The sequence below is a fragment of the Prosopis cineraria genome, unplaced genomic scaffold (assembly GCF_029017545.1).
Source record: "Prosopis cineraria cultivar Desert tree isolate PC_DT_omini unplaced genomic scaffold, ASM2901754v1 PC4, whole genome shotgun sequence".
In the NCBI taxonomy this organism is placed as follows: domain Eukaryota; kingdom Viridiplantae; phylum Streptophyta; class Magnoliopsida; order Fabales; family Fabaceae; genus Prosopis; species Prosopis cineraria.
This window is the reverse complement of record NW_026555335.1, coordinates 11,948,025-12,020,113: the sequence shown is the minus strand read 5'-3', so window position 1 is coordinate 12,020,113 and position 72,089 is coordinate 11,948,025. Positions and strand designations below refer to the sequence as shown.

The window sequence follows — 72,089 nt, the reverse complement described above, 5'->3', positions numbered from 1 at the left end:
CTCTTTTACTACTACCACCTCCTTTCGATTTCAAATTGCCTGAACTAACTACTTGATTTTTTCTGTTGTAACTAGCAGTTGTAATATCCCTTAGGGAGTGCTGACCAGTTTCCCTTTTGTCTTATTTCCTTTCCAAAACACTCCCCATATTCTGTCTATGATTCAGCTTATTGTTTTTATCTTATGACATATAAACAATACTGGGATTATCCCCTCGTTCTTTCGCTAATAAAGAAAATCTTGAAGTACCAATAAAGTTATCATTTAAAGTTCAAACTCTTCACCCCCTTCTAAGATGTTGTGCAACCTTCCACATATGTTGATCTAGTGCATCTACCCTGTCACCACTATTAAACCCTATCCCATTGACCACAGCATCCCTATGGGTACCAAGATTCATCCTCGAACTAGTTTCACCTACTTCTCCCTTACTCTTACAGTCCTCCTTCAAGTGACCATAAGTGCCACAGCATAAACATAACAAAGACATACATTCATACTCAATAGGAAATACTTTCTCATCAACAGCAAATTGAGGCAGTAAAGGCTTCGAGATATCTACCTCAACACAAATCCTAACAAATCTACCTCTTTTTTTTCTAGCAATATGTTCATCAATTTTAATGATATTTTCAATCTCATTTCCCACATTATACAGTAATTTCCTATCATATAAATCCATAAACATAGTAGGAATACGTACGCAGACAATAAGCTTTGAGATGACCTCTTCCATCGGGTTGAAGTTTGGCTTCCAACGAATCACCACCAAATAGCTATCAAGAATCACCCAAGGACCTCCAGTGAGGGCCGTATTATAGTACTTTGCATCTTCAAATTCCACAAGGAAAAAATCACCTTCTATATCGACCACTTGAACACTGCCCTTCTTGCTCTATAATTGCTCAATTCGTGGCTTTAACAATCGCAGACTTATGGTTTTACCCATCGATTTGACAATCAGTGTTAAATGGAAAGGCTTAGCTGGTCGTTTTCTTTCTTTCAGATCGAGAATGAAGTTGGGGCAAAGTAAGTTCATACGGTCAACTGTAATACTTTCGCTTGGATTCGGAATTGACTCAAAACATATGTCTACCTCTTCACCGTCGTCCAGAGATGAATCGGAGAAGCTCTCCTTCCTCTTCAATAGTGAGTCGCGGTACGATACAGCTCCAATGCCTTCAAATCTCGTCCATGCATTCACCTTCATCCATCATTCACTTCGCAACTATAGTGACGTTTCGCCTGAGAAAATACCACCTTCTCAAACTTTTTTCTTACTTCGATCTAGCGTATCTTTTTCCTCCGTGGAGACCAGAACCACAGAGGCGGTGTCAGCCGAGAACGCGTTTGTAAACATGTTCGCTCTCAAGACTCAAGGAAAAAGTAATTAATTCTCAACCTTTTTATATAAGAAACAACCATACACATTCTTTCTTTGATTTCTTTAAAAATTAATTTTTTACCCTCAATGAAAGGAGTGTAATCAAGTTAACATCATTAAATAATACAAAACTATCATGTCAAACAATCCATAAAAGCATTTTAAAAAAGTTAAATTTCAAATATATTTATTGATCTTAACTATATTTTTTAATCCAGTTAATTTTCTTGTGAAGAGATCCAGAGAATTGAACATTTTATATGTTTTATGTCTTCATTGGCCTCATCCTACGTTTGTCACTTAAGATGATTTATAGAAAAATTTGATATGTATAAAAATTGATTTAATAATTTCGGCCAACAATGTAAAAAAATTCTACATGTATGAATTATAGACAGCTACTTCCAAACTAATTAAAACTATAAGTATTTGTAAATTAATTTTCTATATTTGAAATATTAAGCAACGAAAGCATATTTCTTTCTCTCATGCTCTCCCTTCAAAAATATAAAGTATTTTTTAAAGTAAGAAGTTAACAAATATAATATTTTTGGGGTTTTTAAATGTGCAATTAATTAGATTTTTTTTCCAAAAATACCTATAAAGTGGTACAATTAATAAGATTTTTTAATTAAGACACCATATTAAAAACACTTAACTAACTCATTGGAAAGTGTAATTTAGTTAAAGGCGCATTATAGTACTCTTTCTATACTACATAATATAAGGTATTATTAACTAATTCACAGTTATTAAAAAATGTTAGTTAAAACTTTAATTTTTTAAAAAAATTACATCTTTTTAATTATACCTTTATTAAATATCATACATAAGTGCCTTGATAATTACAATTAAAATTCACATGCATTATTTGAAAAAAAAAAGTAATAAATGAAATAGGGATATAATTAAAAAAATTATAAAATTTATCTAATATCCTATATTTTGGATCAAATAAAACTTTAAAAAAAGTGATATATTATGATTAAGAAGGAATAATATTAAACTTAGGGGGCATAATATTATGAGGGTTTTGGATTTAATTAGAGAGAAATTGAGTAAATGATGGTAAGAGCCCATGCATTATGAGTCATAATTGCATGACAAGTTTGTTAAATAAAACTTTCATGGCTACGCACATAAAGTTAAAATTAAAAAATAAAAATATCTACTCTCGCTATTTTTAAATATGAGAGAAAATAATCAATTCATATAATTTAAGAAAATTGGTTAAGTATAATAATTATGTCTGAAATTTAATAATTTGAACTAAATTATCCTTATAATTAATGAAACAAATCTATCGATCAATAAAACTAAACGTTTACTATATAAGGAATAATTTGAAAAAAAAAATGTGATAAATATTTCTTGAAATTTATAATTTTACTTATAAGTAATGATAAAAAAAATACGTGCTAGTTTTTCTTGTATTCAAAAATAAAGTTGTAGTTGCAGAGCGGTTACCTTTGAGAATCTTCTTTACATGTAACAAGTAAAAACATTAATGTATGACTAAGATTAACTATGAATTGTAAGTGAATGAATGAGATGATGATGCGTGATTTGTTAGTATGCAAGCGTTTTTTGAACTTCAAAATCTGTATGTTTTAACCTGTTGAGCTCCAATGCAACTCACCAAAAAAAAATTATATATCTCAAAATGTAAATTCATATACTCCCTCAATTAAAAAATATAAAATATTTTTTATACAGTTAAATGTTTAAAAATATAAAGAATTTTTAATTTTTTATGATGTAACTATTATCTTTTTTAAAAAAATATTTTTATTAATAATGACTTTATATTTATTATAAAGTATTTAATGAAAATAAATATAAAAAAAGAGTAATTTAAAAATAAATAATTATTTTATTGAAGTAAAATTTAATTAAAAATATTTTAAAATTTTTAAAAGAGGGAGTACTTAGTAATCTTCAGAGCAGAGGAGAAGCAAAACTGATTCCCACGCAATATATAACCTTCCAACATGCCAACAACACAGAGTAAAACGATGAGTACCAATCATTTATCTTTACAAAGGTGGTTGCATTTATTTGAAAAAAAAAAGGAAAAATATAAAATTAATTATAAGAAATAAAACCTCTTATGCACCTTTTTTTTTTTTATGTAGTCTTTCTATAACTTTATTTTCTGAAAACATTCGTACAAACAAACCCGTTCCTCGTGGGGGAAATAAAAAATCTCCTCCCGCGAGGGATAAAAACATGAATAAAAAAACCTAAGAAATTTCTAGGTTCCTGCTCTGTAAAATCTTTATGTCACTGTCGGATTTCCCGTGATTGTCATTCATTTCCATGGCCACCCACCCAACAAACAAAAAACCACAAATTCAAAAATAAAATAAAAAATCAAATAAATAAATACAGCCTCTCATTTACTGACAGAGAAAGGAGAGGACTGTGATCCTCCATGGTTCGCCCCTGTACACAACCTTCCCTTCTACGTAAGTCATTATTGTATTATCCTGGCCTCAAGCGTCGAGCAGGCACATACCTCCAATTACCGAAATACCCCTGCCATGCATATCATGGTCTCTGTGTTAACTGTCCCATCCAACAAAGCTACTAGTTCAGCTTTTTTTTAATGTCTTCCACATGACGATAATTTCCTGTACCATACGCATGCACGTCACGTGACCTAAAGTCCTATGTTGTCTGCGGCAACACAAACGGCGTCGTCACGGACACGCTCGTATGGTCCTTGCAACTCAATGCCTTCAGTATTTTCCACGACACCTTGCCGGAACTCCGATTCACCGCCAGCTTCCCACTGCCATCAGCCGTCGGAAACATTGTCGTGGAAGGGTTTCGGCGAAATTGCCGATTCTTAATGTCGCTGAGCTCCATCTCTGACGGTACCCTGACGAGCCCAAAAAACAGGAAGAACCACCGCGGCTTCATTGCCTTCTTCACAACGATCTCCGACTGCACGACGCTCCTCACCGAAGTATTCCTCTCAATTTCCGTCGCCGGCATCACGATGGAGCTCGAAGACCGGTGAAGTCTGCGGTAATCCAAGGACCTGCTGTTCCTCATCATGAACCGGCGAGAATTATTCCCACAAGTGATGGCACTGTTGGATCGGGTCACGCCAGATTGCAACGTGGACAGAGACTCTGATCTCCGGCGGTATACCGGCGGTCTGCTCGGATCTTTTCTGTTGCTGATCTTGGGAGGAGATCGGTCGGTGTCATTGAAGAGCTTCCCGCAGAAAACGATGTCGTCGGCAGAGCACATATCGAAGCTGGTGTTGTCGTTGAAGAATTCGAAGAAATCCACGGCCTCTGATGATAACGAAGACCGACGACTGATCTGCTTGGACGACGTGTCGTCTGAATCTAAACCGTTGCATTTTTGGGTATTGTGGTTCAGTGGAAGATCGCAGAGAGACAGTGCTTCTTCTTCATCATCGTCTTCGTCTTGGTCATGTCTTTCGGGTGTTTGAGGGACGAAATCTGGATAAGAAGCCATAGTCAAAGGAAATAATAGTGAAGAGAGATTTTTGGTATTAGAGAGAGAATGTTTAGAAAGAAAGGTGGTTTTATATAGGAAGTAAAGGTGAGGGGAATTAGGGTAATTGTGAGAGAGTAATATGTAATGTTTGTGTTTTGGAGTATATATAAAGGGACATAAATGGGTTTACCTTTGGCATTACTTGGGAGCTGCTTTTGGCTTACTCGTCCGTGGCTTCTAGAAAATTGAAGACTGGGAAAGGCATCTGGAAGGGACAAGAGAAGAGAATAGTCCATTGGCCATTTAATTTCAAGACTTAATGACTTTTTTTCTGGAAACACCAATATGCAATACGTACAGTATATCTCAAGGCAAGAATTTTATACACAACAGTATTTTTATATGTATTATCTCTTTACACATTTTTTCATAAATATGATTGAAAAGTTTAAAGGAAAATATAACTTTGAGTCTTTGATTTATTTATTTTTAATTATCAATTCAATTTCTAAACTTTGATTCAAAACAGTTTAATTTTTTTGTTAATTTCTTGAATCAAAACAATTTCACATTTATAGTTTTTTAATTTGGTACAACTCAATCTTTATAATTTCTGAATTCAATAAATTATAAGGATTGAGTTGTAATAAATCAAAATTTAAGAATTAAATCAATAAGAAAAGAAAGTTTAGAGAAAAAAATTATATTATCCCAAAAGTTTAAAGTAAATATATTTTTTCCATTTATATATGCCACAGAGCTAGACTGGTTTTGGTTTTTTAATATAGCTATTTGATTAGGTAATATTTCAGCATTATATATCGGACTCAATTGTGTAGAGTAGCTCTGGTTTTATTTGTTTTAATTTGCAGGTTAGTTTCACTATGCAAGTGGAGTGAATAGCACATTACCAAACCTAAAGGGTAAATCTATTAACGCGTATTAGCAGTCCTATGACAGAGATGGTGCACTTTAAAATTGATCTGTTTTGTTGGCTTTGGAAGTTAGCAAAAGTATCACTTCACTCCTTAATAGCAAGTGATTCTAATATCCAGAGCTCGATTAAAGTCTGTCCAAAAATGAGTAGTTAGTCACGGACTTGATAATTTATTTGACAATTCTTTCAACAAATTGCATGTATTGTGTCATTGTCGTGATAAAAAGATATTTTGTAGGGTGTGTTGTTGATAATTTTCATTTCGTAGTTGATTTAGATATTTTATTTTTTTGCGAATAGAACAAAATGTAATATAGCAGTATTCTAATTAGTAATTTCTTAAGGAAATAGTTGTTTAAATTATCTACTTTTAAAATTTAAAATTAAATATCATTTATTCAAATTAAAAATAACAATATAAATTTTATGTATTAGAGAAGTACAATATAACTTAACAATGTAAATTCTCATTTCTATATACCATGAACAAATTACAATATTTTCCGCCTATTAAAGAAAAAAAAAATTACAATATTTCGGCACGCTACCAATATTAGAATTTAAATCTTTTAAAGTTGAGATATGTGAATTTTTGTAAAGTTTTTTTTAAGCATTTTTCATCATTTTATTATTTTTATAAAATATAAAATATGTTTTCCTTTCTTTAAGAGACAAACTTTTCTGAAATTCATAGATCTTAACTCTAAAGGATTTAAATCCCTAATATTATTAATTAACAACTTAGCTGGTAAAAATATTGATTAAAGGTTTATTATAAGAGTTACCAATAGAGGATAAATTTGCAGATATTGGACTGCTGTAGTTAAAATATTGCGAAAAGAAATCATGCATGATTTTTTTATGTCCATATTTATTTCTTTTTGAAAGAATAGAACTAATAGGACGTTTATTTATTTTTAAGGTCAAAATTAGATTTATCAATTAGAACCAATCTTTAAAAGGTCAGTGTTTAAATGGATTAGTTTTATTAAGTTTGATTATATTTTAAAGTTTTATTTTAGTTAACCTAGCCCTGGTCCTTAGCCCTTTTTTTTTTAATTTTCAATTTAAAAATCTACAAAAATACATATTAAAAATTTAAAAAAATTATTTTATATAACATGAAGTTTAAAAAAATAAATTTAAATTAATACGCATAACAAAATTAAGTATAATAAAAAATAACAACATCATAAAATCATCACGGATAACAATCCGTCTTTGCTAATTGCTAGCATCATCACTAAATTTTAATTATTTTTATTGTTATCGATATCAATGTAATTGTCATTCTCCTTTTGGAGTCTTATTAATGAAAAAGATATTAAATTTTTTAAATATTCCTTCTTTATCCTCATGAAAGGAGGTTGGAATTTTATAATTAATGTAGTATTTATTTTTTTAATATTAAAATTTAAAAAAATTATAAAAAAGCTTAATAGGACTGACCCTTTTATTTTTTTTTACTTTAAAATAGCAACCCAACCCTAAATTTTTTTCAAACTTAAAAGGGCTGGCAATTGAAGGCTCTAGTCAAAATTAGTGGAAATTAAAGTTATTTTTCATAATCAACATAAAAAGTCACTCTTCAATTTAGACGGCAAAATCTGTGACATTAGTATGAACTTCGACATAAACAATGCTTCGTTTTATATATTATATATATAGAGACTATGAATCCATTTGAGACTTTAATATATTAAGTTTCGCTGTCATTAATTTTTTTTAACAGGCATTTTTTAATAAAAATAACTATGAATCCATTTTCGTATGAATGTTAATCCAATTAGAGAATTCAGATTTTTTTTTTTAACAATTTGCATGCAAATTCCACGCATAAGTTTAGAGAATAGAAGTTTATATACGTCAAGTAATTCTAAGATAAAAGGTATATATTAAGCTAATGTTAATTTCAATCAAGTAATTTAAATAATTTTGGAGGTATTGACAAAGTATAAACACAAACATATATAAAACTTTAACATGATAGTAGAGGGTGATGGCCACAACAAAAGATTATATTCAAGATTTCCTAGGCTCTCAGACTTAAAAAAAAAAAAATTAAACCCAAGCAAATAGGGAAAAAAAATAAACATATAAAAAAAAGAGTAAAAATAAAAGGCACAAGGATGTGAAAATCACTATCCCATCATAAATTATAAGATATTTTTAAAAGAGATTCACTATCATAAAATATAAGACATTCTGATAAAAATAAGATTCTATTAATAATATTTTTTGAATATTACAATTTTTAGTCTATTCTCTATTTATTTCACATATAGAGTATTAAATTAAAGATATTTTTGCAAGTTGATATTTTTTATTTTAAAAAATAAAGTTATAAATTATATTTAATGAGTTTTTATTGATATGTGTAATTTTATCTAAAAGTATTCTGTAACTTGAAAAGGATGGAGTACTAACAATTTTTTTCAGCTGGTAGGGGGAAAAAAACAAAGCTTAAACCATGTTCATATGAACAAGCTGTCCCAGTGCGAGCATATACAAAACTTAATACATAGTGAAATTAAGATTTGGGTTAAGCATTGAAGTTTTTAAATTCTAACATATGAATTTATCATAACTATGGGTGACACTTTAACTATAAAGGATAAAGGACTAAAATCTGAAAACTTTCAAAGGATGATTCAGGTTCCTTTGTTTTTTTTTTTTTTGGGTCGTTTTCTCAACATTTTGCTTGTTTCCTACTTACCACACATGTACTAGATTGCCTATGCTACCCTCTTTATTTTTCGTTTCTTTTATTTTTTTTCTATTTTTCTTTTTCGTTTTTTAGGGCAAAGAAGCTTGTTATCATTCACAGATATCATAAAATAATATCGAATCTCTTCAACAAAACGAAAAATGCCCATGCTTCCAAGCAAAGGAGGATATCACTGAATTCAATGATGATATGATAGAATGATTATTCTCTGTGGATATTTTACGAAATTCCATTGCTACTTTGGAAAAAATGACGAATCTTTATTGCATATTGTTAAGCCCAATGGTAGTAAATGTTATGATCTTAAGCCCATTTACTCTGTAGGGTGTTAACGTTATTCTAGTTTGAAATGGGACCACTTCAATCCCATTTGCAAAGAAAACTTGGACCCAGGTGATGATATAGGGCCGTCCCCGCGAGGCCCACTATTGAGTGACTGATCTTTGAATTCCATGGTTCCAGAAACCCAATATTCATCTGGGTTTTAATGTGTTCAGGCCACCTATCTAAAGTTATTTTGATTATCAAGCTTCTTTTTTGGAATGTGACAAAATGGTCATTGATGGGCCTAAACCTAATATTATAGCTTTAGCTGATACTGGATGTGACAATGAAGCACGATTATATTCTCTACACTATTGGACCCTCGGGTGGGATTCTTATTGCCTGGAGAAGTAGTGATCTTTAAGTTTCCCTAATCCAAATAGACAGATAATTCATTCACTTCCATTGCTCCTCTAATTTCTAACATACTCCAACTTTCATGAATCCCTGTGGAATAAGTTACGTTGTATGGCCCCCAATATCAGTGATCCTTGGTTAATATTCGGGGACTTTAACGATATCTCTTCAAGCTTTAAGCGCACTGGTGGGTCAACCGGCTCTAGTTCAAGAATAAGATGGTTCCAAGACCAAATTCAAAGCTGTGCCTTCACAGATCTGGGGAGTATGGTCTTAAATTCACCTGGAAGGGGCCTCATTTATTGGATTTCAATTACCTTTATGAAAGACTAGATCGGGCACTTGCCAATACACCTTTCCTTATTGAATTCCAAGATTGCCCCGTTAAAGTACTCCCTAAACTAATTTTTCAGATCATAACCCTTTATTTATCCACTCTTGTAAGTGTCATGTTGTCACTCTCGTCAATAAACCCTTTCGCTTTGAGGCAATGTGGTTGTCTCACAACTCTTTTAGCTCTTTTCTTAAAGAACAATAGGCTACTCACAGTACCCTATCTTTGAACCTGAAAATTTTCAAAAGCTCTCTTCTTGTTTAGAACAAGAATGTTTTTGGCCTAGTGGAACAAAAGAAAAAATGAGTTCTATTAAGACTGAATGGTATTCAAAAATCCAAGTCTCATCCCTAATCGAATTTTCTAACCAATCTTGAACTAGAATTGCATATGGAATTGGAGGAAATTTTGAAGCTAGAAGAAACTAAATGGTTCCAGAAGGCTTACACAGAATGGATTTCTAAAGGAGATCATAACATCCGTTATTATCACCTCAAAACAACTATGAGGAGAAGGAGAAATTGAGTTCTAGCTTTAAAAGATGTATCAAGAAATTGGATCGAGGATATTGGTACTTTATAAAAATTAGTTTCTAACTATTTTAAAGAGCTTTACCAACAGGAGGCTTCTGATTTAGTGTTATTATCTATTAACACATCTTTTCCTAGGAACAACTCTGCTTTTATTGATTCTTTGGCCTCTCCTCCTACTCATGAGGAAATTAGGAAAGCTATTTTCTCTATAGGTCTATACAAAGCCCCAAGCTGTGATGGCTTTTCTCTTATCTTCTTTCAATCAAATTAAGAATTAGTAGGTCTTTTTTTTGCACTTTTATTATTGATGTTTTTAATGGCAGGGCCTCTATTGCTGAAGCTAATAAAACTCTGATATCCTTGATTCATAAAATAGATAACCCTTCTCTTGTGAGTCACTTCAAACCAATTTCCCTCTGCTCAGTGCACTACGAATGCATAACAAAGATACTGAATCAACGACTTAAGAGAGTTATGAACGATTTGATCTCCCCTTTTCAATCCAGCTTTATTCCAGGGGAGACAAAACCAAGATAGCATCATGATTAGGCAAGAGATATTACATGTTATGAAGAGAGCTAAGGGTAGAAAAGATAAAGGATTCCTTGTCATGAATGTTGTAATATCCTCCTTCTCTAACTCAAATTCAACTCCAAATCTTCATTTATTAAGAGATTGGATTAAAATAAAAACAAGTTTATTAAGTTTATAAACATATAGTAAAGTTGGGATCCTAAATTTTCAAAACCAAAACTATTTCCAATGATCTTAAAAAGAATAAATCAGAGTTTATAATTATGTGAAAGTATGAGATCATTTCAAATATTAGTGCATTTGTAAAAGAATTAGAAAAACAAAGTGATTTTGTAAAAATTAGGGCATGCGCTATGGCTTGTTCGCCTCTGCGCCATGCGCTATAGTGCATTACACGTTCTATAACAGCAAACTTTTGCTATCAGTTTGATAGCTTTTAGGGCAATTTTCGTTACGCCCCATTCCTCAATCCAATATCTGATCGACACGAACTAGTTGTTTGTAGGAAGCTCGTTTTGAGCTCTAACTAATAGCTTGGGTTTCATAACTAAATTATTATACATTAAAATTTGAACACTTTTCTTAAAACTTGCACTTTTTCCATAATTTTCACAATATAAAGTGTCCAAAACATAATCCTCAAGTCAAAAGCCCTAAACACCCATCCAACCATATACAAAAGACTAAAATTTACCTGTGCAATGCATCACATCATGCAAAACACTTATAATTCACAATTTCAGTACTCAACCCTTTAATTCAAAAATATAGAAAGGGGAGTTCAAGTACCTTTTTCATCAAATAATTCATAGACATTATACAATATGCCCAACTCGTACTTGCATGAGTATTTTGACCCTATCACAGATATCATATTTCATAAACTCACTTCCTAGGGCACAAAATACACTTACAACTCACAAAACACATAATGCAAGAATCAAAATGAAGTGTTCTTAATATTGAAGAGGCCTACTAAATAGAATTGCAGTTCTAAGCCTCTGGTTGTTTTCCTCTGTTCGATTCTCTTAATCTTTTTTATGTAATGTTGAAGATAATAGGGTGAGTACAACCAGTCAATAACTAAGGTCCAACTAACTTATACTAATGCATGTCAATTAATTTAAATGCAAGTGGCTAATTATAAGAAGATTTCAAATCATAAATCATTCTTTAGAATATAAAATCCATATTATCAAGCATAAATGCACATGCTTAAAAGATCATGATTAATGAGCGCCATTTCATATAAGAGAATAACTAACCACATAGTCTATTAACATAATTTCTCATGAAACCAAGTTATACTCGCATTTATTAACATTAGGGCCATATGTTTACATATAACCATATGCCTCATGATCACACCTCCTTTATATCCTCCTTATTCCTCTGACATAAAATTGTGAGCTATAGTACATTGGGATAATCTATAATCCAGGACTTCCCTAGTCTAAACACTTGTGAGAGATTACCCGGCCAAGGTTTACCTACCTGACTTATGAAACACGGTTTTCCTTATTTTCTCACATTATAGGGTGTCATTCTCCCTAAAGTACCTTCCTCGTTGAACCAGTAGGTAGCTAGCTAGGTTCGAGTCCCTCATTGAACTAGTAGGATAGTCCCTCATTGAACAAGTAGAACAATATATATATATATATATAAACAATCCGGGCAAGTCATCAACTCAGATAAGAGCCCTACTATGTGGATTTAATTCTCTATTCCTCTTACTAGGCGAACTCCCACTTCTCATGATCATGCGATGCATAGATATGCATTATTATAACATCATTGTACCCAATCATAAATAGGACAATCATACAATACACACTCAATCACTTCATTGAACTCCACATATCTATTTCATTGAACTTCTCATTCACAAATTCATTAAACTCTTCAGCCTCACATTTCATTAAACTTTACGATTTTGATTTCATTATACCATTCATATATCAAGTCAATTTACTCTTACTCAACTTATAGTCATTGAACTCCTAAACAATCATAACACAAAAATTCACTAAAAGAGTTTCAAAAGTTTGCATTTAACATGTCATTGCATTTTTATGCAAAAACTATCATAGTGGATTTTCAAGCAATTCATGCCACATTTGTATTTCAATCAATCTCATATGATTCAATTATCAAACATCAATCGATAAACTAATTAACACACAAAATCACAAGATAAAATTCCCTCGATTACCTCAAACTTTTAAGAGATTAAAGGTTTCACCCCTCAATTACTCACTCCTAAAGCTTCCAAAGAGCTTGAATGGTGCAAATAAGATTGCTCTACAAGTATTTACAATATAATTCATCAATATCCATAGTTGAGTTAATTTTCACTATTAACTTAACACTTCTTTATGCTCAAGATTCATTCTCTACTTATATAAAAATACCCATAAGGTTTGTTAGCATTCTTTAACCCTTATTAATATCATTGAGCTCTTTGATGACTATTAATGGAACCACATTGTCCTAACTAACACATTTATGGGAAAATTTCATCTATTTAATGCTCCTCAACCACCAATCATCATAACTTCATAAATATCAAGTTTCATTAGTTTAATTTACTCCCATTAACTCTATTTAAGTTAATGAGTTTGGACCCATAGCCTATATGAACCAAAAATTATCATTATCAACCAAACTCTAACTTCTAATACTAAAAAAATGAAAGAAGGAAGGAGGATTTAAGTGTAGGAAGCTTACCTTAATGTTTAGGAGCCCCAAAACACTCCTAAAACTCTAATTTTTCAAGCCCTAGTACTTCTCTTTCCGTCTATCTTCACCTCTTCTTTGTTTCTATCCTCTGTTGCATTAGTTTTGCAATCTTATTACAGCAAAAAATTGTCCATGCATGGCACAGAGAGGGCTTCCCCAAGCGTGTTAGCATGCTTGAGCCACAATGACCTAATCCACGAGTCGCAGTGCGTGGCACAGAACCTTCCCTTCAGATTTCTTTCTCTTTTCATTCTTGGATAACTTGATTTTCCTTTGAACCCGTGTTTAGGACTGGAATTGAAACTAAGCATGCCCGTTAGGCCTCTATGGCCACACACCTCGTTAATACACTTAATTAAGCTAATTCAATCTTAATTAATCTAATTTAAAATCGATGATGTTGCAAAAGTGGACTTGGAAAAAGCTTTTAACTACATTAAATGGGATTATCTCTAACAGGTTCTTTATAATATTAGAATGAATTCTAAATTTATTCAATTAATCTTCAACTGTATTTCCACTATTTTTTATGGTGTTCTTTGGAATTGTGAGCACTCTAACTTCTTTAATCCTGCTAGAGGACTCTGACAAGGAGATCCTATTTCACCTTCTCTCTTTGCCTTATGCATGGATAAATTATTTCATTTAATTAGTGATGTTGTTAATGATGGAAGGTTGAAACCCATATTTGTTTCCTCCTCGGGCATTACGGTGTCACATGTTATGTTTACCGATGATATCCTTTTGTTTGGTGAAGCTACTGAAGCATAAGCTACTACTATGATTAAGTACTTACAAAAATTTAATTATACCTCAGGGGAGAAAATCAACTTCTCTAAGTCATCTCTCTTCTTCTCCAAGAATGTAATGGCTATGATTAAAAGGAAAATTAAGTTTGTCACTAGAATGCATATTTCTACTGATATAGGAAATTACCTGGGTTTTCCTATTGCCACCCAATCAAAGCCCAGAGAATGTTTTCAATATATCTTAAAGAGACTTAAGAGTAAGTTAGCAAGTTAGAAAGCTAATTGTCTCTCTACTGTTAGATGAATCACTTTAGCAAAAACTGTGTTAAGCTCCACTCCCTTATATCCAATACAAGTCTCTAAAATTCTTGTCACCATCTATAATAAAATTGACAAAATATAGAGGAACTTGATTGAGAAGGCTCTTATGGACAAAGTTTTCATCCTCTGAATTAGGATAATGTCTCTCTCCCTAAGGAGCACAGTAGTCTTGGTTTAAAAAACTCTCTTCTATAAATATAGCATATGGTGTTAAATTGGCATGGAAACTAGTCTCTGGGGCAAAAGGATTATGGGCAAACATCCTTCTACACAAGTATATGCTTTGAAATGATAGTGATCTTTTAAAAGCTAAAAAAGGACTCTCAACTTTAGCACTTTATTTTCCAATAAAGTGATTTAATAAAGAAGGCACTAAATGGAAAATTCACAATAGAGAAAATGTTTCCTTCTTTGATGATTTCTGGCTTATCCCTGGGATAAAACTGAAAGATCTATGTACAAGGCCCTTATCCCTTATGGAAGAACAAAGCAAAGTTGCTGATTGGGTGGCTTATTGTTCTTGAGATTTGTTAATTTAGAAAATGTTCTTCCCAATGACATTATTCTCAAACTAATCTCTGTCATTCCCCCTTAGAGCTTGGTTCTAGTAGAAAGAGACTTGCTAAGAACATGTCATCATCCTCAATCATTAATCTATGCCTTGAGTTATGGAACACTGGTGAGTCCCCTACCTTGCATGCATACATGCTCTGTTGTTGAGCTCGCATCATTAGAATCCTTAAAATCGAACATACAGCACATCAACCTTCAAGCACAATGGACGGCGTTCCTAGAATCCTCCCCAACGCCCTCTCTTTCTCATCTCTCTCACCTTCTCTCTTTCTCAGATCCTTAACCTTATCGACAGTGTGATGATGAGAAATGACGTTCTCTAATACAACGAAGGAAGATGAAAAATGGGTTTTACCACTGCAATGCACTGACTAAACAATGAAGGAAGATGAAAAAGTTACTATTGTCCATGCACCTACTGTTTTATTGGTAGTTAGCATCATAAAGATTTTCTATGATAGATTTAATCTCATACCTCTCACGCTACCACATGTTTCCATGCATTCATGCATGGACTATGGAATCCACATCCTAATAACAAGACCATGATTTTCTTGAATGAAACCCATTTTGAAGTGAAACTTAAGAAAAACGTCAATGACCATAATGTTCTTTATCACAATTGAAAATATGCTCTGTTTTCGAACACTAAAACAAAGGCCACTAAACTGTCTCCAAGCTTGATATGTCTCCACATTTGATGGTGAAACATGCATACACACATACATATATCGTATATATGCACAATACATCCTCTTAATTCTCATGACGTTATGTATATGAGCGTGGGTGCAAATTTCTTTAGTGCTTTGAGGGAAAGAATGTACAATAATGCACTATTCACATTTGAGATCTCCCATTTTTACACCCATCTTGCTGTTGAATTGATTATGGGAGGTGAATATGATTCTGCCATAAAGACTATGATCGACTTTCATCATCCTTTCTATCTCCATCCTTCAGATACGCAAGTTGTCACTCTTATTCCAAACCTACTTACTAGTTCTACTAACTATCCAAGTTGGAGTCGAGCTATGAAGATAGCTTTATTAGGAAAGAACAAACACGGCTTTATAGATGATTCTTGCAAGCATGACGTACAACCTGACTCTCTCAAATCACAATGGCATCGTTGTAATGCCATTGTGTTGTCTTGGATCATTAACTCAGTTGATAAAGAACTTTCAAATGGTCTCACTTTTTTTGAATCTGCCGCTGTTGTTAGATTGATTTGAGATAGCATTTTGATAAATGCAATGCCGTAAAGATTTTTGGTCTCCACCATGCCATTCACACCTTAAGTGAAAGATCCATGATGGTGTCTCAATTCTACACCAAATTGAACGATTTATGAGATGAATATTCCAATGTGGTTGTTGTTCTAACTTGTCAATGTCAAACCTCAAAGGAGTATACTCGCATCATTTAAGACCAAAAGCTATTTCAGTTCTTAATGGGTTTGAATGAATCCTATCTACAAGTGCGGGGCCATATTCTTATGAGTCCCCTTCCTTCAATCAACCTGGCTTATGCCATGATTTCCCAAGATGAGGAGTAATAGATGCTAAGTGCCACACCCTTCTCTTCTTCTCTTAGAGATACTTCTATAATGGCAGCGAGAAGTGGCCAGAATGGAAGAAGAGAAAGAAATCGTAGAAGAGGAAGAAACAATAACTCAGATGAGTGTTCTCACTGTCACCAAAAGGGACACACTTATGACAATTGTTACCAAATTATTGGTTTTCCACCTAATTACAGAAATAATTATGGGGAGAAACCCTAAGAAAGGAAAATTAATCAAATGTCCTTCGAGGTAGGAGCTACACGAGGACCATCTACAACTTCTTCTTTAGCAGAAGGTAACATCGTGACCCCTGCTCTCACTCAACAGCAGTATGAACAAATACTTCAGTTGCTTAAGAAAGAGTCAACTAAAGAGTTTGTAGGGATGGGAGGCAACAACCTGGGTTTATGTACCTATCACAATCCTAAATTTTTAAAGTATGAATGGTTGTTGGATTCTAGTGCATCACATCATGTTATTAGCAGTTTAACATATTTAGATAATTTTAAACTATATGCAGGTCTAAGGGTAGAGCGGCGTAAGAGATACGCTCAATTTCAATCTTCGATTGTGTACAACTTATTTCACTATGTTAAATCTTAGGTTTTATAGACAAAAAAAATAAGCGAAGAGGAAGGGAGGAAGAGGATGAAATATGTGGCAATAGAAAAAAAAACTATGTGACACTAATTTTGACGGATTAGTCACTATTGCACATACTAAAATAACATTATGGGTTCTCATACCAATCAATCAACCTCCACAAAAATTTATTTGAGAATATTTTTTGTATAAGTTAGCAAAAAAAATAGTCAACTTCAGCTAAGGTTCAGTTAAACAGTCAACATTTAAGAAAGTTGATGGATTGATCACTTTTGTACCAATTCTAATAACATTATTAGTATTTTTACTTCAGGCCAACAATTTTGTAGGTATTTTTACCTCTTTATTTATTAAAATTTTTTATATTAATTGTGCTTAATTATAATATACTCCATTAAAATAACTTAAGCCATTTGATTAGATACTTCCTAAACTTATATATTTATAATCTATTTTTCAATCTTTATATGTGCGACTTCTTTTACTTTCTAATATTAATCTATATCAACAAAAACTGACACAAAACAAGTACAATCAATATTTAACGATCAAAGTTAATGATATTAAATTAAAATTAATAATTTAATCACTTTTACACTCACTCACATAACATTATAAATATTTATACTATTTTTTTTATTTTAAAATATTGAGTGCTTCTAGCTAACCACTTTATGAATATTTTTGTCCCTTTATCTTTTTAAAAATTTATGATTAAAAATATTTTTTAAAAAATTATCTGAAAAACAGTAAAAATATTATGTATAATTACTTTTTATTGTAGATGTACAGTACTGTACATGTACAGTGAAAATCTATTATACTTTACTAAAATAAAATAGATAGATAGATTGTTTTTTTATTAAAAAAAAATTAGGTGAGTAACATTTCAAGAGACCAAGACTAGAGCAAACTTTCAGGATCAAAGAACAGCTATAAAAATACTTGCATACTATCAACCAATAATATCCTCATATCAGCACAAAATATGATATCACAACTACATAAATTATAAATCAAATTCTTACAATTTCACTAACTTTTATTAGTTGAAATATAATTGTGCTATTGTACGTTATACTTCTTTCCCTCGAAGCCAACGTATAATGTCCGAATAAATATCTAATTCATTGAAAATCTTTCGAATGGTTTTTGGAAGTACGAAGACCTGTTCTTGATGGAACCAAAGCTCATCGTCGCCATTGAAACAATTTCTAGAATGAATGATATCCTAAAAGATTAAAAAGTTCGAAGCCCTATCATTTTTCTTATCAAAAAAAAAAATATGAATGGTTGTTGGATTCTAGTGCATCACATCATGTTATTAGCAGTTTAACATACGCTCAATTTCAATCTTCGATTGTGTACAGTTTATTTCACTATGTTAAATCTTAAATTTTATAGACAAAAAAAATGAACGAAGAGGAAGGGAGGAAGAGGATGAAATATGTGGCAATAGAAAAAAAAAAAAACTAACCATGGATTATCGGCGATGCCTAACCTACAAACTAAACGAGCTAAATATATATTAAGTCTGGACTTTTGATCCTACCAGCCATGCCAGATGATTAATTGTAGAAGCGAAAGTGTCCTTAATATATATTAGATTGAAATCAAAATAAAATCAACTCCCGACGTTTATGTTCACCAAGAAATCGTCTAACGATAGATCAAAGAGGCACATCGGATCTCCCGTATCTGAAATAGAGAGGTTACTAAAGCTAAACATTCAACAGCAATTACACTATATCAACACATTCCAGAACATAAAAGACCATAATCCAGAAAACCCTAAAAAAATCTCTAATTATCTAGCCTCCGAAACCGTAGAGGGTCCTGCCCTGCCTCTTCAAAGCATACACAACGTCCATAGCGGTGACGGTCTTCCGACGAGCATGCTCAGTATAGGTAACAGCATCGCGAATCACGTTCTCGAGGAAAATCTTGAGCACCCCTCGGGTCTCCTCGTAGATTAGACCGCTGATTCGCTTAACTCCGCCACGCCTCGCGAGACGACGAATCGCCGGCTTCGTAATTCCCTGGATGTTATCCCTCAGAACCTTACGGTGACGCTTCGCTCCGCCTTTCCCCAGACCCTTACCGCCCTTACCTCTTCCAGACATGGTTGGTGTTCTCTGATTTCTTAATACACTTCAGACAGTGAAACTCAGATGAAGAGTGAACAAGAGGAAGGCGGGGCGTTTCTATTTATATTTATGGCGATTGGACGGAAGAATGATTCGAACCGCTGGATGAGATCGGGATCCGCGTGAAGGAAGTACGGAGGAGATGATGGCCGTCGGATTAGTTATGCGCATTTCTGATTGGACGATTGTGTCTGCGGCGGATAGAGACATTTAAAACTGCTGGTGGGAATTGCGTCACATGCTAGAGCGCCAAGGGGGAGTTTGTGCGGGAAATTTCGGGGAATTTTCTTTAACGACGTCGTTTTGTCTTAGGACCAATTTGGACCTTCCAGCTCTGATACAAATCTGGCCCCGCCCTAAACCTTAAGCCTTAGTCTATCGTCAATAAAACCTAGATTGGATATAATATAATTTAATTTATTTTAATTTTTAATTATCTGTTATGATGAAATGTTGATGAATTAATTCTCATATTTTGTAATCATCCCAGTTGGTCCATATCATATTTCAATTATGTAAGAAGATGTATATATTTGTTTTTCTAACTAAGTTAGACATTATTTGCCATATGATATATTGTGAATGTTAATTGTTAATGTTTTAGAAAAAGAATTATCTTTAAGAGTTAAGAAGGAACAAAAATGCCCAAAAAGTTTTCTGAAAGAAACATTGGGTACCCTTACCTTTTAATTGAAACATGTAACATCCCAAATTTTAATCCAAAGGTTAAATTAATTGATTAATTAAGAAATTTAATTAGTTAATTAAGGTTATTGCTAATTAATTATAGAGTTTGGATGGTCATTTAAGCCTATTAGACCCTATCAGAGGTTTAATTTCGGCTTAAAAGGCTATTAAGCTATTTGGCCTAAATTATTGGGTTCAAATAAAGCTGTTTGTTTTTAGTCATCCACTATAGTTGATGGTGAAATGTGTCGCAGCGAACGTGATGAGATTTTAAACATTGACCCTACAATTTTAATAGGAAAAACAAGTGAGATTTGAGAGAAGGGACACATGAGGAAGACAATGCTCTATTAGGTTTTATTGTGGTGCACATTTAGAGGGTTTTGGATCCTCTAAATCATTAGATAACCCTAATATTAAATAATCAAGTTTTAGTCAATAGGACTAGCTACCAGTGTTTATTATGTTGAACCATGTGTTTTGGTAATCACAAAATCAAAAGAGAAGTGTTTGTTACTTGTGTAGATTTTAAAAACCATTAAAGTAACAAAACCTTTTAAAGCATGAAAAGCAAGAGAAGATTTAGTATAATAGTTATTTTCTTCTCTTATATTCAATATGAAAACTACAAGAGCTTAATCACATAATTTTAAATGGTAAGAATGCATCATTTTAGAACCAACCTTAGGCTCATAAGTCCTTTAATCTTAAGTGTCAAATCTTTGTAATGCACCTGAACTCACTATTCCAATTCACGCTTGATCTGGAATAATCCACATGTGTTTTGGCTATCCTCAGTGCATTCCACACTTGAATCAAAGTGATCCACATGTGCTTTATCAACTGAGTATAGGAAATGTCTTGGAGATGCTTTTGTGTTCTAATTCATGCTTGAGTGCACCTTGTGCTCTCACTTGAATTCTCTAAATGTATTAGTTTGAGTTTGCATAAGAGACATTTCATGCTTAGATCAAGTTGTTCCATGCTTAAAATGTAAGCTACTTGTTTTAGGTTCAAGTATGACCTTAGAGAGCCTTAAAACCAAGCAAACTAAATTAAGCTTGTATTATAGTATTCCAAGCGTGATTTGTCACATAAAGAAGCTAGGTACTTCTATCATTCATTCCACGCTTGAAAACCATTAGTACCAACATGTGATTTGTCCCATAGAGAAGCTAGGAGCTTTTGTCATCTAAATTACACTTAAGAGCATTATAGTCCCACGTCTGAAATGTCATGAGTAAACCAGAGGAAATTGTACAAGCTCCATTCCATATGTGGATAGAACTATTTTACACTTGAAATGGATTCTCACACTACATTAAATGCTTCACAGGTAAGGTTGCTTTTTCTAATGTTCTTCACTCTAACACATGTCCAATGGCTATAATTACTTTCTTGAGTGTCCTTAACTATCTAAACTACTTAAACTATATATAAGACCCCATTTAAGTTAATGGATAATAATTGAAGTGTATCAAAACTTAGTTGTATTGAATTCTCATTGATTTGTACCATGTTCATGTGAAAAAGCTCTCAGTCAGTTTATAAGACTTAAACTATATTATACTCTTTTGAGAGAGTTCCTTGAGTGTATCTAAACTGTACCTATCTAATCTTTGAGAGATATTTCATTAGGAAACACCTTTCACTTATTCTTAAGTGAATCAATAGCTGTTATCCCTTGTATTATACAAAGAAGAGATTTTCTCTATGAATGTGACTTTAGTAAGGAAAGGTTTATTTGCTTTAAAGAGAAGCATTCTCTTAAGGTTAAAAGACTTACAAGTACTGTGAGATATTTGTAAACATCTCACAAGTGCTCAAGCAATTATACTGAAGTGGCAAGTACTCTTTTTATCTTGTAGATATAGCAAAAAATCTCAAGGCTAATCTTAGGGATTGGATGTAAGTCAAATGGTTAGGCTAAATTATGATAAATTCTTTGTGCAGTATTTCTATCTCTTCAGTCTTTATGTTTAGCATATTTATATTCTGCTCTCTCCCTTAGTTCCTTGACTTGAGATTGTGAAAGTTGTTCTTGTGCTATTGCTGTTTGAGTTTTCTATATTCTAAACTTGACTGTGAATATAATTATTAAGCTTTTCTGTCAAAAAGAGTTTTAAGAAATACTCTTACAAATTAAGTTTTATACCCACTTATTTTATTCCAAACTTCTTATTGCACCTTCCAATTATGCCACAATTTGTGAAAATCTTTGTTTAGTCAAAAATTTCCTAAACTCCCAATTTACTCCTTTCTTGGATGTTGTCGTCTGATCTTACATATTAGCCTCAATGAAAGTTTAATAAACTAATGGAAGTGAGTTTTAAGGCTAGTTATGCTTAATCATGATTAATGAGGGGATTAGGTCTTAATCAAGATTAAGGGTTAACTAATAATAATTAGTCATTGAAGCTATTTTTGGTTATTATAGGCTGACTGTACTTGGAGGTTACGTTTGAGGAAGCTCCCTCGGGAAATTCAAATTTGACTTTTGGGGTGGTAGCCCAAGAGCAGAAGTAATCAAAAATTTAATTTGAGTATATCATTGTATCTGTAACATTGCATTAGTGATGTTGATGGTTTGGATTGAGCAATAAAAGCATCATGATGACTTTTTTTTTGCTTTGAATTTAATACATAAGTTATGGAGTATGCCTCTCTATGATAAATTACACTTAGTGATTAATTATATATGATTATTGTAACATCCTAAATTCTTGATTCTAGAATTAAGTGTTAATAAGGGTGCAACATATATCACATGTCATATCACAAATACACATATCTTGGGGTCACAAAAATAACAACTATGCGCCCCAAAAATATGTTGAACCACAATAATAACAATCATGTGGTCGAAATTAAATGCATGATCAATGCCAACTTTATATCCTGTTGTTACCTCAGACATAAAATCAGTGATTATCAGTAGCTATGTCCATATCTTGGACTAACTTAGCCTTCTACTTATGAAGAGCTATCGGCTAAGGTTAACTCACAGTTTGAAAAATCAATTTCCCTTAATATTAACAACCATGGTGTGTCGTATTCTTAAACCTCTTCATAAACCAATTGAGACTAATTAGGTTTGATTCTATCAAAGAATAAGTATGACAGTCTCGAATCAATAATGAGACAATGGTTACCTCTTGATTCTAATGGTTGGTGCCAAGGCTAGCCGCTAGTACTATGTGAATTTTCCAATGTACTCCTCTCCCTAGGCGAACTCCTGTCAATGATCATGCTGTGCACATATTACACATATTATGCAATTAAATCAACAATTTATCTCATATCTCATCCATAAACATGCTCTCTCCACAATATAACCCATATCAAATATCATTCATCATTCACATAAAAGCTTGTTCTTAAACATTAATATCAATCATAATTACACAAACATGCATATCATTTTTCCACACTCATAAACAAGATTCCTATCACAAGACAACACATTGCAACATTCGCATGGCATAGGGAGGTCCAGCTCATGTTGGTTGCATTTTTACACTACGGCAGATGTTCCTCATGTTGGATAGGCAGCGTAACGGAAGATTAAAATTTTAAATCCCTATCCCGATATGAATCGAACAAACTTGTTTAAGTTAAGATGGATAGAAGGGTTACCTTTTATTTTTTAAATTTCACGTGCATTCTCTTTAAGAGTTTGGACTCAGGAGTTGACAATGTATATCTGCTCCTTTTACTGGTATCCCCGCAAACAAATTTTCACTCAAATAGCGTGTTAGCGCTTGAAATGTTCATCTATTTTTTTAAACATTGAACTCTTTTTTCTCCAGGGTGTTTCCGTGGCTCTCATTGTATTTTGCTGTCAAGACTTTTCTAACTGTCTCACACAGAGCACATCCCCTCATCTATTATTTATATAAATTAGGGTTTTTAGTCTTTCTTTAACTAACAAAAATTTAATTAAATTTATCTCATAAATTTAATTAATGATATCAAATATAATTCAAATTCATCTCATAAATTCAAATTATAGAATGGATATGACATTCTCTTATATTATGTTATTTATTAAATTTTATATATTATATAAAATTTAATTTAAAACTAACAAAATATAATATAATATATACTCTCTCTGTTAAAAAATATAAAGTATTTTTAAATAAATCTCACCTCTAATAAAGTAGTTACCTACTTTCAAATTAACTCTATCTTTTCATATCTATCCCTATTAAATTTCTTACAATAAATATAAAGTCAACATCAATAGAGACACTTTTAAAAAAAATGCAATAACTACACCTCAAAAGACTAAAAATGTCTTATATTTTTTAACATTTAACTCTTAAAAAAATGGTTTACATTTTTAAATGGAGGAATATATGTATACATATACATACATACATATATATATATATATATAAAATATTTTGAATTTTATATATCATACACACACAAATACATACATCAAATGTACATACATATATACAGACATACACTAACATACATATATGTTTCGAAAACATATATATAATTATATTTTATATTTTATATTTCATATAAACTATATATATAAATATTTATCAAATAAATATTTAAATATATATATAAATTCGTTCACCTTAGATAAAGTATTATATTCATTGAATCCAGACATATTCTAGATTTAATAAACTTGAACATTTTAACTCAAGTTGTGCTGTTTTTGTGTGTGACCTTATAGGCCCATATAAAGTTGGCAGTAGGATAATTATGCTACTAGCCCATAAGTCATAAGTAGCCTATAGCAAGATATTAAAACTACCCCATTCATATAGGGATCGATAATTAATGTAACCTATCATATAACTGTATTACATCCATTTTCTCATGCGATATTTCGATCAAGTGTGAGACATATAATTGTCATTCTCATTTACTTGATCATTATTTTCTCAATCTTTAAGTGGATTGATTATAACAATGGAAAAACTCTTTAGATGATCTCAAGTTAAAGATGACTTTTGACTTGGTCAAAGTTTAGTGGTTATGATGTAGGAATCTATGATGATCTTAGGTCAAAGGGCTTAGTGATATGGTTATATATGAGATAAGCTTATGACTTGTACCATACAGCTTTTTCATAGTGGGTCCGTCCAGTGTCTTGTACTTTTTCAAGTGCATATGATGTTGATTTATATCTCTATAGTTAATCAAAGTTAGACTAATTTTGTTTCATCTATGATCCCTAATAAATGATCGTCTGAGGATATTTAAGACAATTACTATAATTTGTCCTAAGATAAATTTATCATAGCGAACATACAATTGATATGATAACAAAGAGAAATTCATTAAATAACAATGCTTATAGTACAATGATTGACTTTAGAGCATAATTTCCAACACCTCACACCACAACATGTGGCACAAAGAACCATTCTTTGCTTTTGATACCCGAGTGACTTGACTTTTCTTCAGACCCATATTTAGGGCTAAAAACACAATTAATTACACAATCAAACCTCTCTAACTATACACCAAATTAACTCACTTAATTACTCTCATTAAGCTTAATTAATCAGATTTAAATTTTTAGGATATTGCAATATACATACTACATTACAGCTTGAATGCACACAGCATATATGTATAGGGTAGAGCGAAGAGAAAAAAGATTAAGATAGTGGATAGCAATCGAAAGTTAGCGTTCAAGCAGAAGCTGAGGGCGTAGGAAAGGTAGTGGTGGTGCTACAAAACTTTGCGATAGCGATTAGATTGTAGAGCAAACACTTCTTATAAGTAGACCAATGACTTAGCAATGGTAGCGATGTTACTAGGGTATATACAAGCATGACTGGAAGAAATGGTGGCACGTGTATATCGGCTGGGGGGAGTAGGCTAGATGAGTGTCTTGGATGGGGGAGAGAGAAGAAAAGAAAAGAAAAGAAGAAGAGGGGAGAGGAGACAGAAGTGGACAAATAGGAATTTAACACTTGGCATGATTGTGGAACTATTCTACAAACTAAAGGACGTTTGGTATTTTTCAAAGCCTAAGCAAAATTATACTTGTTAAATCAATTTCATGAATATTTTTGCACCATTGTTCATTTAAAGATGTTGGGTGCCTTAGAGAAAAAGTTAATGGATATTTTGACCCTTTAACCATATTTTTAATAATAATGACCAATCTATCATGTAAAAATACCATTCTTAATTCCTTACTCTAATAGTGCATTTGAAGTAAATCCTTTGATGTAACTTGATATAATTAGTTGTCTAAAAAAATTTAATACAAACATTTGATTTAAAATTATAAGAGATACCAATTAAAATAGCTAAGTGATAGAAACTCTCGTTATTTAAATATGTAATTATGAAGGAATTATAATCCTAGTCCTTATGGACATAGTAATTTAATTGTGAGAAGTATATATTCTCTAGTGGAGATAGTTATTATCATAAGACTAATAATGTAAATTGTTAATATCCTTTTTCACTATCAAGAAATAAAATTAAAATTGAAACCATATATCATGTTTACTTTTCTTTTGTGGGATACAAGAGGAGGGCAAAAGCTATTAGGAGAACTAATATCCACACACACAAAAAAGGTGTCGCACCTGAAAAAATGTGACACGGACGGCGTGCAAGCAGAGGTCTCTGCTTTCGTGGCGGGAACCAGATGAAATGAGGAGTCACCACTAAGATTTTGAGGTAAATCTCGAAAAATCATTTAAAATGAAGGTAAATCAGAGAATAGGTTCGGGAGTCGGTTGAGTATGGGGAAGGTGTTAGGCACCCTACAACACCCGTTCATCAGAACGGTTACCTGAAGTTTGTTGTGCTCTATTAATATAGTTTTGTAATTATTTTAATTATCCCTTTTATATTCATGTGTTTGATGAAAATGATAAGAATTAGATGAAAAATATTTATTTATTTACGAGGAAAGACAGACTTGACTCAGAATCTGACTCTGAGGCCTACGTACCTTGTGATGTGGATCAAAGTCCACGTAGTTTAGACTTGAAAGTTGTTAGTGAAAATATTTTTTGAAGAGAAATTAATTAAAAATAATTCATCATTTTGCAAATAAAATAATTTTTGAAATTTTGATATGTGTATTTTAAATTACAAAAAATTATTTAATTTCAATTATTTTCTCAATTTTGAATTTTTGGAATAAAGAAAGAAAAGAGTTTAAAATTATTTTTCTTTTATGTTTTATGATTGAAAATTTTAACTGCTATACCTGCAGAGTCTTATTGGTTCATACGATAATATAATTATTCTAAGTATCTGTAGAGATTCTGAAATCTCACACAATAAAAGAATTTAAAAATTTAATTTATTTATTTATATTCTTATGTATATTTTTAAGTGTTAATAATATATTTTAGAGTGTGTGTGTGTGTGTGTGTTTTAAAGACTCTTAATTGTCATACCTGTAAAGCCTTATTGACAGATACGATAATATGATTATCCTAAATATCTATGAAGATTTTAAAATCTTACGCGATAAAGGAATTAAATTTATTTAAATACATCCTTAATTTGATTAATTTATATATATAATATTATATATATATATATATTAAAAATTTAATCGTTATATCCGCAGAGTCTTATTGACTCATACGATAATACGATTATCTTAAAAATCTGCGGAGATTCAAAAATCTCACATGACTAAAAGATATAATCGGTAAATGTGATTACAACTTAAATTCATTAATTTGATTAATTAATTTTTTTAAATTGTGTATTATATGATTATTTACAAAAATTATTTATTTATTATAGAAATTGATAATCATTACATCTGCAAGGACTTATTATCCCCATGATGATGTGATTAATTTAAATCTCTACGAAGATTCTTGAAATATCACATGAGACTTAAATAAATTATTAATCTGGGTTATAACAAGAGAGTTAAATTTAATGATGGGCCCTTTGAACCCATATTAACATATAAGTTTTATTCTCATATATGTGAAACCTTATTGATTTATACGATACGAGATTATCCTGAATATCTGCAGAGATACAAGGTCTCACAAGATAAAAGAATTAAATAATACTCACTTGAAATATATTTTAATGCGTAATTATACAATGCATATTTTTAAATATAGAAATTTTAATCGTTATACCTGTGAAACCTTATTAACTCACACGGTAGTACGATTATCCTAAAGGTTTATGGAGTTTCAAAAATCTCACATGACTAAAAGATATGATTGGTAAATATAATTATAATTTAAATTCATTAATTTAATTAATTAAAATTATAAAAATGTCTTTTATTTTATTTACAAAATTTGTTTATTTATTTACCATATAAATTATGAATCACGATATCTGCGAGGATTTATTATCCTACACGATAATGTGATTAATTTAAGTCTCTATAAAAATTCTTGAAATCTCATATAAGACTTAAATATTTATTATAAAGAGAGAATTAACTTCAATAATGGGCCTTTAAAACCCATATAAATACCTACAAAATTAATTCTCATACCTGTAAAATCTTATTAATTTACACGGTATGAAACCATTCTCAATGTCTACGGAGATTCTTAAAATCTCACATGACAAATAAATCATAAATGTGTGTGTGTGTGTGTGTGTGTGTGTATCTCTTTTCTTTTTATACTTTAGCCTCTTATAAGGAAATCATGACAATATATGGAAATAGAAAACACCATGAAGTGTTACGCATGAATAAATTTCCACAAATGAATAAAGGTTAATATAAGAATCAACCCATGCCATCACACGTTACATTTTTCTAAAACATAGTAATTAAAAAGATTGAAAAGCAATTTGAGAATCAACCATGTAAAACTAAACGTACCTAAATTAGACACATTGAATATTTTATAATACAAATCATCACAAGTTTATTTTGCAGACACCAACATCACAGATGAAGAACTTGTTAAATTTTCAAAATTAGTAGACAAACTTGGTGATTAATTTTCAAGTATCAATAATCTCAAAACTTGAATATAACTATGCCCTTGGACCATTAAGAGATGCAAGATTGTACATGATATTTTATAAATAGATAGTTAAGGACTCATGCAAACTTACGCCCACCATAAAATCTTGGAAAGAAAAGGAGAAAAGAGAACAATATTATTCAAGCTGTAGTCTTTACCTTTTAATAGTTATCTCCAATCAGCTTTTTTTTTCCTCTTCATCTTCTTCTCCCTCTTGCACTTGTAATCCAACAACATATCTGGCATTTTCTTTGGGGCTTAAAGAGAGACCAGAGGTAGAGAATGTGGTGACAATGGAAGCCACTGAGGGCAAGGACCACTGCTCACTATAGCCGGTGTTAACCCACTGTTTGGTACAGATCAGCTCCTAAAGCTGCTCATCAGTATCGTCTTGTGCCACTGCTTGCTCACATAAGCCGCCATAACCAGCGTCCTCACGTCCACGAGCTTCAACACCTCGAACAGCAGATTATTGTTGAAATACACAGAAGTACTAGAGTTCCCAGCAGCCCAATAGTCAGCCCGCTCATTGACATCCACCATCTTCATCTTTTCATCTTGTCATCATCATAGGCATACGGATGCTTCATCTCTAAGCCTGCTCCAGCTGGTTTTTCGAAGACGACCTAATGAGAAACGAATGCACTTTGATTTTTTTTTCTCTGATTGATGATTTTGTCCTGGCCTTCCTTTCTCCAGTTTTCTTCTCGTTTGGTTTTTTTTTTTGCTCTGTTTCCCGTCTCACCCTTCTAGTTTTTTTCTCTTCTTCCTCTAGTTTTCTGTGTCCGCCGTAATGTCTTGGTACTCTGTTTTAAATTTCATTTTTGTATTTTAATGAACTAAAAGAAATAAAACCAAAAAAGTCATCAAAAATAAAATTAAGCCCTATCAATTAAATTAAAAATTTTTGTTTTGAAAATATAATCCTAGAAAGGATTAAATTTTATTTTTATATTTTTATATTTTTTAGTTATTTATTATTATTTTTGTTAAATTTAGAACATGCCTCGATAAAATACGGTGTTTACAAGAGGCTTTTACAATCTTCAAGAGATTCTTTCAAAATTGTAGATTTTGAATGGATGCCATGTGCAAAGTTTGCCATAAAATCTATATATGTATTGGCTTCTCCATGGATGTACTCATAGCTAACATCTCAATCCCTCATCAAAAAGATTTTTAATATATCATATAATGTAGAAAATCGTGTGGTTATTCTCCTAGATATTCATGATTCCATAAATAGCTTCCATAAAATCCATATACAAATTAACCTTCCTTGATCCCTCGTGACAACAGAAAGTGCAATCCCTCGTGAACTGCCATGAGCTTCACTTTTGGGCTTGAAATGCTGTTAGTTGCAAGGCCATGTCGCCATTTGTCTTTATCATCTTTGATCAGTCAGTCCCAAGAAGCATGGCCAATATTGTTGACCTAGTTATCTACGTCAAATTTAACCAAGTCAAGGTGGGAATCAAGTTTACTTCATTGCACTCTATCACCTTATTTAGGTCCAAGCATGATGTTCACTTATGATCAAAAGAGAGAGACCGTGTCCATGTGTGCGTGTGTGCAAATTTTGTCCACCAATTATCAGAAAAGAAAAAGCATTGTTGGGCAACTTAACTTTAAATTATAGATTTATGAATATTTGAGATCCAAAACTTATTCTTTTTTAACTTTTGAAAACAGAACAATATATATGCTACTATTAATAAAAAAAATTAACTTTGATCATTATTTAATTAGAAAATGACAAAAAAAATACCCAAAAAGATAAAAATTATAGAAAAAGACAAAAGCATGATTTATAAAGTCGAATTTACGCAGTTTTTTGATAAATTTTTATGAAAGTATGATTGAAAGCTAAATTAAAAGGCATGTAATTGTAAATTATGAAAAAATTATAATTTTGAGTTCATAATTAATTTTAACATGTAATGTAAACTATGATTTTAAGTTTATAGTTGATTTTAATATTTAATAGAAGTGCTTGGATATATTTTTACAAAACTATGATTTAACCTAATTTTTAATTTTGTTTTTCAATTTTACTTAAAATTAATTTTATAAATCAATTATAGCAAGTAGCATAATCAATTATGTTTAAAATTAATTATATTAATTAATTTTATCTAAAGTAAATCCAAAGTCCAAACTCACTAAAAGTTTACCAAATGATGAAACATTGCCATACAAGATGCGAGCCCGACCCGGCTTGTTCCTTAGCTGACCCGTTTGGGCGGAGGGGGTGAAGGAGTAAGATTTCAGGAAGGGAATAATAGTCCAGGACGCGTTTTCATGCTCCGACGCTCTCTGTCACCGGCTAGTATAAAGGCTTCTCTGAATCCCACTGTTATACCGCAGATCTGCGTTTCTCTGCGTAGACGCCGCGAAACTCGAAACTACGCCGCAATGGTCGGTCCCTCTGGCGCCTCCTCAGGCAGAGGATCCATCACCCACGTTATCTTCGACATGGATGGTCTCTTGCTTGGTAATTCATCTCTAACCAATTTGATATTGAATTCCTTCCTGCTTCGTTTTATTGCATATAAAAATCTGCACTGCGAAATTGGACTTCTTATGTCATTAAATTCCATTTTAAGATTCTGTACTTCAAGGATTCAACACAATGATGCATGTACATTGAGTGAAATTAACGAACAGCGTTCCTCATACTATCCAAAATATCATGAATGGCCTCCGTCCAACGATTTAGCTTTAACTTTCAGGACTTGAACGTTGTATTCCTTCGTTTAGCCTACTTGTTTTATGATGCATGTCCTTCCTTACTCGAGATTGGCTTAGAAGCCAATACGCATTTCCGTTTTACCAGGAACCTGCTGGCCTCTCTGACTTCCAGTTTGTGAGGCTAGCAGAGTTTGGGGCAACTTAATATCTTGGTAGTATTCGCATTCTCATCACTTTGAAGTTCCCATGCCATGAAACCATGAATGTGAATATTCTTATTCTTTTATCACACCCTTCTTGCTCATAACTGTTCAGGTGATGCTAATATCTCACTAGTTGTTGCAAGTTCGCAATTTTATGGAAGGCATGAGGCAAATTACTTCTCAAGCATTATAAAAAAACGTTGAAGATACCAAAAAAAAAAAAACAACAACAAAAAAGGAAAAAAAGCTGAACATATTTGCGATGTGGTCTAATCCTCCATGCTGTTGATTAGTTCTTCTTGTTGATTGGTAGTGAATTGCATATAGTGGGATTTGGGTTAAAAATATAGTGGTAAATACAGTTTTCCCAATATCTTTGCGTCTGTTTGATACCAGTCAAGCTTGCTCTATAAGTCTACAATTGCCTTTTCGAGTAATAACTTATGCTTAAATTCCAAGAAGATAGTTGAATTTCATGTACTTCATGCTTTCTCTTCTGCAGACACAGAGAAATTCTATACTGAAGTTCAGGAAATTATACTGGCTCGATACAATAAAACCTTTGATTGGTCTCTGAAGGCAAAGATGATGGGAAAGAAGGCAATAGAAGCTGCCAAGGTCTTTGTTGAAGAGACTGGAATCAGTGATTCTCTTAGTGCTGAGCAATTTCTTGTAGAAAGAGAAGAGATGCTGCAGAAATTGTTTCCATCAAGTGAACTCATGCCAGGTATTAAGAAATGGAGATTGGTAATCTATGTTAAGTTATTCTCTTTTCGTTTAGCCCTTTAGATGTGTACCCTTCTGGTGAAGTAGTTATAGAAGGGTTTATAAGCAACTTTCATCACATATAGCTAATCATTAAAATTTGTTGAGAATTCCTTGTTTAATGTCTGCTGTGTGGGAACTTTTTTTTTTTTGGGCCAATTTATTAATAGGCGCACAATCATGAAACAATACCTTGAGCATCTTCAATCTCATCATCACACTACTGGAAAATTTGAATCTCAATATGAACTCTGAACTACATGATACCTAGTTGAAAAGGTTCCTACCTCGTTTACGTTGCTACCTGCTAGAGAGTAGAGACCTCAGCATGTTGCTGCTGACTTAAACATAGATTCTTTACTTCAGGGTTGTTTTGTCCATTATCAAGTTGCTTTTGGAAATGCCTTTGCTCGTTTGGCTGGTATGAGTTGGAACACTGCTTTCTCAAATATAATAATGTAGGCCTCTTGGTATTGAATATTTATATTAGTGTCTTTTCATACCTCATTGACTGCCTTGTTCAATTTTTGTTTTCCTATCTCAACCAACTCCGAGGATCTTTTTAGACTTTCAAGAGGAGTGGGATGGGGACACAGCATATGAACTAACAACTTGTTATAATTTATTCTTCGATTTGCTGTTTTGAATGTTATATATTTATCTTACTCAAAATTTGCAGCTGGGATTATCTACTTGCAAGGCATGTGCCTTTTGGTACCCCTTTTAGGGAAAATTACATCTGGGCCTCACAGAAGAGAATTTATTACTAAGAAGTCTCATAAAATTCACAAAATACTTTTAAGTCTCAAATCCTGTGCATTTACAACTAGGCTAAAGGCATTTACAACTTAACTAAAGGCATTTACAACTGGGCAATGGGCATTTACAACTTGCAAAGGAAAATGCTCGTTGTAAATGCTTGTTGTCCAATTGCAAATGTTTTTAGTCAAGTTGTAAATGCGTAGGATTTGGAACTTGGGAGTATTTTGTGAATTTCAAGAGATCTTTCAGTAATAAATTCTTTTTTGTGAGACCTAGGTGTAATTTTCTCTTTTCTTCTTTATAAATGTGGCACGGATATCCTGCCATTGAATGTTGTTCATTCATGCTAGACAAAAACGTGAAATATTTCAAGTATTGAAATCATTTACTGCTATGTAATTTATGTATAAACTTCTAATGTACTATATATGTTCTCTACAGTTGTAATATATACTGCCGTGTTATTGAAGCGATTATGATAGCCTAAAGTTTGTGACTTATACTCTCTTTAAATTGCTGGGACTAAGTAGCAGACTATTTGCATTGGATCTAACTTTTTTGCTGTAATTAACATATTTAACACAGTATGGAGTGGCTTGAAATTCATAAATGTAAAAATTACCATGGCATACTCACCAGCCCATTTCTTATTTTGATGTCCTGTTGTTTAGGGGCTAGCCAGTTGCTCAGGCATCTACATGCCAAAGGAGTTCCAATTTGCTTGGCAACTGGGTACGGTTAACCATCTTAAATACCAAAAAGAAGTGCTGAAGTTTGATGTAAATTTGTATTGACACTATTATTTATTGCAGATCTCACCGGAGACATTTTGAATTGAAGACACAGAGACACGGTGAACTCTTTTCTTTGATGCATCATGTCGTTCTTGGTGATGACCCTGAAGTTAGACAAGGCAAACCATCTCCGGATGTATTCCTAACTGCAGCTAAGAGATTTGAGGTATGCTCATCTCATGAATGTCACATGCTTCTTTGCGGACAAGCTATCTGCTCGTTTAAGGACTAAACAAGCATTTTCTTTACATCCTTTTGAGTTATGATTTGGGTTCATTTCACTAATTATCTTGTTTTGAAGTTGGTTTGTTGAATTTGAAATCGTGTATAGTGATGCTTTAAGTAATGGTGATGGTCAACAGGGAGGACCAGTAGATCCCCGTCAAATTCTTGTTTTTGAAGATGCGCCCTCTGGAGTCCTTGCAGCTAAAAATGCTGGGATGTAAGTGGATTTTTATGACATTTCAATGTAGCATTAGCAGATTATATTTTTCTGAAGTGCTAAGGGCAAAATTTGGTAAAACGGCTAGATATGGTGGTTGCTAGATCTTTCAATTTCACAACAACCTCCATTATTATTTTTTTTTTTTGGGGCAATACACGCCCTCCATTATTAGTTGCAATGCGTATACAAATGTATCACCAAGGTGTCTGTGCTTGGGCTAGATGAAATCTTCACTTTCTATAATCAGATAAGTTGTTCATCCTGTTTATTGAAGAAAAAAATTGTTGATCCGGAGTTCAGTCAAATATGACAGAGTGCATCTGTAACATTTATATAAAGTATATATATTATGTACTGGATTCTAATTCTGTCAAGTGTCAGCCTAAGGCGGAGAAATAAAACCATGAGAGGATGGGTGAGCAGAACTGAGACATTAGAGGTGAGGCTGGCCCCTATTTCTTTTTCTCTCCAACGGATCTCTCCTAGATAGATGAGGATCCTATGAGAGAAACGAACCATGAATATTGGAAGTGGGGAGTCTAAGTCCTTTCTCAGTATGTTCATGGACTTTGTCTTGTATTTTCTTGTTGGATTCTAGACTCTGGTTTGCTCATATAGGCTCTAATTGGTTAGCTATGAACATTCAAGGTGGCCAAAGTTCAACTTTTGGAAAATTATGGCTGATTGATTATCTTGATACAATATTCTATGATAGTCACTATGATTAAGAGGCCTAAACATGGTTTGATGAGTAGAAAATGGATCCACAATGTTAAGTATGGTCATCACAGATTGCGCTTTGTCACAAATCACAATGTACAATGTATGGAGGATAATGAGATCAAAATGTTGCTTGGGTTCTAACTAGTGTCTGAGCAAACAATATTGTGTGGTAGAGTTGGGAAACGATGGAACCCTATTGCCCTAAAATCAATAATTTCTTTAAGCTTAGCTTTTATTGATTGGGCTTAAAGCCGGGCTTGAAAGCCTACTTTTTTAATTTATTTTTTAAAATTAAATTTTCCATTATTATATCATATATCTATTTTCTAAAGTGTAAACTAAAATGTTCTAAAATTCAAAATAAACAATGCAAATAATAATTTTAGGGTACAAACACATGTTTACAATAAATATGGGTTTAAATTTAATCCAAATACATAAAGTACCATAAATTTTTAGGGTTAAAATAAATATGGGTTTAAATGAGTAGCTTGAACTTGAGCTATCAAGTGATGAGTCATTTGTGTTGATGATGAGCCGGAAGGCAACTGATTTGTTCCTTGGGTATTGAGAAAATGACCGTGCAATTTATCTAGGGAATATTTTAGTATGATTTTCATGCATCTTAAAGATCCGTGATTTTAGAACCCTAAGCCCAAGGGATTGATTGCAGCCAAGCTTTTTACATATGATACTTCATTAGGCGTAGATAAGCTGTATGACGGAAGCAACTCCCACTTTCATATTCCCGGTGTTAATCTTTATATGTTTGTCATGCAGGTCTGTCGTTATGGTTCCAGATCCAAGGCTTGACAAATCCTTTCATGATACGGCAGACCAAGTTTTGAACACATTGTTGGATTTCAACCCTAGTGAGTGGGGCTTGCCTCCATTCGAAGACAGTGGAAACTAAACTCGGAATCGAATCTCTACTTACTGCAGACAGAAATCTGCATCTTCACATTAAATTGGCGATACATTTGATCATTCACATGCGTAGAATGTCGCACGTTGTGATATACCTGAATATTACTGCAAATAATCTTACTGCTGCCAGACTCAACTTGAGAAACTTAGAGCCCTTAATTTATTGTTAGTGTTTGTGTTTGTCGAAGAAAAATTACTGTTTGAACGTGGCACCAAAAATGATTTAAATCTGGGATTGACCAATTTTTACTACTCCACTTGCTGCAGCAACAATTGCTTGTGGAGGGGCTTCATGTAGCAAGAAACAGATGGTATGTGTTACTTTTTATGGAATTCCAATTTATAGTATTTATTCATTATTAATTATCAGTGATAGTCGATGGAATAATGATTATGGATGATGGCTGTGTTAAATGCCGGTTTTTGGATCCAAAGAAGTTTATGCTCACTTTTTTTTTGTTTTTGGGTGGTTACAAACTTACGGTTCACAGTAGCACCTGACAATTTTTTTTTTTTTTTTGCAAGAAGAAAGAAAAAGTCAACTATCATCCCCCCTGGCCACAAGCTGACAGGCTTAGATCGTGTTAGAAGGTCCACAACATATGATTATTGGACCCATTTTTGTTGGTTATTGGATCCATTTATAATACCTCACATCCAGTTTAGTTTACATATATTTCTTTCTATTTTATTTATAAATTACTTCAACATGTTTTACTGTAATTAAGAAAGATTTTAAGTTTCATAAACTTTATTTTAAAATTTAATAAATTTTTACCTCTATCATTTAATAAGGACAAAAATAATTATTTTTAATAATTTTTTAGCATTTAATAAAAAAAGATAAATATGAATATAAAAAATAGTGAAGTATTCTGTAAATATGATTAAAATTAATTTTTACTCTCTACTTTGTAAATAAGATTAAAAGAGTGAGTTACATGAGTAATTACAATCTTCTAGTTTGTAAGGAAGAATAAATAATAATGAAAAACTTTGATAATTATTTTGGGAAAAAATCTTCTCATACTTTTATATTTATAAATATCGAACACAACATTAAAAACATGCTATCGAACATTATGAATGTAACTATCGAACATTATGAATATAAAGAAGATATGTCTAACATAGGAAGTAAAAATTATTATTAGAAATTGAATACAGATATAAGATTCCAATTTTAATTTTTTTTCAACTCTATTCTGTATAACAAGCGGGGTCTCACTGTGTCATGCTCCTCTTGTACTCTTCCGCGAGTTTCCCTTCTTGGCTGGCAATATCCTGATTCTCTTCGCCACACGTACAAAATCCCTAATATAGACATGCCTTTATTTATTAACATTATTGATTATATATTGTGAAATACTTCACCACATAAAAACTCTTAGAATAGTAATCGTATTAGGAGAACTATTTTAAATTTTTCAACACAAATAAATATCATTGACAACTTAACAAAACAAAATGTTGTTAGGGACTTGTGAATAAATTCTTTCTTCTAATTAACAAGCATAATCAACTTGAAAAAAAATATTAAAGCAAGAAAAAATCAAATCAGTGCACTTGTTACAGAAGATACATATCTGTAGAAGCTTGAAATTCTTGGATATAGAAAAGGATAAATATTGTAATAAATTGATAAAGATGCATTAAATTAAGTATTTAACTGTGAGAGGATCCCTCTAGTCCGGTCCCTTTTTTCTTTTTCCCTCCTCAGTTTTTTCACCAATTATACCAAAAAGGGATTTAAGTCCAACACAATACTGTCAGATTTATATACCTAATAATATATTACATTTATATTGATTCTTCAAGTATAAAGCTCGAGAAAATTTTATGCACACTATTTAAATAAGCGGGAGCCACTATTGTATTAGAATCTAATCAGTTTACTACATTTGCATCGATGATTGATTTATTATCCAACCAAATGATTTGTGTACTTGAAATCTTTAATAGGGACAAAATTTCCAGGGAGAGAGGGAGAGAGACTCACTTCCAGTTGAGATCACCGGCAAGGAGAAGATCATTCTCCATATCCTCATAAGCAACAAGGTGGCCAGGAATTGCATTGGAGAGATCGATACTATCATTGTCGTCGTCCCCGCCGTGGTGGCCGCCGACCTGTTCTTCTTCTGCATTATCCTGCACGAACATCTTTCTCAGAGCCTTGGCGAGACTGCGATAACTCTCATGCTGGTGGAGGCTGATGCGGTGGCAGATCGAACGGCCCTCCAGCACCACCGTCACTGCGGGGACCACTCTGGACACAAGATCGTCGCTGTCGTCGTCGTCGACCTGCTCTTCGCCTAGCCTTCTCATGATCAGCTTGTCACTGCCGCAGAGAGCTAGAGGAAAAGAACTCGAAGTCGCATTTTGCCTGAAGCTTCTCTGTTGCCTTCCGTGTTCGTCGTTAAAACTGTTCATGGATCTCAGCTAAACTCTCGCTCCTGTTGGTAAGGTTAATCAGAGATTGTTGAGTGTTATCGGAGGATTTAGATATGAATCTGAGCAGAAAGCGTGAAATCGTTTTATATATATGGACAGAGAGAGAGAGAGAGGGAGAGAGAGTGTGTGTGAATGATAATTACAAGAAAATGAAGAATAGAGGAAGAGATGATACAAGGGAGGCAACAGGCAAGGGGGAGTGATAGTAGGGAGAGGAATAGCTGGAGGAGGAGGTGGGTATGTTTTGCTTGTGACTGCAAAAGATTAGAGCATTTGATTACTTAAAAAAATGAAATAAAATTGATTGAAAAAATTAACATCAAAATAAATTAAATTTTTTTTTATAATAAATATAATAAAATTTATTAATATATATTATAAATGTAAAAATTATCACATTCTTACAAAATCTCATCTCCTTTATAAATCTGGTTTATTATTCATTTTGATAATTTTATTTTTATTTTTATTTTTTCAATTCATTACATTCCTTTTTAGTAACGAAATGGAACTTAGGTTTTAAATTTACTCTCTAATTTCATTTACAAAACATTTTCAATATTTTTATTAGAGTGAAGGAAAATTTTAAATTTTATTAACTTTGTTTAAGAATTCAATAAGTTTTCAACTTTATCCCTCTTAAATATATATACATTAAAATGAAATATTCTAATATTTAATAATTTTTTCAACATTTAATAGAGATAAAATAATCAAGATAAATATAATAATTATTGAGGTATCTTATGAAAAACAAACACTCTCTTTTTTACCTTATAAATATAGCTAGAGAAGTATTTCTTAACAGTGTCGCACGCAATGCGTACAATTCAAACTAATAGTTAAACGTGATTATTGGAACCACGCGTAGAGTGTATTGTTCTTGCTCTTAGTCATGATATGTATAGGTTGATTTCTTACATTTTTCTTTTCCAATATTTAGGCTTTCTACCTCTACTTGTGATGGCCAAAACAAGATTACATTCCCTTCAATTAAGAAACTTCAAGGAATTAACTAATTACAAATGATCGTTTCATGATTTATTTAATTTTATAAAAGTGTGTTTAGTTAAGTGTTAATCAATGAAACAAGTACATATTTAATTAAAAACAATGGTTAGGAAGAAAATTTTGTTTAGATTTAAAGTTAAGGACGAAAATTGGTTAAGTTGGACGTGCATTGTTGTCCGAATTTGATTTTTAAGCGCTTACATTAGTTTTTTTTTTTTAAGCCTTATGAAAGCTTATTGGCCTTAAATTATCCAAAAGCCTACCATTAACAAAGGCAAACTTAATTTTAAACTTTTAATCTATAGACCAAGCTATGAGTGCCCAATCGACATGAAACTGGAATCACAGATGAGCTCTTTAATTTTGGATCCAGAGACTTGATATTTATGGGTATATCAGATATAGGGAGCTTGTAAATTTGCACTCAAAAAAGATATTAAAATTAAAATTAATAACTAATATATAATAAAATATACTCAAGTTTTGAGATTTTGAATAAAAATATGATGTCATCTCATTACTTTTTATTTATTATCTTCTTTCTTGTTTCTAGATGGTTACTCCATGTTTCTTTTTATTTATGTAATCTTGTATTTCCTCCATCCTAAATTATAAAACACTTTTAAAAAAAATTGATATCTTAAAATAGAAGACAACAAAAATAAGATTTTATTAATGATGTTTTTTTTAATATTATCATTCTCATTATATTTTCTCTCTTTAATATTTTTTATAAATAAAGTATTAAATAAAAAATATTTTTAAAAGTTTAAATTTTTTATTTTAAAAAAATAAAATTATAAAGTGCATGCAATGAACTTTATTTATGTGTGTGTGTCTGAGAGAGATTTTGTTAGTTTCTAACAATTTGAAAGGGAAGGAGTATTAGAAAATCATGAGATAATTCCAGCCCTATATAGACAGAATATAGAATTGCATTGGGATGGCCAAGAAATGAATGCTTGAAAAAGAAGGATTGAAGTTATAATAAACATAGAAAGGAGGGTTCCCCAATAAATAAATACATACATATATATATATATACACAGAGAGAGAGAGTGAGAGAGAGAGAGTGGCACAATCTTGAAAATTGAGGAGTGCATGAGCTGTGTCCTCTATGAGTGTGTGGAGACGAGGTCGCCGCGATAGCCGAACAGCTTGCTGCTTTCATCATTTCTATCAACTTGTCTCCTAAATTCATGTTTCTAATAATAATCACATTATAAATATTGCTACCAACAAAAATACATGAACAAATACAATGTTTGGAGCATGTTTTATTTTCACATCCATCATTTTCCGCCATTTTTTTTAGATAGATCCTGTTTCTGTGTGTGTCAGTGTGTGTTAATTTTTATAAATGTAATAAAAATTCGAATTTCACTTTTAAATTTTACTTGTCCAAGGGTTTTTTTTTTGTGCATGCGAAAAATATTTTTTTTATATAATTATGTGGTATTCAAATATACACATGATCAAATTTAAGCAATGTTTTTTTTAAAAAATACATTTTTAATAAAAGAGAAATTACATTTTAATATCAGGAAAAATATACATAATTTTGTAAGTTTTAAATTCATAAATTGCATGTAGATAAATCTCTTTAATTTTTAAATTTTGATTCTTTTAATTCTGAAATTTCTGCAGGCAACTCATTAGTGTTAGTGTTTAACTAACATAGGCACAGCACATGATAAGCTGATAGCAACTAGTTCCTGTAACTTACTTTGAATACATAGTTTTCTTCACTATTATCGAAACTGAACCGTTGAACCGGCCGGTTCAATAGAAACCGGCCTATGGTCTAGTTCGATCAATCCTTTAGAACTATTAAAAAGTGAATCGGTAAAAACCAATCAAAGATATGTTATTTTGATTTTTGCATGTTTATTTGTCATGTACTCATGTGGTTGGTTTTTTAGTGTTATATGTGGATTTGATAATTTATTAATAATTTTAGTTAATAATAAAAGTTTGTGTTGGTTTGATTAGACAATTCGAATGACATATTTAATTATTTTGATTATTTGTAATTGATAATAAATAGTTTTAGTATAATGTTGGTACAACTGACAATAAATTTAAGATTTATGATAAGAATATAGCTAAATGTTGTATAAAATATTTTTTATTTTTCATACATGATCTTTAAATTTTATTATTTTAATTGAAATTTGTCAAACCATGGTTTGACTATAATCCAACCACGATTCAATGAACCAATATCCTGAACGGTTCAATGTACAGTTTAGTTTTGACATTGGTTTTCTTTTTTGTTAAGTGTAAGGAGTAGGTTCTGCTAATAGTAAAAAATACCTTCTCTAAAATACCAAAAGTAGCAATGAGTAGAAAAGGAGTTATGGAAAAACAATTTTTCAAAACTTTGCATCATGTATGTATAAAAAAATATTTTTTGGCATGTTACATTCCATTAATTGGTGAATAAAATATAGGAAAAAAGATAATTAAAGACCCCTTAAGGTCATTAATTTTAATTAAGGATAATAAGATATTGAAATTTTAATTAAGGACCATGGTTCTTACTTGAAATAAAAACATACATGATTTTATAAAATTGTCTTCCACTAAATACTAAAATGTAGATAACATGTTACGACTTTGCGCGTGAAAAATCTTCTCCTATAATCTGCTCGCTACTTTCATCACCTTCAATCCTAGTTTTTAATGGAATAGATCGTCATATGAGTCTTCATCTTCTCTATCTTTGTTATTGAACCATTATGATTGTATATGGTGTATGGAAAATAAATGCTCCATTTTACACTATTTCTCTTGTATAGCTAGGGAAAAAAGTAATATTGTTGATGATTATATATATACACACACATATAAAAACAAAAGAAAATATAAGAGGATTTCTGACGAAAATAGTATTAAAAAAATTGAGTGAAAGAGAGAATTATCATCATTCTATAAAATTTTTCTTTTTTGTAATGAGAAGTTTGCTAATGGTGAAAGATGTAATATGAATGCTGAATTTTTGAAGCCATAATTGAGACTATTGGAATGATAATTGTAAAGTAATAAATTTATTTATTATAAAATTTGAATGTTGCTTCTGCTTGTTTTAGGTTTAATTTAGATTTGGCAAGTACTTCAACAAAAGAATTATTTTATTATTTTCACATTGAAATACATTTTGTAAAAGATTCACAAAGAAAGATAACTTATGAATACAAGAGATCAATTTCTAAATTGATTAGAAAAATCATAAATCATCAAGGGTTATTGAAGATATTTTTTGTATAGACACCCACACCATATATATATATATATATATTTTACTTGTGATGGTGACAAGTTATATAAATAAGTTTGTAATTTAAGTAGTTTTTTTGAAAAGTAGACTACACAACTACCATTTAGGTAGATAGTAGGAAGGGATTTTTTTTTGTATAAAAAGGGATGCAAATATAGTATATATGTACTAAAATCAGTGTAATGTAATACTGATATCTATTTTAAATTTAAATATAAAAATGCTTTGATAACATAACACTATTAAAATCACTATTATAGCATGAGAATATTGTCAATGGCAGTTGGAAAAATAAGGAATCATACTTGAGAATAGATTATTTCATAATATGCAAGAAACTTATTTTTAAAACGTTCCAAGGTCAATTATAAATATACAAAAGTGACTTGAGAATTTATTAATTTCAGTTAAGAATATGAACCTAATAACTTGTCAAATTTCATGCTTATTTATATAAAGTAGAGCAATTAGAAAATAAAAACATAATACTGATGAAATTTTTAACGTGGCATGAGAATGTTGTTAATATCAATTGAAAAAAATAAGAAACCATAATTGAGAATAGATTTTTTTTGGTATAAAAGAAACTCACTTTTGAAATATTTTAAGGTCATTTATGAATATACAAAAGTGACTTGAGAATTTACTAATTTCACTCAAGAATATGAAGCTAATGACTTGTCAAATTTCATACTTGTTTATATAAAGTAGAGCATTTGAAAAATTATCGTGGCATGGGAATAATATTAATGTTAGTTGGAAAAATAAAGAACCACATTTGGGAATAGATTGTGTTTTAATATGAAAGAAACTCACTTTTCAAACATTCCAAGATCACTTATAAATATACAAAAGTGACTTTAGAATTTACTAACTCCAATCAAGAATATAAACCCACTTACTTGTCAAATTTTATGCTTATTTATATAAAGTAGACTACATGAAAAATAAAAGCATAACACTATTAAAATCACTATCGTGGCATGAGAATATAGTTAATGTCGGTTGAAAAATAAGGAACCACACTTGAAAATAGATTGTTTCCTATTAAAAAAGAAATTCACTTTTAAAATGTTTCAATATCACTTATGAATATACAAAAGTGTATAATAACAACCAAATATTGAGGCCTTACGGTATTGGTATGATCCACAACGACACAAATCACTACTCCATTAAGTGAACTCTTGCTATCAATATGATCATGCCAATGTCTCATGACATTTCACATTGCATATTTCAACATCATCATATTTATGATTTACTATCAAGATTCAAAGCATAAAAATCATTATTTCAATATTTAATAATAAAATTAAGATACACGTCCCACTTGCATATTTTCAAACGGAAATAGTAAATAAATTCATATATCTACAACTATATAAAAATATAAGTTCAAGTTCACAAACACCTACAATTATTTAACAAGTTATAATATGAAATAGATTTCTTCTTGATTACCCCAAACCTTTTAAAACTCAAAAGTTACTCCCAATTATCACTCGCTTCTAAGCTAACATAAGCTTTCTAGTATTTCACAAGGTTAGTCTACACATATTATTAACCACTATTACTAATAATCATCAAAATCAACACTTTCAACTTCTAAATATCACACCTTATCGGCCAATTTTTCCAACTACAAGTGTAATATTATATCCAATAAGTTTACGAACTTTGATTAACTTCCTTTTAACTCCCAATAGCTTAATTAATAGGAAATATAACATCTAATGTTCCAAAATCATTCTTTAGAGGCCTAGGGTTTGTCTAAATCATACAAATTTAGATTTAATGGACAAACTAGCATTACCCATTGTTCTGGGAGCAAAAAGAACTTCCAACCACTCCATTTAACCCCATTAATTCAACTATAAACCACCTAAAGTTTAGAAATCACCAGAGGTTCATATTAAAAGAGAAACTAGAAACCTTAACCTCTAAATATTGCTAGAAGGGAAGAAGAAGGATGGGAACTTGCCTTTAGTAATTATAAGCTCAAAAATGTTCAAAACCATCAAAAATCACATGCCCTAACAAAGCCTTAAGAGTTCTCATTCGTCTCTCTCTCTCAATCTCATCCCTCTCCCATTGTTTTTGCATAAATTTAAGTTTAAAATCGAGTAGAGAGTGATTAAAGATGGCTAATAAGCTTGTTAGGTCTATTTACAGCATTTGGATCGAGCCCGAAGGGGAATTAGGCCACTTGGGCTAAATTAGAGGCTAAAATATGGAAAATCCATCCTTGTACAATTTGTTGTGATAAATGGTCCATGCGTCACGGCAGATAGCCTGAAACCAGAATTAATTAGAGCATGTCTAATGTTCAAACCATAAAGAGAGAAAGGAAGAGACATAGAGCATTCATTTGGCTTTGCTAGGGGACAGGTTCCTTAGCTTTTAGGAGAAGATTTAGAGTCTCAAATCACTTTAAGTAAGTTCCCTAAGCTTCTTCCTTCCTTCTCCTTTCTCTTTAGCTAGAATAACTAGGGTTTACTATATAAAGTTGATTTTCAAATCTTAAGGGTTTTGGGTTCAAACTCATTAGTTCAAATGGGGCTTGTTTAAGCTATCTACACCTATGGTTGATGATTCATATCACACATGTGAGTGTATCCTTATTTTGGATGAAAATAGTGCATTTAAGTGAGGAGTTGTAGTTGTTGGGAGTCATTAATGATGGTAGCTAAGTTCAAAAAAGTTAAATGGAGTTAATGAAAGTCAATATACCCATTATTTATGAGTAAACTCAAGAGGTTGAGATTTTAGGTGATTAAAGTGTAGAATAAGAGTGTTGGAAGTGCAAAAATAGTGTTATTAATGTTTTTAATTGTAAATTAACTACATTATGTACAAATTGAGCTTGAGTTTAGCTCGAGAATCAATTTTTGATTGAAGGGTATCTTTTAACCTTTCAAAGGTTTAAGTTTATCAGGGAAAATCTAATTGTATGCATTGCTTGTTTGATTGATTATAGAGCTTTGTGAACACATTTTGAACATATAAAATTATTTTCATATTTACAATGATATGATTCATGGTTTAGAAATGTATAAATGCAAGTGTGACTCTTGAAATTAATAGTTGAAGTGATAAGTATTATACAATTAAATGAGATTTTGTGATAAGAATTATGATGAAAAAAGTGATGAACAATAATGTGATATTCAAATGGTAATTTTATGGTTTTTTTTAGAATATGATGAATCTGACAGAGATTATGTTATGTGAATATGATTATGTTGAATGAGGTATGGGATGTGCTAATTGACTTTGAGCATGGTGAGATGAATAATTTCATGCTAGTGTGTTAAGTATGTGTATATTGCATGATCATGATTGGTGAAAGTTCACATTAAGAGAGGAGTAGTAATAAAATACATATGGTATGACTGCCATTTGAAAACTAATGGCTAGCCACGTATCCCCCTATTTATCAAGAGACTAATTTAAGGTTAATGACACCTTTAGGATTTATGAATGAGAGAAACTGTAGTTCGAGAGTGAGTGCAGTAACTTTTAATTAGGTAGCTCTTCATGATTGGTGAGCTTGGATTTGTCCATTCACACCTGCAACCCTATATGATTTAATATTCCATGATTTTAGTCGAAAGTATAAGAAGGTTATAAGAAAGGTTATTGATAACACATCTCATTGAATAAATGTAACATTCTTGATAAATTTGTAACTTTGATAACATGCGCTATAGTTGTAAATATGATTTCCATAATTGCCTACTTTGTATTACTATAGTTGACTATCTTGATTATTGAGTGATTACACTCACCCCTTCATTTAATTTTTTTTACAAGCATTGGCTCTGAGCAAGACAAAGAAAAGGTATCAAAGGTTTAGGAATCTTGTTTCCTACTATAGGCCTTTTGCATCAAAGTTTAAATAAGTGTTTTGTAATTAAAATTGCCAACTAAGTTCATATTTTGATTTGTACTTGCGCCATTTGTATGTTTAGTTAGAAAGATTGCATTTTAGGTCTTAGGGTATGGGCTATGTGATTTGAGTTATTTGATTAAAGCCAAAATATTGGTGCAAATAGGATTATAGTTATATGGATGCTTGTGAATGATTTCATTGATATTTAATTGGAAACCTCTACCTGTTACTTTTGAAAATTAAGAGGTTGAGGGTTGATATTGAGATTTATGTAGTTTTGAATTGTTGTGATGTGTTACATATGTTATTTTACATCTTTTAAATGTGGTTTAGGTCTTAAGGTGAGTTTTTGGCACTTTGATTGGGTTTTGAACACCTTAATTGTAAAAAAGTGTGAAAAAGTCACTGAGTTTGGGTGTCTAACTTTTTGGTATAAAATAATTTGACAATAAAATTAGTACTATTAGTTAGTTCATTAAATTTGTAGATATCTATATCACTTTAATTGAACATTCGATGAGGATTTAGGCACACTAGAAGTTTGGCCCTCAATTTAGAAATTTGATAGCAAGTTAATTGCTGTCATCAATTCTATCTAATGTGCTACAGCATATAGCACAGTATTAGTTAACCATAATGCATTGTTCCTTAACCTTGGTGGATTGCTCTTTTTGTTGGAAAATGATATTTTTGACTCTATTTTTAAATGTTTTCAAGTCTCGTTGGCATCCTATGGTTCCTTATGGTTTATAACTTTGATATAAGTTCTTTTTTTGCTTAGAACTAAGGTATTTAAATCATCAAACGTGGGATCCCATATTTACTATTGTGTTTTTAAGTTGGCTTTGATTATTTAAATTTTCATTAAGTATGATTTACTTGGTTTTGAATTATTCTATTATGGTAGAATTTATCCTACCACTATAATTAATCCTTTTATAACTATAGTTTAAAATTTTAATTATGGTATGATATTAGCTTGGGTGAGTCCTGTATCACCATGGTGATTTTGGTTAAAATGGGGGTAATAAGGGTGGTATATATTGCACTTTGATTCTTTGCTCTTTGGACTGCTTATAGATAGACATTTTACGAGTCTCAACCATTTGAATTCAACCATTAGGACTAGATTTCAATGAAGTGGCTATTCTTGCCTATATCATCATTGCCTCAGACAAATGATGTAGCAATGAGAAGAGCAGCGAAACTCTTTCACCTTGATCGCTTAGCTCTTCATCATCAATAACAAAACCCATTTATGAGTGATGGCTCACTGATGATCAAAGGCTCATCTAAGCTTCTATAATCCATTAAGGCTACGAAAAAGAAAATCAATAATTAAAGATATCTATATATAGGAAAAATATTTCACACACACACACACACACACTCTCTCTCTCTCTCTCTATATATATATATATTTGCATTGCAGAAGTTGAGAATATGAGGAAATGCTAAAATGGTGAATGTAACACTCTCGTGATAAATGATTGAAAAAATTTAAAATAAAATTTAATGCTCCTATAAAAGTAGACTAAAAATAAATAAAAAATAAGGAAATAATTTCAATCCATTAACTAATGAAGAGAAATATTCAATAAAATTATCCAATAAAAGAATGATATTAACATTATCTTTAAGTCCATCAATCAATCAGAATCAATCTTTTTTGCCAATCAAGTTGAATATACAAGCTTTATTTATATAAGTTGATGATTGATTGATTTGAGTAGAGCAAGCTTTGTATTCTTAAGACCATAATCATCTCATTTCAAGCTCTATGTGTCAATGGTGATTGATAGAAGACATAAATAATAGTCCTAGATTAAACTTGTAGATTATAATGAAAAAATTTTAAAATTTTTTAGAACTAGATGTTAGGTAGTTAGAGCTAAGTGCAATTTCTTTGTCCCTTACTTATTTTAATATATTTTTAAGCATATTAGTTCATACTCTGTTTTGTGTAAAACTCTTATTTGAAGATCTTTACATTTGCCATGAAAAAGTTGTTTAAAAATATAATTTATACTTTTCATTAAGGTTATAAGAGAATTTTGGAAGTAAATCATCAGGTTTTGGCCTTGCTTTCACTCACACATACACACTGTTTTTAAAACAAATTCTTAAACGCTCATTTTCTCACGGAATTTAAAATAAAAAAGATAAAGAAAAAAAGGCGAAGCAAACTACGCCTCACTGAAAATGTGTCTAGGAAAAATTTGTATTTTAGCTCTAGATTAAAAATACATTAATATAAAAATATATTATAATAATATTAATTTAATAATAACTGGTTCAACTGCAAGCCATTCGAAGAAGTCCTCAATTGGCATTGGCCGGGTCACAAAAATCCAAGAGATTCTCATAGCTTGTAGGGAGGATATTAATTTAGAAAAATTGCATATGAAGCCCTCGTTGGAGAAAAAATGCACTTTGGACCTCAAACATTTTGAGATCTGAGGATTCTTTTTATAAATATATTTTAAAAAGAAAAGATATAATTGCCCTTGGTAAGAAAAAAAATTTTAAGTTTACTACTAGTGAACAATTCCTTATTAATATATAAATATAAAATTATGAATTTGTGAGCATTTAATTATAAAGATCTAAACTTGCTATCATGATAAAACATAATTTTGAATATATGAAATAATTAATTATAGATTTTAGTTTGTGAATAGATGAATCTGTATTTATAAATATTTAAATTTTAAATTTATGAAATTGGCAAAAAAAATTCATCAACTTTGAACAAGAATTTAACTATCAAAGGAGAATTGCTTGTTAATTTGTGAATATAAGGTTGTGAATTTGTAAACAAGTAATTATAAAAATTTGTGAATTTGGCTAACATAAACTCATCAACTTTAAACAAAAATTTTACTATCAATAAACCATTACTTGTTAATATCTAATTAAAAAATTGTAAATATGTGAACATCTTTCTATAAAAATCTGAATTTCTATTTGCCATCTTTTTTTATTAAAAACAATTATGTCTTTTCTCTCTTAAATATATTCATTAAAAAAAGTTTTTAAATTTGTAAAATAATTTCAGAATGCATTGGATCTTCTCGAAAGCCCTAGACGTGATTTTTCCTATTACTCTATTAATTCTTTTTTGGAAGGAGAACAATATTATGGATATAGAAATAAAAAAGTACATAAGATAAAAAAGAGTTCAAAAAGAAACCAAAAAAAGAAAGTTAAATGGACACAAGTGGCGTGAAAAAGAAAAGTTAAAGAAAAAATTGGCATCACATGCAGAGAAGTGACATTTAGGGCTGACTTTTATCCGGACATTGCAATCGGGGTTGTTCATTCTTGATTGGTTCCTTTGGGTTGTCGAGAAAATGTATGGATATTATATTTTGTAATAATAAATATATATAATAAAATAATTTTTAAAGAAAGGAAGTTGAGTGCCCTCCATGTGAGAGAGAAAAGCAATTGGAATTAGTGAAGAGAACAAAATAATTGAAGCTGATGGGTGGGTCCTGGTTCCTATAAATAAAGCAGCCTCGTGAAGGTCTTACAGTCTCACAGTGGAAACGCAGAGGCAGTTATGTTGAAAGTTCATCGCTCATTCTGCAAATGGAATCGCAGTGGTCAGACACCCGTGAGTGCTACATCTATACCTAGCTCCTTCGAGTCTTGTATATTAATCACATCCTAAAAAGTTTATGGTTTTTTTATAAATCAATTTGTATAAAAAATAATTTTTTTTTAATTTTACATTTTCATAATTTCCAATGAGCTAAAAACAAAGAGTTACAAGAAAAAGAAAATGCTTTTAACAATAATACATTTAATAGGAACAAGCTTCCCTCTTCTTACTACTGGTAAAAAAAAAAAAAATAGAAGAAGAAGAAGAAGAAAGCTTCCCTCTTCTTACCAAATCCCTTCATCCTCCCATTTTTTCGGAGTGTGTTTGCATGTTTGGATTAAAAATTTTCAATTGGGATTATAATAAATTGAGGTTTGTAAATGAAGATTAAGATAAAAGTTTGTGATTGTAATGTCATTTATATTTAAATATTTTTTTAAAAATCAGTTACATAAATAAATTAAAATTTATTTAAATTATACAATTCAAAAATTAGTCTAAATATACAATGACAGAGAGAGAGAGAGACATTAATTTTATGATATATTAAGAGGTCAAATGATGATAAAAAATATCGTAAAAAATAAAATAAGAGAATATTTCAATATTTGTTGAGGCATTGAAAATTAAATCAATCACTCAATTAATTAAAGTATTGTTTTAAACGATAATAATTAAAATTACGATCAAATTAATATAAATAAAATATTTTATTATATTAATTAAGATATTAATTTAAAAGTTTACGGTGCAACCGACATGTTAATCCGGATTTACCATGACATGACATTTATCATGTTTGCTTTCACAGCACTCATTCCCTTGCTCTCTTTCTCACCCACCCCAACACGATGATTGACAGGCTAGGTTTGGGCCTATGGCTTTCAATTATGTTATCTTTTCGTTTGGGTTTCATTTCCATCACGTCCTTCATTGTGTTTCTTCTTTCTTCGTCTTGACTCCTGAATCCACCGCAACCGGATAAGTACTTTTGGTTTCCAAGGCCGTAGCAGGTTCTCCAGTTTCCATTTCGATCATCTTTTTCAGTTTCGTCTCCAAGCTTTTCAATCGACAAGGTAGGTTCTGGGATTTTTGCTGATGCTTCTTCCCCTTTTGTTCTCTTTAGTTCAATCAAAACCCCATCTATCCAACCCTGCTTGGTTTCCCGTTTAAACGGCTCAATCCGGTTCATTGAACAGTTCATACTAACTTAAAATGGCCAAAACAAGCCGCTTGTTTTTCTGGTTTGGTTTCATATTACTGCTGGAGTGCTCTGCTTCTTTTTAGTCAACTAATTAAATGTTTTTAATATATGTACATAGCTTTATTTTAATTAAAATACGTTTAGTTTAATATTGATATCAATGTTTCGTAATTATTATTATCATGACAAAATAATAGAATGCTTTATAACTAAAGCATCTTTTGACGAAGTGATATAATTTCAGAATTAGCATATATAATAAAGGAAAAAGGAGCCCGCAAAGTGAAAGGTTCATCACCGATTGCGCAGATGGAATTACAAAGGCCAGACAGCAGTAAGTGCTTCCAACTCTTGGCCATTTTCTTCAATGTCTCTCTTTATTGTATTCTTCTTTTAATTTATGTCAAGTCATTAGATATTCTCAACTCAAATGTTTATTAAGGATATTGATCTTCTTCCTCTCAATTGAGCAATTGGACAAGGGTTTGTTTATACTTTATAGTTTAATGGACAGGGAGAAGAGGGATTTTACTGATCTCTTGTTTATTTTAGAGAAGAGAAAAGAGATATATTTTAGTTTTGTTATGATTAAAACACAAATTTCACATTTCAAAAACCACAACCAATGGATCTTATAAAAAATTAAGGTCTCGTTTGATATGATGAAAGAATTTTTAATAAAATTGAAATCAAAATCAAAATAGAATTAGATTTTAAAAATATGGTATAAAAATAGAATTCTAGTATAATTTAAATTAGTATGTGTATTTAAAATAAGAAATGACCAAGTTGCCCCCCTTTTAAAAAAATTAAAACGACCTCTTTCATCATAAGTAGACAAAAAAAGATGAGGATAGTGTAGTACACAAAGTGAATTAGAAGGAATTGGAGCAATTCCTTAATTGTTATGATGGAATTGAATTCTAGCATTTTTAATAGAATGAGAATTCTTGAGAGTTGCAACTCCTATATACCGAATATGATTAAATTAAGATTCTCTATCCGATTCCATTTCTACATTACAAGTTCAATAATGGCAAACATGGCCTAAATTATATTTGAGAGGATACTAGATAAGTTTCAAAACATTACATTAATGAAAATAAAATTCTTGACAAATCTTTTTAAAAAATAAGTTAAAAATATCAATCAAAATAATTAAAAATCTGAAAGTATCAATTACAAATAAGTGTTTAAATATCAAATATAACTTTTAAATTATTTTGTAACTATTTAAATTAATATTTAAAATTAATTTTTTAGACATTTAAACAGGGACTTAACTCTTGTCGTCCCGTTATATTTTATTTTCGGTTTGCTTTTTATTTTTTACACTAATAAATTAAGATATGTGTAACTTTATTTAATATAAATTTATTCTTTTGATTTTTTTGGTAATATTGCTTAAAATGACTTTAGGTAGCATTTGGATAAATGCATTTTAATTTGGCTTTCAGATTTAAAATATTGTATTTTAAAAATTTTACAATTTAAATTTATATATTTAAAACTTTTTATTTGGATAGCTTAAAAACATTTTAAATAAAGAAAAGAAATGAGTTGAACTTTGAAACAAAAATAGAAAATTAGGAGTGATGAATTTACTTTTATTTTTCAATTAACGAGAGGCGATAATGAGAAATGAAAAAAATAAACAACAGTCATAGATGCATTCATGAAAACATAAATATAATAAAAAATTTAAATGACTAAAGTATAAAATAAATTTAAAATTATAAAAAAATTATATTAAAAAATACGATTTAAATTTAGATTTTCAACTTCATAAATTTTATTATATCCAAATTAAGAATTTGCTTCAAATTTAAATTTTCATTAATCCAAACCAAAGACACCATTAGAAAAAATTATTATATTTTTTTCAAGTACGACAAATAAGATTGAAATGACGTACTTGTAAATTGTGATACATAATATTTAACATAAAAATTTTACAAAATATATAACATATGATTTATTTATTTGCTTTTTTGTTTGAGGAGAAGATGGAATAACTTGGCTTGTACCTGAGATGAAAGAGGATCGAACAGAACACGAGCTGGAGATAAGATATTCTAGAACAATCACTGCAAATGAAAATCAAAAGGGTATGCCATTCTCATTCCTTTGTTTTACTATCACTTGAAATGAATCAATTAAAAGTCTTGCTTTCTACACATAACTTGCTTCGCACAGAATCTAATTTCAAGCAAAACTATCAGGTTTTGTTCGAGGGTATGTTTTCTTCTCATGGCCTAGTGAATCTAATACTGAAATATATTGCGGTATGTGAATTTTTCGTTACTAAGCTTTGCCATTATACAAAATGAATCATTGACATATCATAATGTTTTTTAGATTCCGATTGGAAATATGTCTTCTCATCATCAAGTGAACCATCTGAAGTAACAATTGTGTTCGAGCAAAGCCATGGAGTCCAAGGAAGAGGGAGAGCATTCAAGTTAAAGTCAAACAATAATAGAGAAAGTGAACATACTGATGAGGAAGATATGCCTCTAGCTCCAAGAGAAGTAATGGGGGACATTCAAATGCGAGTGGTGAGATTCTCAAAAGGGATGGAATTTTCATCGTCAGGTTTGAAGCACAAGTTAACAGAGCATGAACATGGGCCCAACAAAGATTTGAACTTGATTACAGCAGCATATGTTTCCATGGATTCCAACGTTGCCACTTCAAACAAAGATTTCATTATAACTGATAGTGCTATTTATAAGCAACGCACTCCTTTAGGGAATACAGTCTTGCATATAGCAGCTGCCTATGGAAATAATGCAATGGTAGAGAAGGTGGCTCAACAAGCTCCCTATCTTTTTACAGTCACCAACAACAACTATGATACTGTATTACATGTTGCTGCAAGAAAAGGCCATGGGTCAACCATTCAATTCCTCTTGAATACTTGGTTGGCTTTTTTAAGACGTGAAACAGATGGTTATCAGCAAGATCAATCCACTTTGCAAATGATGCTCTTGGTATCTCTTTCTTTGTTACGAAACAAACAAGGAAACACATTTTTTCATGAGGCATTTATGGTCAATGCCCATAATGGGGCTAGGATTTTTCACGCCTTTGAAGCCCCTTTCATTAAGGATAGTTCAGAGCTTGAGACTGAGTTCAAGAGAATTGTTAATCAACTAGCAGCATTTACAATCAATAGTGAAGGAAAATCATTACTGTATGTGGCCATTGAGGTTGGATGTAAGCAAGTTGTTGATCAACTATTGGATATCTGCATCCAATTTGACTTGAAGCCTCAAGGAAAATCTCCCTTTGTTCCAGCACTTATCAAGAAAAATATGGGTAATTGTCATTAACTCAAGGATTTGTTTCTTCACTGTATTACTAAAACATTCTTCATTTGCCAACATATGAATCCTAATTATTATTATTATTATTTTTGTTTATCACAGATATGTTCCATGCCATTTTGAGCAAGAAACCAAAGTGGATACACTTGAGAAATGAAGAAGGGAAGCTTCCTCTTCATCAGGCAGCTTCTACGGGGTACTATAAAGGTGTTTCCTACTTGGTAAAGAAATGTTCTTCATGCATCATGGAAAGGGACAATAATGGCTTCTTTCCTATTCATTTGGCATGTAGTAAAGGTCACTTAAAAGTAGTTAAAGAGCTACTAAAATACTACCCAGATCCCACAGAGATGCTAGACAAAAATGGCCAAAATTTGCTCCATATTACTGCTAAAAGTGGAAAATATGAGGTAGTTAGGTACATCCTCCAACATCCTAAGCTTGAGGTTATGATAAACCAGAAGGATAATAATGGGAATACTCCTTTACATTTGGCCACCCTTCACTGGCACCCTAAAATTGTGCATTGGTTGACTTGGGACAATAGAGTCAATCTTGCTATACTTAACCAAGAAAACCAAACAGCTCAAGATATTGCTGACTTAAGGCATGACAAAAATCCATCCCTTGCACAAGTAAGTTACTATTTATCATTTAATGAGTTCAATTTTTTTAATCAAAATCATTATTCTTCTTTGAAGAGTTAATGATAGTCTTTTGTTATAGCAAAAATGAATGTGTTTAATTATTTGCAGCGACTTACATGGAGTGCATTGCAATCTGCTGGTACACCTCGAAGTTCTTTTAGGTTCCTTTCAAATGACACAAAAGTTGGTGAAGAACAAGAATCTCCTAGCACCGAACAATATAAAGACAGAATTGACACTTTGATATTGGTTTCAACCCTTATAATAACAGCATCCTTTGCTACTGGGTTTGCTATGCCGGGTGACGTGGATCAAGGAACAGCTGTTATGCTGAATCATGTCATGTTCCATTTGTTCATTCTCTCCCTCACCATCTCTGTATTTGGGGCTATTATTACAACTATAATTCTCATGTGGGCTCGTTTAGATGATCTCCATTTGATGCTTTTTGCTTTGAACTGTGCAATGCCAGTCCTAGGTGTTTCTTTGACAACACTATCTCTGGCTTTTTTGGCAGGTGTATACCTTGTAGTAAGCAAACTTAGCTGGTTGGCCACTACCTTCTTGGTGTTGAGTGTGGTTTTGATCTTCATGATTGTGTTCTTGTATACCCTCTTTTGGCTACCATCCTCTTCAACCATACCATTCATCAGATATATTTCCTATTATCCCTTTCTTCTCCTTGCAAATATAGCTGAAGTGAAAAGCAATGCCAACCACAAAGGTCCTAGTATTTAACTTCTAGCACCCTCTAATCCAGATGAAGGATATGTGATTATCTATAGAAAATGAAGAATCACGCGTGTTAAGGATCAAATAATATTTACTTGTCTAATGTCCTTTTATATATTATGTTATACTTATTCATCAGTATTATTGTGTCATACTAGGACTTGTTGTACATGATAGTTGGCTGAGTATGTATGGTTGTAATAAATAATTAATCTTGTGTATGTCTTATGTATAGGGATTAGTTAGTAGTAAGGTTGTGATCTTTGATTGTTATATAAGGGTTGTGTATTTTAACAATTGTGAGAAATTTTTAGAGCAAGTGTGGTAGTCTGCATAGGATGTTTGTCATAAATAACCTACATACTAAGATGTGATCAATTAAAAGCTAGATATATCTATCATATTAAATTGATTTATGAGAATACAAGTGGACTTTTAGGGTCATATGTTGAAGTCTACAAATGATATTTGCTAAATCGGTGGCCACCAACACAAATAAAAAATGGATTAAATGAACAAGACTATATATAAAGCAAAGAATTTATCGTTTTAAAATTGTTGCATTCGGTAACACTAATATTTCATAAGGTTTAAATCAATGTGGCATCAAGCTTAGTAACTAATAAGGGGTTTTCTCTCTGAAGTAAAGAATGTGTTTATTTCTCTCTGTTAACTGCATGTCCTAAATATTCAATTTTCAAATTGGTTCGTATTGGTGGCCTTTTTGGATATTTTTGGTTATGGCTTGTGACATTTGAAGATGGTAGCTATTAGATGTTATTTCCTCATCTATAATTAGGAAAAACAAAAAACATAATATGATCAAAGAATTAAGAAACATACTAAGAGGACTAGAATAAAAGCAAACTTCAAAGAAGAATGTAAGTAATATAATATATAAGCCAATAAAATAAGATTGATGGATACAAAAGATGATATGTCCCTAAAATTGTGTATGCCTTTACATGGGATAAAAGAATTGATCTTGATTTGCTAAGCCAACAAAATCAAACGACTTTAAGCATTGTGGACTTATGGCTTGACTAAAATCCATCTGTTGCACATTCAGGCATTAATGCAAAATTTGATAGTTGAATGAAGATTCAACGAAGTTTTATTTACAACAAAATCCAAATGTATATTTCAAGTGACTTACATGGATTGCGTTGCAATCTATTGGTATGCCTCAAAACTTGATAATGATGAGATTCACTCTCAATAGCACACAAACTGAAGTAAAGAAAAAGGAATCCACAATCAAATAATGTAAATACAATTTGACGCTTTGATAGTAGTTTCAACTCTTAGAATAACAACCTTGTTTATTGGTGGATTAACCATGCCTACTTTGTATTACTATAGTTGACTATCTTAGTCACTAAGTAATTGTACTCATCCTTTTATTTAATTTTTTATAGGCACTGGCTCTGAGTAAAACAAAGGAAAAGTACCAAAAGCTTAGGAATCTTGTCTCCTACTATAGACCTCTTGCATTAAAGTTTAAATACGTGTTTTGTAATTGAAATTGCCACCTAGGTCCATATTTTGATTTGTACTTCCACCATTTGCATGTTTAGTTAGGAAGATTGTATTTTAAGTCTAGGGCATGGGTTATGCAATTTTAGTTATCTAATTAGAGCCAAAATATTAGTGCAAATAGGATTATAGTTATATGGACGCTTGTGAATAATTTCATTGATATTTAATGTTGGAAACCTTTACCTGTTGCTTTGAAAATTAAGGGGTTGAGGTTGGTATTGAGATTTATGTGGTTTTGGATTGTAATGGTGTGTTGCATATTTTATTTTAAGTCCTTTGAATGTGATTTAGGTGCTGAGGTGAGTTTTGGCACTTTGATTTGATTTAGAACATCCTAATTGTGAAAAAGTGTGAAAATGTGATTAGTTTGGATTTGGGTACTCAACTCTTCAATATAAAATAATTTGAAAATGAAACTAGTGCCATTAGCTAGTTCATTTAATAAGATTTTTGTAGACACCTATGTCACTTTAATTGAATGTTAGATGGAGATTTAGGCATACTAGAAGTTTGGCCTTCAATTTAGAGATTTGATAGCAAGTCGTTGTCATCAATTCTATGTAATGCGCCACAACATATAGCATAATATTAGTTAGCCGTAATCTGTTGTTCCTTAGCCTCGGTGGATTGCTCATTTTGTTGGAAAATGATATTTTTGACTCTATTTTCAGATGTTTTCAAGTCTTGTTGGCATCCTATGGTTCTATATAGTTTATAACTTCGATATAAGTTCTTCCCCTTAAGGTATTTAAATTATCAAACTTGGGATCCCATATTTACTATTATGTTAAGTTGGGTTTGATTATTTGGGTTTTCATTAAGTATGATTTACTTGGTTTTAAATTATTCTATTATGGTAGAATTTATCCTATCACTATAATTAATCCTTTTATAACTACAGTTTAACATTTTAATCATTATGTGGTAATTAGCTAGCATGAGTTTTGTATCACCATGATGGCTTTGGTTAAATGTTGAGGTAACAAGGGTGGTGTATTCATACTTTAATTTTTTGCTCTCTAGACTGCTCATAGATAGGCATTTTATGAGTCTCAATTGTTTGAATTCGACCATTGGAATTAGATTCCATTGCAGTGGCCATTCTTACCTAGATCATAATTGCCTCAAACAAATGATTTAGCAATGGGTAGAGCAGCGAAACTCCTCCACCTTGACCACCTAGCTCTTCATCATTAATAACAAACCTATTTGTAAGCAATGGTTGATCGATGATTAAAGGCTCATCTAAGCTTTTATAATCCATTAAGGCTATGAAAAAGCAAATCGATTGTAATGACTTAAGAATTTTAGAATAATTAAAAAAAAAAAAAAAACACAGAGAGTTCATTAATCAATAGTAATATATATATATATATATATATATATATAAGAATATGAGATTTAAAAGAAAAATAATACTATGTATAGTGGAAAAACATATAATTAAATTTTTATATTTCATATCTATATTTAAAATTTTAAATTGGCAACAAGAAAATGATGGGTTATGACAACTTAAGTATTATAGTAAAATAAAATTTGATTTTAGTAAATGTAAAGAGAAGTAGATTCAAATTGCGGAAATGTGAAAAGTTAAAAAAAATCATATGACATCTTTTATGAATTTAGGTTTAAAATTTAGCTTTGACATTTAGATATACTCTCTCTATTTAAAAACTAAAGTATTTTTAAAGAGTTGATTGTTCAAAAATATAAGACATTTTTAATATTTTGAGGTATAATCATTATCTTTTTTTTTAAAGTACCCGTAGTGATAATGACTTTATATTTATCATAGAGTATTTAATAAGGATAAATATAAAAAAATAAAATTAGTTTGAAAATAGGTAATTACTTTATTGAAGAATAAAATTTAATTAAAAATATTTTATATTTTTAAATTTAAAGAGTATATTTTTATTATTCCTAGCATTTATGAATTCACCGACACATATTTTTTGTTTTTTTTTTCAAATTTGGGTCTTATTTGTAATTTTGGCAAAGAAATAAAATATACTCTCTTTGTCGCCTTACTTGTCGATAAAAGATCAGAATATGGGAAGAAGATACCGACAGCCGTCTTTCTCTTTGGATCTAGAAATTTCTCCTCCCTCTTTCCTCAATTCACGTTCATCTTCTCTCATTCAATGTGCTGGACTCCACCTTTTTTCTTCCTTCTTTGTCGTTTGATGTCGTATGTGGTGAGTACTGAGTAGGATCATCTTCGTCTCTTCCTTCACTTCTCTGCTGTTGGAGCATTCAAGAACAGGGGAGGAGTTGGGTATTGGTCAGATGAATCGATAGAGGGAAAAGAGTTTTTCTTTGTTCAGAGAGCATTGAAACCTTAACCTCTGAACTTCTCTTCTCCTTCTCGCTGCCGTCATTATCGACTGTGGTGTCAGAATCCTTTCCTCCGTCATTCTTCTTCCCCTGTTTCTCCCATATGGCGCGCTGCTGTGTGGGTTGCTGCCATAGTCTCCTCCCTTTACCTCTGTTTCGCACATCGCTGGTCTGTGTTCACCTTTTCTTCCTTGTTTAAGTAGCAGCATCTCCTCTTAGCTTTCACCATTGTTGATTAGAGGTAACGATCTTGAAATCTCTTCCTCCCTCCTCGGTTCTGTGCGCGTGTATGGATTGAAGAAATTGTTGCTGTGGTTGTGAGTGGTTGTGAACCTTCCTTCTTGATGTTCTCGTGTGTGTATGTGAGTTAATAATTGAAGTTGGAAAATTTTTCTCTCCTCTGTTACTGCTGTTCGTGGCTGTGTGTGTATATGAAAGGGAATCTTAGCTTGAATTAATTAAGCTGAAACTTACAGTAATAGAAAGAAGATGATGGTGGTGGTGTGGGTTGAGTTTTAATTAAATTTGACGTGGTTATTGATTACAATATTGATACTATGAAATTTTTAAAAGTGAAATTAAAGAGGGGGGTTGGCAATTGTTTAAGAATTGATGTTTTAAAGTGTTTGATAAAATGTTTATTTAGAGAGTTTTGTTTAATTATGATATATTTTTTTAAAATTTTATTAATTGTTGTGAGAAGTGTGTTTAGTATGGTTGTTATTATTGATTTATGAATATAATTTGAAATTAACAAAAAAAATTTGATTGTGAATTTAATAAGATGTGGTTATTTAAATTATTGAAAAATAAATGACTGTGAATGAATTATGTGATAAAAGATTTGAATGCTTAAAACTTTTATGAATGGAATTGAAATGAGGTATAGTTGGTATTTTGATAAGAAGATTAATAAAAGATGGTATTTAAATGGAGAAATCAACAATGACTAGTGAGGGACTTTTATGTAAAAAGTCCTAGCTCTAAAAGTTTCAAACCTTTATGTTAATGCATGCCGGAAGGCAACTATTCAACTGATTAAAAATTTATTAAAATCTTATTATATTTTATAGGGTATTTAAAAGAGGAGAAGTTGGAGTAAAGTGGTAATAAGTGAACTATGAATTAAGAAAAAAAAAACATTTCAAGTGAGTGAATAGTGTCCTATATAATTTGTTAATAAATTTATTCTCTTCACAATAATATTTAAATGTATTCATGACTGTTTATATTGTTATATTTTAAATTTTATTATCAACTATCATAAATAAAAACGTTTTTACTATACAAAGGTTTATAAAAAGAGTCAGAATTATTTTATGATTGAGTGTCTTCTATTATTTAATATATTGAGAATGTTTGATTTTACGGTTTAGGAAATCATTTATTATTATGACTCATGTATGCTTGATTTAAAGTGTGAGATCGAATTAGAACGCTAGTTGCTAAAGATAGTTCCGTTAACCTTTAATATGTCATGGTACACCTTACTAGTAGAGTATTTTATAGGAGGTGCTAGCCCCATGCACAGGCTAACACACGTGAAACGAAGAGATTGATATTCATGAGCATTGTACTCACGCTGGTTTTGTGGCTCCTGCCATGCTTATTTCATGCTTTTAGCCACACTTGATTGGTTATGTATTCTCGTAGATTATGTATTCACGCTTGTTGTTATTTACTCTCATAGATTATGTGTCTACACTTGTTATCTGTTCTGATAAAAAATTTTGCTCAAGGATATTTTGAACTTAATTTTTTTAAATGAATTTTACTAAACAAGTTGACTTTTGTGAATGGATTTCATTATAACGAGAAAGTTACATTTCTTCATTGTTTAATACAAGTATGATAGTTAAAAAAAATACTTAGTTTGAGTTATACACCATTGCTTTTTTTAATTGATTATTTTAGTTAAATTCATGCTTATTCTATTTATATTACTTTCTTTTATTACTTTGAATTTTATTTTGAGATGCTATTCACTGAAAAATATTTTTACCTTAGATAATAGTTGAACTTGTATCTCGAGGTATCCATCGAGGAGTTGTATTACTGAACTGAAAAGGAAGAATTATTTTAGATAAATTTTAATTTGGTAAAGATTTGAACGTTGTATTCATATTAGAGCCTGGCCTCATGTTCTCCATGTAAATTATAAGTAGGAGCTTCATATTTCTTTGAGATTAAACATCAAATTTAATATTGTAAAAGAAATTTCTAATCATCCTATTAATGTATTCAAAGTGTTAACTTATGAGTTTATCTGATCGAGATTTAAAGGATGTGAGTTTTGTGCTCACATTTCGTGCCGATCACATTTAATTTTTGAGGTATGACATCAATGATTAATGATATCCACATATTGGGAAAAAAAACATTCTCTCTCTCTCTATATATATATATATATTTATATTGTAGAACTTGAGAACATGGAGAAATGCTAAAATGGTGGATATAATACTCTCATGATAAATGACTGTAGAAATTCAAAATGAAATTTAATGCTCCTATAAAAATAAATTAAAAATAAATGAAAAACGAGAAAATAATTTCAATCCATTAACCAATGAAGAGAAATGTTCAATAAAATTATCCGATAAAAGAATGATATCAACATTGACCTTAAGTCCATCAACCAATGAAAATCAATCTTTTTCTTGTCAATCAGGTTGAATCTACAAGCTTCGTATATATAAGTTGATGATTGATTGATTTGAGCTGAGGAAGCTTTGTATTCTTAAGACCACAATCATGTCATTTCAAGCTCTATGTATCAATGATGATAGATATAAGATAAATAATAATTCTAGATTATAATAAAAAAATTTTAAAATTTTTTAGGATTAGATGTTAGGTAGTTAGAGCTAAATCAAAATAAATAATCCTGAACAATTTCTTTCTCCCTTACTTATTTTAATATATTTTTAAGCATATTAATTCATACTCTGCTTTGTGTAAAACTCTTATTTGAAGACCTTTACATTTGCCATGAAAAAGTTGTTTAAAAATATAATGTATACTTTTCATTAAGGTTATAAGAGAATTTTGGAAGTAATTCATCAGGTTTTGGCCTTGCTTTCACTCACACATACGCACTGTTTTTTAAAAAAAATTCTTAAGTGCTCATTTTCTCACGGAATTTAAAATAAAAAAGATAAAGGAAAAAAGGCGAAACAAACTACGCCTCACTGAAAATGTGTCTAGGAAAAATTTATGTTTTAGCTCTAGATTAAAAATGTATTAATATAAAAATATATTAAAACAATATTAATTCAATAATAACTAGTTCAACTACAAGTCATTCGAGGAAGTCTTCAATTGGCATTGGCTGGGTCACCAAAATCCAGGAGATTCTCATGGCTTGAGTTGTAGGGAGGATATTAATTTAGAAAAATTGCATATAAAGCCCTCGTTGGAGAAAAAACGCACTTAGGACCTCATGCATTTTGAAATTATTCTGTTTATCTGAGGATTCTTTTCATAAATATATTTTAGAAAGAAAAGACACAATTGCCCTTAGTAGGAAAGAAAAATTTTAGGTTCATTATTAGTGAATAATTATTTACTAATATGTGAACATAAAATTATGAATTTGTAAACATTTAATTGTAAAGATCTAAACTTGCTAACACGATGAAGCTTAGCTCTGAATATATGAAATCATTAATTACAGATTTTAATTTATTAATAGATGAATATGTATCTATAAATATTCAAACTTTAATTAGTTGTAAATTTTTGAAGTTGGTAAAAATGAATTTGTCAACTTTGAACAGGAATTTAACTATCAAAGGACAATTATTTATTAATTTGTGAACATAAAGTTATGAATTTATAAATATATAATTACAAAAATTTGAACTTGCAGTCAGAATAAATTTTAGGTCTGAATATTTAAAGTCATAAATTATGGGCCGTGCCTTGTCAATAATGAACCTGTATTTGTGAATATTCAAACTTTAAATTATAAATGTGTAAACTTGACTAACACAAACTTGTCAACTTTAAATAAAAATTTTACTATCAATAAATAATTATTTGTTAATTTCTAATCATAAAATTGTGAATATGTGAACATCTTGCTATAAAAATATGAATTTTCATTTGCTATCTTTTTTCACTTAGGACAATTATGTCTTTTTTCCCTAAAATATATTTATAAAAAAAGCCTTTAAACCTGCAAAATAATTTCAAAATGCACTGGGTCTCCTCTAAAGCCCTGGGTGTGATCTTCCCTATTATTCTATTAATTTTGTTTGAAGGAGAACAATATTATTAATATAGAAATAAAATAGCATATATGATTAACGAAAATAGTTAAAAAAGAAACAAAAAAAGTTAAATGGACACAACAATCCCCGGTGAAAAAGAAAAGTTAAAGAAAAAATTAGCATCACATGCAAAGAAGAGACATTTAGAAAAATGACAATGCAAATGAGTTATGTCCAGAAGCAAGATGCCCTCAGAACTATTTTTAAGAGAGAATCACATTCAACCTCCTCTCAAAAAAATTTATCACAAATAAGATCCAACAATAATTTTATTTGAGAAAAAAATAAGTCACGCTTTTATTTTAACAACGATCCACATTTCGCATGTAATTAATTTTCTTGAGAGAGGGTCGGTTGTGATTTTTCCTACTCTCAAACACCCTGAGATAACAGCTTTGGAGATAGCCAACAAAGGAAATTGGCAACTACCTGAGTTTCCAGTTTGCAAAGTTTTGAATGGTAAGAGATCTTCCCCGAACAGTTTTATAAGAAGAATCCAATGCTTTTTGAACCATACAGACCAATGACCATCCTAGCTAGCTCCACCGCGAGGTCTCTTGATTCCATTTCCATTGAGATGAAGGTGGGACTTTTCACAAGGTCTTGGTTTTCTTTTCCAGATCTGATGGTATTTTGCAAGAAGACCATACCCAGCATGGTATATAATATTATTCCATTAACTTGGAGAGTGACATGCACAAAACAATTTTATGATATAGGTATAAGTGTGTGTGTGTGTATAATTAATAAAAGCTGTACACTTTCTACGCATTAATTAAATATATACTTTTTAAATGATTGGGTTTGTTTTAGCCTTTGTCATGATAGGGCTCACTTTTATCCGGACATTGCAATCGGGGTGTCCATTCCTGACTGGTTCCTCTGGGTTGTTAGGAAAATATATGAATATTATAGTTTGTAATGGTAAATATAAAATAAAATAATTAAAAAGAAAGGAAGTTGAGTGCCCTCCATTTGAGAGAGAAAAATAATTGGAATAATTAAAGAGAACTGAATAATTGAAGCTGATGGGCGATGGGTGGTTCCTGGTTCCTATAATAAAGGAGCCTCGTGAAGGTCTTTCAGTCTCACACTGGAAACGCAGACGCAGAGGTACGTTGAAGGTTCATCGCTCATTCCGCAAATGGAATCGCAGTGGTCACACGCCGGTGAGTGCCGCATCTATACTTAGCTTCTTCAAGGTTTATATATTAATCACATCCTAAAAAAATTTATTGTTCTTTTTATAAATCAATTTGTATAAAAAAATAATTTTTTTGAATTTTACATTTTCATAATTTCCAATGAGCAAAAAACAAAGAGTTACAAGAAAAAGAAAATGGTTTTAAGAATAATACATTTAATAGGGAGAAGCTTCCCTCTTCTTACTATTGGTCAAACAAAGGAAGAAGAAGCTTCTTCCCTAATCCCTTTATCCTTCTTCTATTTTCTCGGATAAAAATTTCCAACTGGGATTATAATAAATTAAGGTTTGTAAATTGAGGTTAAAATAAAAATTTATGAATATTTATATTTAAATATTTTCCATACTGTGATATTTGTCAATGTTTGCTTTCACAGCACTCATTCCCTTGCTCCCCTCTCTCTCTCTCTCACCCCCACATGATGATTGAGTCATTGACAGACTAGGTTTGGGCCTTTGGCTTTTCAAATATGTTACGTTTTCGTTTGGGTTTCATTTCCATCACGTCCTTCATTTTGTTTCTTCTTTCGTCGTCTTCACTCCTGAATCCACCGGAACCGGATAAATACTTTTGGTTTCCAAGGTCGTAGCAGGTTCTCCAGTTTTCATTTCGATCATCTTTTTCAGTTTCGTCTCCAAGCTTTTCAATCGACAAGGTAGGTTCTGGGATTTTTGCTGATGCTTCTTCCCCTTTTTTTCTCTTTAGTTCAATCAAAACCCCATCTATCCAACCCTGCTTGGTCTCCAATTCAAAACGGCTCAATCCGTTCATAGAACAGTTAATAGTAACTTTAAATGGCCAAAACAAGCCGCTTGTTTGTCTGGTTTGGGTTCCTATCACTGCTGGAGGAGTGCTCTGCTTCTTTTAGTCAACTAATTAAATGTTTTTAATATATGTACATAGCTTTATTTTAAATTAAAATACATTTAATATTGATATCAATGTTTCGTAATTATTTTTATCATGATAAAATAATATAATGCTTTATAACTAAAGTATCTTTTGACGATGTGATATGATTTCAGAATTGGCATTTGTAAGAAAGGAACAAAGAGCCCACAAAGTGAAAGGGTCATCACCGATTCCGCAGATGGAATTACAAAGGCCAGACAGCAGTAAGTGCTTCCAACTCTTGGCCATTTTCTTCCATGTCTGTTTCTGTTGTATTCTTCTTTTAATTTATATCAACTCATTGGATATTCTTAACTTAAATGTTTTTTTTTTTAGGATATTGATTTTCTTCCTGTCAATAGAGCAATTGGACAAGGGTTTGTTTATACTTTATAGTTTAATGGACAGGGAGAAGAGGGATTTTACTGATCTCTTGTTTAATTTAGAGAAGAGAATAGAGATATATTTTAGTTTTGTTACGATTAAAATGCAAATTTCGAATTTCAAAAGCCCCAAACAACTAGATTTTTATGAAAAACTTAATTATAGTTGGAAGAATAATAATTAAATCCCAAAACATTAAATTGAGTTAAAAATATCAATCAAAATAATTAAAAATCTAAAAATTTTTAATTATAAATAAATGTTTAAATATCAAATGTAACTATTTAAATTGATATTTATAATTTATTTTTGAAAAAATTTAAGCAGGACCTAACACTCATTGTCTCATTATATTTTATGTCTAGTATGCTTTTTATATTTTCCACTAATAGATTAAGATATGTGCAACTTTATTTCATATATATTTATTCTTATGATTTTTTAATATTGCTTAAAATGACTTTAGGTAGCATTTGGATAAATGAATTTAAATTTGATTTTTAAATTTAAAATCTCATATTTTAAATTTTATATTTAAAATTTATGTATTTAAAATTCTTTATTGGGATAGTTCAAAAAAGTTTTAATAAAGAAAAGAAATGAGTTAAAATTTGAAACAAAAATAGAAAATTAGGAGTGATGAATTTACTTTTAATTTTCAATTAACGAGAGGCGATAGTGAAAGACAAAAAAAAAACACAAGAATGATAGAGGCATCTATAGTGAAAATATAAATATAACAAAAAATTTAAAATGACTAAAGTGTAGAATAAATTTAAAATTACAAAAATATATAATAAAAAATAAATTTAGATTTAGATTTTCAAATTCATAAATTTTGTCATATCCAAATTAAGGATTTGGTTCAAATCTAAATTTTTATTAATCCAAACCAAACACACATTAGAGAAAATTAATTATATTGTTTTCCAGTATGACAAATAAGATTGAAATGAAGTATTTGTAAATTATGATACATAATATTTAACATGAAAATTCTACGAAGTATATAACATATAATTAATTTATTTGCTTTTTTGATTGAGGAGAAGATGGAATAACTTGGCTTGTACCTGAGATGAAAGAGGATCGAACAGAACACGAACTGGAGATAAGATATTCTAGAACCATTACTGAAAATGAAAATCAAAAGGGTATGCCATTCTCATTCCTTTGCTTTACTATCACTCGAAATGAATTAATTAAAATTCTTGCTTTCTACACGTAACTTGCTTCACATAAAATCTAATTTCAAGCAAACCTATCAGGTTTCGTTCGAGGGTATGTTTTCTTCTCATGGCCCAGTGAATCTAATACTGAAATATATTGTGGTATGTGAATTTTCATCACTATGCTTTGCCATTATAGAATGAACTATTAACATATCATAATGTTTTCTAGATTCCAACTGGAAATATGTCTTCTCATCATCAAGTGAACCATCTGGAGTAACAATTGTGTTCGAGCAAAGCCATGGAGTCTAAGGAAGAGGGAGAGCATTCAAGTTAAAGTCAAACAATAATAGAGAAAGTGAATATATTGATGAGGAAGATATGCCTCTAGCTCCAAGAGAAGTAACAGGGGACATTCAAATGCGAGTGGTGAGATTCTCAAGAGGGATGGAAATTTCATCATCAGGTTTGAAGCACAAGTTAACAGAGTATGAACATAGACCCAACAAAGACTTGAACATGATTACAGCAGCATATGTTTCCATGGATTCCAATGTTGCCACTTCAAACAAAGATTTCATTGTAACTGATAATGCAATTTATAAGCAACATACTCCTTTAGGGAATACAGTCCTACATTTAGCAGCTGCTTATGGAAATAACGCAATGGTAGAGAAGGTAGCTCAACAAGCTCCCTATCTTTTCACAGTCACCAACAACAACTATAATACTGCATTACATGTTGCTGCAAGAGCAGGCCATGGCTCTACCATTCAATTCCTCTTGAATTCTTGGTTGCCTTTTGTGAGACGTGAAACAGATGGTCATCAGCAAGATCAATCTACTTTGCAAATGATGCTCTTAATGTCTCTCACTTTTACGAAATAAACAAGGAAACACATTTGTTCATGAGGCATTTATGGTCAATGCCCATAATGGGGCTAATATTTTCCACGCCTTTGAAGCCCCTTTCATTAAGGATGGTTCAGAGCTTGAGGCTGATTTCAAGGGAATTGTTAATCAACTAGCAGCATTTATAGTCAACAACGAAGGGAAATCATTATTGTACGTGGCCATTGAGGTTGGTTGTAAGGAAGTTGTTGATCAACTATTGGATCTCTGCATCCAATATGACTTAAAGCCTTAAGGAAAATCTCCCTTTGTTCCAGCACTCATCAAGAGAAATATGGGTAGTTGTCACTAACTCAAGGATTTGTTTCTTTACTATATTACTGAAATATTATTCATTTGTTAAATCTTAATTATTATTTTTTGTCTATCACAGATATGTTGCATGCCATTTTGAGTAAGAAACCAAATTGGATACACTTGAGAAATGAAGAAGGGAAGCTTCCTCTTCATCAGGCAGCCTTTATGGGGTACTATAAAGGTGTTTCCTACTTGGTAAAGAAATGTTCTTCATGCATCATGGAAAGGGACAATAATGGCTTCTTTCCTATTCATTTGGCATGTAGTAAAGGTCACTTAAAAGTAGTTAAAGAGCTACTAAAATACTACCCAGATCCCACAGAGATGCTAGACAAAAATGGCCAAAATTTGCTCCATATTACTGCTAAAAGTGGAAATATGAGGTAGTTAGGTACATCCTCCAACATCCTAAGCTTGAGGTTATGATAAACCAGAAGGATAATAATGGGAATACTCCTTTACATTTGGCCACCCTTCACTGGCACCCTAAAATTGTGCATTGGTTGACTTGGGACAATAGAGTCAATCTTGCTATACTTAACCAAGAAAACCAAACAGCTCAAGATATTGCTGACTTAAGGCATGACAAAAATCCATCCCTTACACAGGTAAGTTATTGTTCATAATTTAACAAGTTCAATTTTTTAAGTCAAAATCATGATTCTTCTTTAAAGATTTAATAAAAATCTTTTGTTATAACAAAAATAAATGTGTTTAATTATTTGTAGCGACTTACATGGAGTGCGTTGCAATCTACTAGTACACCTCGAAGTTCTTCTAGGTTGCTTTCAAATGACGCAAAAGCTAGTGAAGAAAAAGAATCTCCTAGCACCGAACAATATAAAGACAGAATTGACACTTTGATATTGGTTTCAACCCTTATAATAACAGCATCCTTTGCTACTGGGTTTGCTATGCCGGGTGACGTGGATCAAGGAACAGCTGTTATGCTGAATCATGTCATGTTCCATTTGTTCATTCTCTCCCTCACCATCTCTGTATTTGGGGCTATTATTACAACTATAATTCTCATGTGAGCTCGTTTAGATGATCTCCATTTGATGCTTTTTGCTCTGAACTGTGCAATGCCAGTCCTAGGTATTTCTTTGACAACACTATCTTTGGCATTTTTGGCAGGTGTATACCTTATAGTGAGCAAACTTAGCTGGTTGGCTACTACCTTCTTGGTGTTGAGTGTGGTTTTGATCCTCATAGTTGTGTTCTTGTACACCCTCTTTTGGCTGCCGTCCTCTTCAACTATACCATTCATTAGATATATTTCCTATTATCCTTTTCTTCTCCTTGCAAAGATAGCTGAAGCAAAAAGTGATGCCAACCCCAAAGGTTCTAGTGCTTAACTTCTAACACCCTTTGATCTAGTTGAAGGATGTGTGATTATCTATAGGAAATGAAGAATCACACGTGTTAAGGATCAAATATATTTACTTGTCTATTGTCCTTTATATATTATGTTATACTTATTCATCTGTACTATTGTGTCATAATAGGACTTGTTGTACATGATAGTTGGTAATGTATATATGGTTTGTAATTAATAATTAATCTTGTGTGTGTCTTATGTATAAGGATTAGTTAGTAGGAAGGCTTTGATCATTGTGTGCTGTGCAAGGGTTGTGTATTTTGACAACTGTGAGCAATTTCTAGAGTAAGTGTGGAACTCTACATAGGATGGTTTGTCATAAATAACCCACATATCAAGATGTGATCAATTAAAAGCTAGATACAGCTATCATGCTAAACTGATTTATGAGAACACACACCATGTGTCAAAGTCTACAAATGGTATTTGCTAGATCGGTGGCCACTAAAAACAAATACAAAATGGATTAAATGAACAAAACCCTATATAAAGTAAAGAATTGATCGCTCTAAAATTGTTACATTCAGTAGCACTAATATTTCATAAGGTTTAAACCAGTATGGCATCAGACTTGGTAACTAATAAGCGTTTTTCTCTTTAAAATAAAGAATAGGTTATAATACCCTTATTTCCTTCTATTAACTTCATATCCTGGATCTTCAATCTCAAATTAGCTCACATTAATAGCCTTTTTGGATATTCATGGTCCTGGCTTGTCACATTTGACCATGGTAGCTATTAAATAGTATTCTCTCATTTATAATTAGGAAAAACAAAAATCATAATATGATCAAAGAATAAAGAAACACACTGAGAGGACTAGAATAAAAGCAAACTTCAAAGAAGAATGAAAGTGACATATAAGCTAATAAAATAAGATTGAAGCATGCAAAAGACGATAAGTCCTTAAAATTGTGCATGCCTTTACACAAGATAAAAGAATTGATCTTGCTTTGCTAAGCCAACAAAACCAAACAACTTTAAACACTGCGGACCTATGGCTTGACTAAAATCCATCTTTAGCACAAATAAGTTTGAATGCAAAATCCATCTTTGGCACAAATATGTTTGAATGCAACAAAATCCAAACGTATATTTCCAGTGACTTACATGATTGTGTTGCAATGAACTAGTATGCCTCAAAACATCATGATGATGAGATTCACTTTCAAAAACACACAAACTAAAGTGAAGAAAAAGGAATCCATAACCAAACAGTACAAATATAGAATTGACACTTTAATAATAGTTTCAACTCTTAGAAT

The 72,089-nt window shown here is 31.2% G+C and overlaps 6 protein-coding genes and 1 long non-coding RNA gene across 14 annotated transcripts in view; 3 read left to right on the top strand and 4 right to left on the bottom strand.

Moving 5' to 3' along the window:
- LOC129308466 (uncharacterized) overlaps positions 1-1,352 on the bottom strand; it is a 5,174-nt gene extending 3,822 nt beyond the window's left edge. Inside the window, exon 1 of the long non-coding RNA XR_008592621.1 lies at positions 704-1,352. This is a non-coding gene — a long non-coding RNA (uncharacterized LOC129308466). The remainder of the gene's footprint in view (positions 1-703) is intronic.
- Positions 1,353-4,054: 2,702 nt separating this feature from the next.
- On the bottom strand, positions 4,055-4,879 carry LOC129308840 (uncharacterized). The gene has a single exon (XM_054950226.1). The coding sequence runs from the start codon at positions 4,877-4,879 to the stop codon at positions 4,055-4,057; it is 825 nt and encodes a 274-aa protein (XP_054806201.1).
- Positions 4,880-18,729: 13,850 nt separating this feature from the next.
- LOC129309570 (histone H4) lies at positions 18,730-19,333 on the bottom strand. The gene has a single exon (XM_054951182.1). The coding sequence runs from the start codon at positions 19,278-19,280 to the stop codon at positions 18,969-18,971; it is 312 nt and encodes a 103-aa protein (XP_054807157.1). The 5' UTR covers positions 19,281-19,333; the 3' UTR covers positions 18,730-18,968.
- An 11,858-nt stretch (positions 19,334-31,191) lies between these two features.
- Positions 31,192-36,584, top strand: LOC129308202 ((DL)-glycerol-3-phosphatase 2). Its single transcript, XM_054949250.1, has 6 exons — positions 31,192-31,457; positions 32,360-32,584; positions 34,056-34,116; positions 34,197-34,344; positions 34,541-34,620; positions 36,127-36,584. Exons 1-6 carry the CDS (start codon positions 31,265-31,267, stop codon positions 36,257-36,259), a joined length of 840 nt encoding a protein of 279 aa, XP_054805225.1. The 5' UTR covers positions 31,192-31,264; the 3' UTR covers positions 36,260-36,584.
- An 815-nt stretch (positions 36,585-37,399) lies between these two features.
- On the bottom strand, positions 37,400-38,959 carry LOC129307641 (auxin-responsive protein IAA33-like). The gene is made up of 2 exons (XM_054948496.1): positions 38,273-38,959; positions 37,400-37,587 (listed from the first exon to the last, which is right to left on the bottom strand). The coding sequence occupies exons 1-2, from the start codon at positions 38,701-38,703 to the stop codon at positions 37,506-37,508; spliced, it is 513 nt and encodes a 170-aa protein (XP_054804471.1). The 5' UTR covers positions 38,704-38,959; the 3' UTR covers positions 37,400-37,505.
- Positions 38,960-50,422: 11,463 nt separating this feature from the next.
- On the top strand, positions 50,423-56,726 carry LOC129309396 (protein ACCELERATED CELL DEATH 6-like). Its single transcript, XM_054950968.1, has 7 exons — positions 50,423-50,529; positions 51,966-52,055; positions 53,728-53,829; positions 53,944-54,006; positions 54,080-55,042; positions 55,153-55,685; positions 55,806-56,726. Exons 1-7 carry the CDS (start codon positions 50,505-50,507, stop codon positions 56,433-56,435), a joined length of 2,406 nt encoding a protein of 801 aa, XP_054806943.1. The 5' UTR covers positions 50,423-50,504; the 3' UTR covers positions 56,436-56,726.
- An 8,915-nt stretch (positions 56,727-65,641) lies between these two features.
- Positions 65,642-70,622, top strand: LOC129308126 (uncharacterized). Of its 8 annotated transcripts, XR_008592546.1 has the most exons (8): positions 65,642-65,751; positions 66,813-66,902; positions 68,112-68,216; positions 68,331-68,393; positions 68,464-69,424; positions 69,520-70,051; positions 70,172-70,476; positions 70,581-70,622. XR_008592546.1 is itself a non-coding variant. In XM_054949153.1 (7 exons), exons 1-5 carry the CDS (start codon positions 65,727-65,729, stop codon positions 68,544-68,546), a joined length of 363 nt encoding a protein of 120 aa, XP_054805128.1. In that variant the 5' UTR covers positions 65,642-65,726; the 3' UTR covers positions 68,547-69,424; positions 69,520-70,051; positions 70,172-70,622. The 8 variants fall into 8 exon arrangements, 3 of the variants coding, with proteins under 3 accessions (XP_054805128.1, XP_054805127.1, XP_054805126.1); XR_008592550.1 differs by lacking the exon at positions 70,172-70,476; XM_054949153.1 differs by having other exon boundaries at positions 68,115-68,216; positions 70,172-70,622.
- The last annotated feature ends 1,467 nt before the right edge of the window (positions 70,623-72,089 follow it).

Coding starts and splice junctions, on each gene's coding strand:
- LOC129308840 (XM_054950226.1), bottom strand. CDS start 4,879: ATGGCTTCTTATCCAGATTTCGTCCCTCAAACACCCGAAAGACATGAC.
- LOC129309570 (XM_054951182.1), bottom strand. CDS start 19,280: ATGTCTGGAAGAGGTAAGGGCGGTAAGGGTCTGGGGAAAGGCGGAGCG.
- LOC129308202 (XM_054949250.1), top strand. CDS start 31,265: ATGCTCCGACGCTCTCTGTCACCGGCTAGTATAAAGGCTTCTCTGAAT. Junction 34,117..34,196: donor CCAATTTGCTTGGCAACTGG/GTACGGTTAACC, acceptor TATTTATTGCAG/ATCTCACCGGAGACATTTTG. Junction 34,621..36,126: donor GCAGCTAAAAATGCTGGGAT/GTAAGTGGATTT, acceptor TTTGTCATGCAG/GTCTGTCGTTATGGTTCCAG.
- LOC129307641 (XM_054948496.1), bottom strand. CDS start 38,703: ATGAACAGTTTTAACGACGAACACGGAAGGCAACAGAGAAGCTTCAGG. Junction 37,588..38,272: donor GCCGGTGATCTCAACTGGAA/GTGAGTCTCTCT, acceptor TGTCTATATTAG/GGATTTTGTACGTGTGGCGA.
- LOC129309396 (XM_054950968.1), top strand. CDS start 50,505: ATGGAATCGCAGTGGTCAGACACCC. Junction 53,830..53,943: donor TGCAAATGAAAATCAAAAGG/GTATGCCATTCT, acceptor CAAAACTATCAG/GTTTTGTTCGAGGGTATGTT. Junction 54,007..54,079: donor TAATACTGAAATATATTGCG/GTATGTGAATTT, acceptor AATGTTTTTTAG/ATTCCGATTGGAAATATGTC.
- LOC129308126 (XM_054949151.1), top strand. CDS start 65,727: ATGGAATCGCAGTGGTCACACGCCG. Junction 66,903..68,108: donor ATTACAAAGGCCAGACAGCA/GTAAGTGCTTCC, acceptor TTTTTGATTGAG/GAGAAGATGGAATAACTTGG. Junction 68,217..68,330: donor TGAAAATGAAAATCAAAAGG/GTATGCCATTCT, acceptor CAAACCTATCAG/GTTTCGTTCGAGGGTATGTT.